Source organism: Salvia miltiorrhiza, chromosome 2 (genome assembly GCF_028751815.1).
Source record: "Salvia miltiorrhiza cultivar Shanhuang (shh) chromosome 2, IMPLAD_Smil_shh, whole genome shotgun sequence".
Classification (NCBI taxonomy): Eukaryota; Viridiplantae; Streptophyta; class Magnoliopsida; order Lamiales; family Lamiaceae; genus Salvia; species Salvia miltiorrhiza.
In genome coordinates, this window is record NC_080388.1 from 15,989,509 (window position 1) to 16,061,597 (window position 72,089).

The 72,089-nt window shown below is 38.6% G+C and overlaps 2 protein-coding genes across 4 annotated transcripts; one reads left to right on the forward strand and one right to left on the reverse strand.

The window, feature by feature from the left end:
* The first annotated feature begins 12,192 nt into the window (after window positions 1-12,192).
* On the forward strand, window positions 12,193-21,505 carry LOC131011360 (snRNA-activating protein complex subunit-like). 2 transcript variants are annotated; one of them, XM_057939156.1, is made up of 12 exons: window positions 12,193-12,394; window positions 13,251-13,467; window positions 13,604-13,659; window positions 14,227-14,293; window positions 14,380-14,440; window positions 15,087-15,187; window positions 15,296-15,384; window positions 15,481-15,562; window positions 16,683-16,781; window positions 18,314-18,439; window positions 18,533-18,793; window positions 21,181-21,505. In XM_057939156.1, exons 2-12 carry the CDS (start codon window positions 13,333-13,335, stop codon window positions 21,460-21,462), a joined length of 1,359 nt encoding a protein of 452 aa, XP_057795139.1. In that variant the 5' UTR covers window positions 12,193-12,394; window positions 13,251-13,332; the 3' UTR covers window positions 21,463-21,505. The 2 variants fall into 2 exon arrangements, with proteins under 2 accessions (XP_057795139.1, XP_057795140.1); XM_057939157.1 differs by having other exon boundaries at window positions 12,195-12,394; window positions 16,686-16,781.
* A 1,894-nt stretch (window positions 21,506-23,399) lies between these two features.
* LOC131011361 (probable galactinol--sucrose galactosyltransferase 2) lies at window positions 23,400-31,122 on the reverse strand. 2 transcript variants are annotated; one of them, XM_057939158.1, is made up of 14 exons: window positions 30,551-31,122; window positions 27,672-27,916; window positions 27,295-27,385; window positions 27,033-27,081; window positions 26,864-26,955; window positions 26,301-26,408; window positions 26,092-26,220; window positions 25,443-25,853; window positions 25,084-25,225; window positions 24,931-24,998; window positions 24,552-24,686; window positions 24,252-24,463; window positions 24,043-24,131; window positions 23,400-23,953 (listed from the first exon to the last, which is right to left on the reverse strand). In XM_057939158.1, exons 1-14 carry the CDS (start codon window positions 30,874-30,876, stop codon window positions 23,672-23,674), a joined length of 2,379 nt encoding a protein of 792 aa, XP_057795141.1. In that variant the 5' UTR covers window positions 30,877-31,122; the 3' UTR covers window positions 23,400-23,671. The 2 variants fall into 2 exon arrangements, with proteins under 2 accessions (XP_057795141.1, XP_057795142.1); XM_057939159.1 differs by having other exon boundaries at window positions 27,672-27,962; window positions 30,551-31,120.
* Window positions 31,123-72,089: the final 40,967 nt, after the last annotated feature.

Sequence of the window (72,089 nt, forward strand, 5' to 3'; positions counted from 1 at the left end):
GTGCTGCGCTGATAGACCAGATGCGCTGCATTCTTGATGACCACCGCCTGCGCTGACCTCTTGATGCTCCAATTCTTCTCGAAGACCGCCGCCTTTGCTGACCTCTTGATGCCGCCTGCGCTGACCTCTTGATGCTTCAATTCCTCTCGAAGATCGCCGTCTGCGCTAACCTCAAAGGCCCTCGCCTGCGCTGCCCTCTTCAGCGCTGAGCTAAGATCAAAGGCAAATCATAGCCCCAATTATGTTCAACTATGTGCTTAAAATTTCAATTCCCGACAAATCTTTGCTCATGTGCATAGCCACAATATGACTCATGAATGATCGGTAATCACATAAACCCAAATCCCATCATAGAAATTCAGATGAGACTTAGCAAATAATCCCACCAATATTCATGTACAATGTAAATGCAAAAATCACCATGATTCCCAAGAAAATTTCATGCAAAGATCATCATGTACAATCTAACGATGTTAAAACATTTCAATTCAGCTCGAATACTAAACGACCATGAGCACTAGCGCAAATCTCGCAGGCAGGTTACCCAAAATACACCTAGTCTATCGATCAAAGGATTTTGAGGAATTGAAACAAGAATTGGAAATGAAAACTTAGCTGCTTGTGTTCCACAACATTTGTCGGATCATGGCTAACAAAACCTTTGGTCTCACTCCCGAAGTTCAAACAAATGAAAAGAGATCCAAGAAACTGAGAACCCATTCTTGAGACTTGAGGCTTCCCGGTGGCGGCCAGCGCGCGATGCGCTGCTCATGGAATCTGAGGACCAGGAGCAGAAGTTAAAAACACATGAAGTTAAAAACCCATGATAATTTTCCCCAAATATTCGGGAGAGAAGATCTGAAAAATCAAAGCCCAGTCCTTTGAAACTTGAATCGACCGGATTTGAATCTAGATTCCCCAGCTGCTGGTAACCTTTTTGTCCACACCCAATAGTGCATCATCTCCCAACTCACGACGTGCCCGAGCTGGCTGCGCAGCTGAGTAACCATAGAGGATAAGAGCGTGCCCGAGCTGGCTGCGCAGTTGAGTAAGAACAAAGGAGAGAGGCGGCCAGAGCTGGCTGCGCAGCTACCAGAGGAGAAGGACGAACCCTAGCTTCGATGCAGGATTCCAATTGGAGGAATTTGAAATTTCTCGCTTGGAAACTCAAGAGCGGCGGCGATGTTCGCCGGACTTCGATCGTAGAAAAATACTGGTGATCTGCGCTGCCTCTGTATCTTCGCCGGGAACTTGGTCAGCGAGGGGAGAACCAGAGCTAACTGCGCAGCTTAACAACGGAGGAAAGGGAGGACCGGAGCTGGCTGCGTAGCTTAACAACGGAGGAGAAGGGTGAGCTAGAGCTGGCGGCGCAGCTTTTCATAGGCTACCCTCTCGTGCGTCTCCATGAACCTGCATTGAATATTGAGAGTTTCTTCTCGGGCTGAGCAGCGATACTGAATCTCCCTTCTCCCCGACAATCACCTTCCTGCGCTGCTCTCGAAAGTTACCCACAGATTTCATATTTAGTCCAGATCCTTGGCAATCATATCAGCGCTGGAGTCCCCCTACACATTGAATCAATGTTGTAATGCATTAACTTGAAAGCAGAGCCACAACGGAGATCAACAATGAGATCAACCCTGGAACTAAAGTAAAAATCCCAACAACGGAGGGCACATGTTACCCAGCATTTACACTTTTCAGGACCCAATTTTAAAGAAATAATAAATGAACAAATAAGTAAATGAATGAAGTGGCCACATTAAAGCTGAAATTCTCATAATTGAGTATGAAGTGATCACAATATCTAATAACTCAGTTTATTGGCTTTTCATATAATCGCATCATGAATCAAAGCAAAAATCATAATGCCATAAGACTCTCAATCAAAGTCAATCCAATTTTGTAATGTTCGAGTTAGAGCAAAGGAATCAAAGACTTAGCTTCCCTTTATTATTTTTCCCGCAATTTGGAACTGACAGCGAGCAGTGATCGGTATAAACTTTTCGAGCAAGCCCCTCTGGAGCAGAGTGTCATTCTTGATCCCAGTACATATATGTGAATATATAATCCCAACGCTTCTCAATCTGCGATTCCCTTGCAGGACATGCATAAAGACCAAAGAAAGCTTCATGGTCGAGTGCATTGGTGTTCATAAATGGAATGTTCGCTGATAATCTTCGTCGACAGCACAACTACATCAGCGCTAGAGTTCCTTTGTCGGTTGTAGTGTTCTCAACAATAAGTGTAGCAGGGCTGGTAAGTTTCGAAGGCCCGCTTCCGAAGCCAAGAAAGGAAGATAACGTCAGAGACAATGAGCAAAACGACGCCGGTCAGCCCATCAATAACGTTTTCAAGCTTTTTGCAGATGGATTTCTTCTAGGTACCTCAATCTGTGTTTTCCTTAACCGACCTTGATTTCACCCAATCGTGACAAAACTTCAGCAGATAGAAGTTCAAGAGCCCAAGAAAATATAATTTTGGGAATCAAAGATATATGGATGATCTGTGTGGTGTTTCTCCCTCAGAACCGTGTGACTATGCCAGCCGAGCCCGCGAACCCGGATCAGAGGATGTTCCACGTGACGGAATTCATTGATAGCATTGTCAAGCAGTAGGACTAGCATCATGATATGAATCATTGAAAAGAATCACTATCAAGCACCCCTAAAATTCATTCAGTAATAGCAAATTGATGTCAAGTACAATGTCCAGAATCATTAATAAACCAAGAATCTCAATTAAGCATTTAACTTCCAAGGCCGAATCACAACAATCTTTAAACTCAAAATTAGAATAGAATCATAGAAAATTATAGCAAGATCATAAGAGATTAGCAAGACAAGTAAACAAAATTTGGGGACTCAGTTCAACATGAAACATATTGAGAAAATCGCCGATAAATAAAAATCTTCCCTCAGCGTAGTTACATCAAAGATCAACACGATTCTGGCGGGCTGCGGAGCTTCGACACCATCAGAGGGATGGTGGGTTCTAGAAAATGGGACTGAGAAGGCAAGATATCTGCGAGGAATGTCGCTGATTAGCTTTAACCCCTGTCTTTTTAATGGCGTCAAGAGCCGGGGACAACTACGTTAACTGATCGTCTGTTAGCGAAAGATGGATGGCTGTGCTCTGAAAACAACTTCCATATTATCTGTCGTGTGGAGAAGTCCCAGTCGGGGCTGAAAACCCATTGCGTGAGGAGACCCGAGCAGAGCTGGAAGTCAACCATCGCATCGAGAAAAACCCAAACAGGGCTGTTATATACAGCCCCTACGCTTGACCTCTGCACACAACACAAGGTGTTTCAAAATGGCAACAAGCAATGCTGCAATACCCAGAACCATAGTCATATGGGGCAAAACATCAACAAGAATCAGGATGCCCGACTTAAGATAGTCCAGAAACAGAACAAGGTATAGAGCGTCATCAATAACCCGCCTAACTCGCTTCATCCACCCCAGCAAGTATTCGAGTGATCATTAGAGAACTTAATTTTGCAATAATAAAGGCGTGTTCCCCTCTCAGAAATGACAAAACTGAGCTTTAAGTTTCGTCCCCCGGCGGTGCGATTCCGGTGGAGATCGGAGAGCTACAGAGCTCTAATCGGCACTGCCAGAACTGAGTCTCGTCTACAGTAGAAAGAGTTGTCATTTTCTGGTGGTATTGCACTGGGTTTTCCTGTCGATTCTCTGAAACACCCGAGCTGGTATTAGCATGTCCTTGTAAGAAATCAAGCAAGATCAGAACATAATTAGAAATAAAATGAGCAAAAATGAAGGGATGAGAAATCGATCGATATTTCAGCGCGATTCCAGTAGAAATCAGCGTGACTCCGGCGGATTGTAGAGCCCCGACACCCTCGAGGGGTGCTAATCCCGTTCCCCGGTCAAAGCACCATGAAAACTCGCATATGTCGTAAGTGTGGTGAATAAAGGGCGGCGATTTTCTCGCTGGATTTGTGGAGGAGAACCCGTTGGTTGAAACTGTCGTCCCCTTCCCTCCCGTTCCCTGCACCATGACATACACCAAATATTAAATCAAGCATCATCTAGAGACTATCATTGTTTTGTAAGATTCACGTAATGTTGATGGAAATTGGGAACTCAGAATTTGTTGATGGAATTTGGGAACTCGACGGAGGTGGTCCCCAAATCGCTGTTAAGACCCAAGGCGTCGTCGATTGGCGCGACATCGGCCTCACCGGAGTTCCGATAAGGAGATGGAGCGGACTGAATGTCGGAACTCACGACGTAGCCCCCATTTCCCACAGACGGCGCCAGTTGGTGAAGCATGAAATCAACAGCTAAACTAGAAAGCGATAAACGGGACAAGATGTACGTGGTTCGATCATAAATGATATACGTCCACGGGAGTTCTTCGTTGTTTTCACTATACTTCGAGATAATTACACATTTTACAAGTGTTGCTCCCAAAATAAAATTATCCTCTTAATGCTAATGCTAACCTTCTATTTATAGATGTGAGAGTGAACCCTAAAGGCCTTAGGCCCATGAACTTTAATGATTGGATTTAGGCCCAAAACTTAGTACAATGATCTTAATCCCCAAGCTGAACCATCATACGTGGCTGCGTGGAAAGGCACTTTGGTGGCGCTGATCTGGCTGCGCAGCGCTGCCGCACTGCTCTGATATGCGCTGCTCTGCTCTGGTCTGCGCTGCTCTGCTGCGCTGCTCTGGTCTGGCTGCGCAGCTCTGGTCTGTGCTGGTGGTGTTGTACTTTAGCAAGGCAGCACCTCTACACTTTGGTCAAGGCTGATTGACTCTTCGTATTCATTTGTTAGCAAGTCTTTTTAGTTAGCCCTGCGTTCATTAGTTCTTGTGATAATAATAACAATAATAGTAATCAAGTAAGGTGTTCTTGTATTGCCAAGTATAGCGCTGATGAGTATTCTAGTCCTCATCAATATGCATGTTTAGACTTTTAAGAACAGGAATATTTATAGAAAATCTGGTTTTGGCAAAAAATGAAGAAGATAATTGATGTGCTGAAATAAGATTACATAGCTTCTGCACAAATAATTAAAATTACCACTTTAATCGAAAGCAACAGAACAAGAAGTTGTTTGCTGGGTGTTATTTTCAGAAAATGGAAGAAGCTAACATGATAAAAAGTAAAATTGAGGCGGTGGTTTCGCACTGCACAAGAGTAGTACTCCTCAAAATTAAGTGTGTCGTACAAATCTGGAGATTAAAAAAAAAAAAAAAAAGAATTATGGCATGAAGGATGATGGGCTCTTACTGGGCTTCTTTGCTGAACTTTTTATTAAAGTCCAAGATATAGAAGAGATTATGTAAATATTCATTCACAGCTCAATCTTTGAGCATAGAAAAATATTGCTGAAGTTATAATCTTTAACTTAAAAATTATCTATTTGATTAGGGCGCGACTAGACATTTTCTTAATCTTAAAATATTTTCAATGACTTTATAAATTTAAAAATTTTAAATACTTGTAATGAATAATAAAAATAATTTCAGACAATATTGTGGTTTCGGGCTATTACAATCCTACCCACTAAAAGAAAATTTCGTCCTCAAAATTTAACTTACTTGGTTCTAAGTGGGGATAGCTAGCTAGGACTTCTTCTTCACGTTCCCAAGTTGCTTCATCAGGTCTATGTCTAGTCCACTGGATTTTAACTAAGGGTATTTCTTTACCTCGCAAAACCTTTACCTTTCGATCTAGTATGACACTCGGCTCCTCTTCGTACGTGAGGTCCTTATTGATTTGAAGTTCTTCATGATGAACGATGTGACTAGGATCGTGCAGATATTTTTGCAGCATGGAGACGTGAAACACGTTATGTACAGCCGACAATTCTGGCGTTAAAGCTAGACGATAGGCTACGTCTCCTATGCGCTCTAGGATTTCAAAAGGTCCAATAAATCGAGGTCTCAACTTTCCTTTCTTGCCGAATCGTAGGACTCCTTTCATTGGTGCCACTTTGAGAAATACATTTTCGCCCACATCGAAATATAAGTCCTTTCTTCGACGATCTGCATATGATTTCTGTCGATACTGAGCCATTTTAATCTTCTCTTTTATCTTCTCAATGACCTCAACCGTTTTCTCAATGATTTGTGGGCCTAATACCTTTCGTTCGCCAACTTCATCCCAATATAGTGGCGATCTACACTTTCTCCCATATAACGCTTCGTATGGAGCCATGCCAAGGGTCGTTTGAAAACTGTTGTTATACGCGAATTCGATCAAAGGCAGGTGAGTTTCCCAATTGCCTCCAATGTCCATGACACTAGTTCGCAGCATGTGTTCTAGAATCTAAATAGTTCTTTCAGATTGTCCATCTGTTTGAGGATGATATGTTGTTGAAAAGTTGAGTTTCGTTCCCATGGTTGCATGTAAACTTTTCCAAAACCTGGACGTGAATCTTGGATCTCGATCAGAGACAATGGATACTGGCACTCCATGTAGCCTTACCACCTCTTGCACATACAATCTCGCCAATTGGTCAATCGAATAAGTCATCTTTACAGGAAGAAAGTGTGCTGACTTAGTAAGTCGATCCACGACTACCCAAATTGCATCGTGGCTACGTGTTGTCTTCGGAAGTCTCACTACAAAATCCATTGTAATGTGTTCCCATTTCCATTCGGGTATCTCCAATGGGTTTAACAATCCAGTCGGTCGTTGATGTTCAGCTTTTATTTGTTGACAAGTCATACATTTGCCCACATATTCAGCTATCGATCTTTTCATTCCTCTCCACCAGAATATCTTTCGAAGATCTTGATACATCCTGGTGCTTCCAGGATGTGCCGTGTAGGTCGTGCAGTGTGCCTCATCCAGAATCTCCTTTATCAACTGCTTGTCTTTAGGGACACAAATTATGTCTGCATATGTAAGCGTTCCATCGCTTGCCAATAAGAAACCCGTATTATCATTGCTAAGTCCCTTATTCTTCATCTTCTGGAGGAAGTCATTGGTTTCTTGGATTATCTTAATTCGATCGTAATGTAGGCCTAACAACTAGCATTGCGAGTATAGCTTCCTTGGCATTCGAAGTTATCACGTCGAGTTTCAACTTTTCAAATTCTCTTATCAACGTCTCCTGTTGAGTTATCATCGAAGCTAGTTGTCCTTCGCCTTTTCGGCTAAGTGCATCTGCCACCACATTAGCCTTTCCTGGGTGATACTGTATGGTACAATCATAATCTTTCACAAGTTCTAGCCATCTTCTTTGTCTCATGTTCAACTCTTTCTGTGTGAAGAAATATTTCAAACTTTTGTGATCAGTGAAGATCTCATATTTTCCTCCATACAAGTAATGTCTCCAAATCTTTAGCGCATGAACCACAGCAGCAAGCTCTAAATCGTGTGTAGGGTAGTTATGCTCAAGTGGCTTCAACTGTCTTGAGGCATAGGCTATAACTTTCCCTTTTTGCATTAAAACACATCCTAAACCTTGCTTCGAGGCTTCTGTATAAATGACAAAATCATCTGATCCATCAGGTATGGTTAATACTGGTGCTGTCGTCAACCTTCTTTTCAGCTCTTGAAAACTTTTCTCGCACTTATCAGTCCACTGGAACGCAACTCCTTTCCTTGTTAATTGTGTCATTGAACCCGCTATCTTTGAGAATCCTTTTATGAATCTTCTATAATAACCAGCGAGTCCAAGGAAACTCCTCACCTCACTAGCATTCGTAGGTGCCTTCCAATTATTTACAGCTTCAACCTTAGCTTGGTCCACCTCAATTCCATTAGCAGTCACCACGTGACCAAGGAAAACTACTCGGTCTAGCCAAAATTCACATTTCTTAAATTTTGCGTAGAGTTTCTCACTCCTCAAGGTTTCCAAGACAATCTTAAGATGCTCTTCATGTTGGGCATTATCCCTTGAGTATATCAGGATGTCGTCAATGAAAACTATGATGAACTTGTCCAAATACGAGTGAAAAACACGATTCATTAGGTCCATAAACACCGCTAGAGCATTGGTTAAGCCGAAGGTCATAACTACAAATTCATAATGGCCATATCTTGTTCGAAAAGCCGTTTTCGAAATATCACTTCCCTTTATCTTGAGTTGGTGGTAACCTAACCTCAAATATATTTTTGAAAACACATTTGCGCCTTTCAATTGATCAAACAAATCTTCTATCCTTGGAAAATGATACTTGTTCTTGATGGTAAGTCGATTGAGCTCACGGTAGTCGATGCACATACGCATTGTTCCATCTTTCTTCTTAACAAACAGGACCGGCCCCCAGGGTGATACGCTTGGCCGTATGAACCCTAGGTCCAAAAGCTCTTGTAGTTGCGTTTTTAATTCCTCCAATTCCTTTGGCGACATCCTATATGGTGCTTTTGAAACTGGTGCTGCTCCAGGCATTAAGTCAATCGTGAATTCCACTTGCCTATCTGGCGGTATTCCAGGTAAGTTTTCAGGAAAAACATCGGGGTAATCACGTACTACTGGCACACTTTCAAGGGTAAGTTCTCCATCTTCTTTGCCTACGATGCTTACGAGATAGGGCTCACCAAAGCCTTCGTTCAATATCTTTATTGCTTTCATCGCAGATATCACCATAGGCATTCTTCTTAACCTTGATCCTCAAAACGAAAATTATTTCTCTTCCGGCATTTTGAAAGCAATTTCCCTCTCGTGACATTTAATTGTCGCGAAGTTTCGACTTAGCCAGTCCATACCCAAAATCACATCGAAGTCATACATATCTATGAGGTACAAGTCAGCTTCAAGCTTTCTACTTCCAAAGTTCAAGAAAATTCTCCGAGCAATCCTATTCGTCTTAATGCATTCTTCAGAAGGAACACTTATGTTCAAGGCTAAGTTTTCTACTTAAGAAGGGATATGATTCTTTTGACAAAACTTAGCAGAAATGAACGAGTGCGAAGCTCCAGAATCAAATAGAACAATTGCTGGTGTTCCAGATATGAATAACGTACCGGCCATTTTGTCGTCATCCTCCGCTGCTTCTTGATCTGCTAACGCGAAGAATCGGGTTGAGTATTATACTACTACTATCCACCACTTTTCTTAAAACCCCCGCCGTCAACAATGTGGAAACGATATCGCGGACGGGTTGAGTATTATACTTTCTAAACCTAAACCCTGAACACTAAAACCCTAAACCCCAAAGTCTGAATCGTAATAGGATTATATACTTGTAAGAAATGTAATTATTTATAGGAAGAATTGTAATATTTCAAAAATATTATCTTTCATCATATTGATATGATGAAATGTAATGATTTAAAAATATTATTTTCTCTATGTCAATAATTATTTTTGGTATAATAATAATTATTTTGCAATAACGTAAAAATAAATAAAATACAAACAAAAAAAAATAACCAAAAAAAGAAAAAAAAATAAAACAATAAAAATAAAACTGAAATAGAATAAATAAAAAAAAACTGAAAAGATTTAAAAAATAAAAAATAAATAAAAAAGAGAAAGAAAACGCATATATAAAATAAACAGAAAAGGAAAAAAAAAACATAAGAAAATAAAAAAGAAGGCAAATAAACTCTAAAGAAAAAAGTGTTAAAAAGATAGTAGAACAAAGATTTGAACCCGTAACCTTGGTGTTAATGGAGATGAAGTGCATGTTGCCATGGAACCAAGGCATTTGTTTTGTCTCATCCGTTCAAATTAAAATATAGAGATTTTGTTTGGGTCGGGTCAAGATCGACCCGATTCGTCGCATAGAGTGCGACCCGCCGCACAGAATAATTTGCGTTCAATTAATTGTTATATAATAATATTCTTAATATATTTATTAATAGTAATTAATATGCTAATATGTATATATCAAGTTAAAATGGACACATATTTACAAATTCTAAGTTCTATATAATTAAATGCAATAACATTTTAATGGTAGAAACAAATATTAATATTTTGTTGATCATTACATTATGATTAGAGTAAAATTTTGAAATAGCCAAAATGAAACATAAGACACAATTTATGGCCACTAATTGAAAAACATAAAATTTAGCAATTTTTATTGATTTTGGACGTTTTTACTCTTAATGAGGCGGACCGGGTAAGATCAGGCACGCGGGTCATGTGCCGCGTCGGTTTAGGCACTTATGACACTATTAGTGTCATAAGTGCCAACGAAAATTCAAAATAAAACCAAGTAAAATGGTTCTGTTGACACTTATGACACTATTAGTGACATAAGTGCAATAGTGTCATAAGTGCCAAGGTAAATAAAAAATTAACCAAGTAAAATGGTCCTTCTAGCACTTATGGCACTATTAGTGCCATAAGTGCTTAATAGTGCCATAAGTGCCAAGGGAAATTCAAAATAAAATCAAGTAAAATCTTGGCACTTATGGCACTAATAGTGACATAAGTGACAATGAAAATTCAAAACAAAACCAAGTAAAATGGTTTTTTTTGGCACTTATGACACTATATTAGTGTCATAAGTGCCAAAGGAAATTCAAAATAAAACTAAGTAAAATGATCATTTTGACACTTATGGTGTCACAGCCCGACCTAAACTAGTGTATAGCTAAGCCGGGGGAAAATGTGACTGAGGATAAGAGTAAGGACATGAAGAAGAAAATAGGTTTCAACAATAATCATTAACCTGCTTAAACAATAATTTACTACAATATCTGGTAATCATAAGCAATTACTTCTAAAAACTCACGAGTAGACAACTTACAATAACATCAAGACGAATTGTCTAAGTATCAAGTGGCATAATCTCTAAGCTATTGGTTTGAAATCTTTGCAACACATCAAGAAAATAAAATACACTAAGTGTTGCAGCGGAATAACTTAAGTGGATTACATGTATGAAGACATGAAATCCCGAGCCTAATTTAGTACTTATACATCAAAGCTTTGCTCTGCTCGCATTCATCTTCATCACAGCTTAACCTGCATATTTAGAAACATATGCATGGCTGAGTACTAAAAAGCACTCAATGGTCACATGCTAAAATAACTTGAAAGCTTGCTCTTAAAGCTATAAATTGAACTTGTCATCTCAAGCATCACACATGAGTTTTATTTAAATAACATGTGCGTGCAAAACTGTAAAACGTCTCTGTAATTATCATAAACTTCATATGCGTCTGTAGACATACTTCGTTGTACTATACCATATCTGCAATGATATCTGTGTGCCGAGAAGGTGGCCACCTTCTACGGTCACTGACCGGTCGATACGCTAAACCGGCTCACGGTCCTAGACTGGCCGATACGCCAAACCAGCTCACAGACCTAGACCGACCAATACGCTAAATCGGCTCACGGTCCTAGGCCGGCCGATATGCTAGATCGGCTCACAGTCCCTTGTGTACACTAATCTTGTCTAACATCTGGATAGAACAGGATCTGAATTCGATTAACTTCTAGTGCCAGGTAAGTATCATACAAGCTCATAAATTTTTTGGCAAGTTAATAACTTTAATATAACTTCATTTATGCGAACATCATTAAATAGTGCGCACTTCAAATTCTGAGTTTAGAATGCCCACCCGATCGTGATCTGACCATATAAGTAACTCTGAACCATTGTTTCACTCTCTTTCTTGTATCTGACCTTCTGTATAAAATAACTGACTAATAAATAATGAGAAAATAATTCGGACTTGATTTAGAGAATACTTATGTTGGTCTTAAGGTGATGGTTCTACTGAAAATCTTGGCATGGAGACTAGTTGCTATTTTGCAATTAAACTTATCAACAAATCCAACACAGACTTAAACTGTGATAATCATAACTCTGGCATTAATCATAACTCCACTCATTCTAATTTAATAAATAACTATTAACAAGAAATAATATAAATCCCTTTTTTTCCCTCTTCTTTAAAGAACCTAATTTTGAAATAATCTAATGCGTAATTTATGCATAAATACATAGGATAATGGCATAAATTAACTAATCTAAAGCCCAATTACTTAAAGGTATATTAGTGAAATAAATCAATCCATTAATAAGTTCATCCAAGACTTTTTTTTATCACAATAATAGGATTAATGTTTCAGCCCATAATTAAAACCCAACATCATTTCCTTTCAATTAAAACAAAGCCCAAAATTAAGTCCACTAGTAAAATGAGCCCAACCAAATTCACCTCTTTTCTTTCTCTTTTTCTTTCTCTTACGGAATTGACTACTCACCACTTCGGCCCTTCCCATTCGGCCATTCCCAATTTCTTTCTTCCCTCTGCTCTCTAGTCTCTACAGCTTCTCTCCTTCCCCCTCCATTCTATCTTCTATCTTTCCCCAATTCCTCAAATTAAAGCTACCTAGGGTTCTCTCTAAATTTCCCTCCTTCAATTCCACTTCTCCGGTGAGCTCTGCCGCCGCCGCCGCCGTCTCCGTTGCACCACCACTCTCTCTTCGTCCCAGGTAAATTCCTATTCGCTCCCTCTCGATCTCTCTCTCTCCCTCTCTCTGCTCCCTCTCGATCTCTCTCTCTTTCTGCCCGCTCTCGGTCTCTCTCTCCCTCTGTCCAGAACGCGGCGGCCGCCGCGAGCCGGGACGGCGTATGTAGCGCCGGCGGTCGCCGCCGCCTCTGCTTTCCCCCTCTTTTCCTTTCTAACTTCGCCCCCATCTTCCTACCTCGTCCATCTCTCTCTCTGCCTCAGTCTCTCGCTCATCTCCCTCTCTCCTTCTCAGTTGGCAGCCACCGCAGACCGCCGTGGCTCGGGCAGCGCCGGCGGTTGCCGCCGCCAGTCGCGCCCCGCCGTGGTGGCTCGCGGCTCCTCCTGCCGTTTCCCTTTCTTCTTCTATCTCTTCACTCTTTCTCTATTTGCTGGTTTTAATATATTAATAATATAGTTAAGGTGGGGATACTATATATGACACTAATAGTGTCATAAGTGCCATACATGCAACATAAATACAGAAACAATAGCATCATTTAAACCCTAAATGAAACATCAAATCCTAAATGGATAATCTAAAGCCTAAGTGTTTTTGCTTTTTATCCCTCTAATGGAAAGATAACAAAAAATTATAACTTTAAATGTTTGTTTTCTTGTCCCATATTTTACACAAATACTATTTTTGCTTCCTTATTTTCACTTCAAGGATTAATATTTTGGTGTCATAATATTATCCCATCTTGAAGTGAAAATAAGGAAGCAAAAATAGTGTTTGTGTAAAATATGAGATAAAAAAAGACAATAAATTTTTGTTATATCTCCATTTTAGTGAGAAAATGAGATTGTTTTAATTCTTGCAAATATTTTGGGTGTAATAGATAGCCCTTGCCTTGGCCGCCTCCATCGCCTCGCCGCCGTTGCAAACCCTTCTCCCAGCGCCGTTGCAAAACCCTTCCTACGATGGTGGGTCACGATGAGGGTGGTGAAGACCTCTATGTCTCAATTCCGCTTGGTGGTCCAATTTATGTCCCTGATCTCGTTGGTCCGCTCACAAGAGTCCCACACTTTGAAATTAGTGTCATTCAAGAACTTGAGGTATGCTCCTTGCTATTTTGCGCTCTTAATTTTCTTCTCCTGTCTATCATAATATTCCTTCTCTTCTGTCTCATTTGAGCGATGCTATAGCATTTTTTAGGAAAAATTATTCTGCAATTTTTTTACCTCCATGCAGAGTTTGAAAGAAGAGGTATATGGAGACACGGCACATGACTGTGATGAAGATACGTCGTAAGTATATATTAATTCCATAATCCTTTGTAAAACTATTGAGATTCAATGACTTATGAGGAGTTGGTTATGCAGTTATGTTGCTTGATGTTATGCAATAATATACCTCATGATTGACCATATTTAGCATCATAGTGTCCCGATTGCAATATTTTGTGCTTATGAACTAGCTTTGGGAATGAGAGCGATAAGCTGTGAGAATGTATTCTAATTTTTAGTTGTGAGAAGTTCTTTTAATTTGTTCACATTGAGGTGTCAGAATGTACTCTTAATTTCTGTTTAACGTGTGGTTTTGAAGATAAATATCGGACATACCATTTCTACATTTTCACTTCATAGTATATCCTGTGGATTTCGTGCTGGTTAAAATGTGGGCACTTAAGTGAAACAACACTCTGTCAATGTACTTTCGGTATTTTTCTATTTTTTTTACCTTATTAATTAGTGACTTTCTTGTGTTTTGTCAATGAGACTCCTATGTCTTGTTCTGTTTAATTATTTTGGCTGATCAGTGCTGTTCATTACTGACTTCTAACATTTAATCTTGTGCATTTTACATTTTAAAAGGGTTGATGAACTCAAAATAATTCAGGAGGACGAGTTAGTCAATAAAGCATTTGAAGAAGCTTTCAAGGTAATTGCTCTGAAATTTGTTTGATAAAAGTGGTGCTAAAATTAGCTTTCAATACCTGATAATCTCCTTTTCGTGTATAATAACAGGTTGATGAACTGGCTATAGGTAATCCACATGTTTCAGAAGAGCGTTTGAGCCCCAGGTTAGGTAAAAAAAGAACCTGATCATGCTTACACTTCTTTTGGGATGCAGTGATATCATTCCCTCTTTTTTCCCTTTGTGCTTCTGGAAAACAATTTTGGCTTTGTTGTCTCTTACATGTCCAGTAGATTAACTTTCATGTATTGAAGTGCATTTCTTATTCATTCAATATTCATCTATTACCCAACATTATTTTTGTTGAAAAACAGCTAGAGAATGGTATTTTTCATCTTCCGACAATGTTATCCGGTTCATATCATAATTTGCTTTTAGCAGTAGAGAAACTATAGAATCATGCAGTCTAGCCTTTTAGCCATAGATGCAATCTAGGAAAACTGGAAAAGTATATGGGGCCTTTGGTGTGAATTCAATTGTATTAGGTGAAAACAATGGAAAATATGCTTAAGAGTTAAGTTTCTAGTCCATTATATCCTACCATGGTTCATATACTGCTCTTGTTTCCTTTTTGTTGTTGAAGTCTGTTGTAAAGGTTAATTTTAAAAACATTCAATGAATTCAAGATCCTTTTAGACTTTTAGTTTTATTAAACTGTCATTACTAGATCTAGCTTTCCCTACTTTATGCTTGATGAAGTATTGGTATTGTGTATGCATCTGATTTCTAATATGTAATTGCTTTTTGCAAAATCCAGAAGAGGACAAGAAGGCTATTGTTTTAAGCAAATCAAACAAAAACCAACCTGGGAAGAGGAAGAAGAGGAAGGGTGATAGCAAAAAGAATAACTCTCTTGATGTGCTTACTAGTGACCTCATTATCCATGCTCTTTTTTTTATTACAATTGTGTTTACTGTTCTGGTTTGCATTTTGTAATTGTATTTTCATAGATTTTCTTTCTTCCAGGAGAGCTATATTGTAAAGGTGGAGCAGCTAGCTAGAATTAAATCAAAACAAGAAGAAGATAAAGCATGTGTTAGATTGCATTCCTTCAGGTAAGCATATTGAAAGTGGCTGATTGCTTTTCATCTATTTTATCAAGAGTGGCATTTATAATTTTGCCTTGTTCCGTCTTTACATTATCCCTCTAGTAATTCCATGATGCCTGGACATGGAGTAAATGCAAAAGCTGATAAAATAAGACCTCTGAAATCTGGCAGTGTGACAAAAAAGGTTCTTCATTCTCTTTCTCCCACTTTTATATTTTATTCATATAGAATATGATTACGGTGACAAATTTTTAAATCTAATATTCCACATGCTGCGCAGCTTAGGCGTTGCTCTTAATCATTTCTTGTGGCCTTAAATATTGTATGTAGTTCCTTTTTTTTTTTTTTTTAACTTCTATCATTTACCATAATTGATATGAGTTCATGAGACTAAAACTTAAAAGTGATTTTGGTCATGTGGGATATAGAAATAATCGATTTTAGTGTATCATATGACTTGAATATTTTCAACGTAATAAGGTCTTAGATATTTAAGAGAAGCATATGTTACCACAATACTTTTAGCCATTTTAATGTGATGTATTCAACAAATTTAGCTAGTTCTATTGATTGGAATTCAAGTTTAATTTTGGGCATTGATTTCGTGGGTGGTATGATCTGCTAATTTTTTTTCCCTTCAAAATTACTTTTGGTTTATGGAGGATGTTAATCTACAAACAGAATATAAGAACACATAATATAAGTTATTTGCAATCCATTCATTGATGTCAGTGGGAGTCCATAACATCTCATTATAGATTTTCATGTTTTAGTGCATGCTGGGTATCACTAGTTGGATTGCATGCGAGGGAGATAGAGTAATAAATTTATTACTGTCCAAGTTGAGCCCTTTTGGAGGTGTTTACTTTTGACTTTTGAGGATTAGCCTAGATAGAAATAGTATAGGCTAATCCGTTGTTACTAAGATGGATTTGAACTCTGGAATATCCCAAGGCCCTTGATAATTTCTATCATTGAGTTAATTTTGCTTGATTCATATCCCACTGAAAGGGTGGGATTGAAGATATCCTAGTCATGAGGATAAAAATATTCAATCATAAATCATCAATCATGAAACATTTAAAGGGGCAAGCTATCAAAATACTAGGTTTTAAGGTGTACTAATGAATGAAACATTGGTCCAAATGAAGCATAGTTGTGTGGTAATCCTCCCCATCTCTTTCTTCATGGTAGGGGGTTTGAGGGGTTAAAAATTTTAAGTGGTTGTGAATCTTGTGATGTTTTGTTACATAATTAGCTAATCCAATTTATTTTACTATCTAATGAAATTTTTAAATACATAGCAGGTGAAAGCCTCAAGTACCGGTAGTGATGTGCCTGTGCAATTTCCCGAGGCTATCCTCAGTTTTGAGGTTTACCATAACAAAAAGACATCTTTGAAGGTATTTGCCTCTTACGTACATTAAAAGGAGACTATAAGTTTATTGTTCCGCTACTTATTAAATATTCATTCTTGATCTAATCTAGAGGAACATGTGTTCCATATGTATCTTTTTGGGTGCAAGCCCCATCATCTTTCATACAATCTTTAAGCGTAAATACCACTTTATGCCTCAACCTTTGAGCGTTTTCCGATTTTCATAAATACAAGGGTAACTACAACTTTATACCCTTAGCTTTGAGCTTTTTTCTGAAAATGTCCAAACTTTCATATAATTACAATAATACCTGGGCATTCAACATTTCAACTAATGTATAATGAGATTAGCTTTTTGACATCTGAAACTTACTTCTACAAAACCTCTCCTCCATTTGTTTATGTTTTCTTAAAATCTCTTATTTTGAATATTTTTAGTCAGTTAGGAACTACTCCCTCCGTCCACAAAAGAACTTCCTATCTTTCCTTTTTGGGACGTCCACAAAAGAACTTCCTACCTATTTTTGGACTATACCCCACCACTTATAATCCTCTTACTTTTCACTTTTCACAACTCCCAATATTAATTATAGCACCTTTTCACCACTCCCAATACACTCAACTATCTTTTATCCACTCTCAATACATTCAACAATATTTTTTCTTAAAACCCGTGCCACTCCCTCCTAGGAAGTTCTTTCATGGACGGAGGGAGTATTAGATTGTATTACATGCTGTCTCTTAATGCGACATACTTAAGGACAAGAACTTAGTAATTGATATTGTGATTCGGATTTCAGTAGATATGAATAATTTGGTTGTATTTGATATTAATATAAGGTTAATTATGTTTTGTGTCCCCAACTTTCAACGTTTTCCATAAAATGTCCCCAACTTCCATTTTCTCTTCAAAAACTCCCAACTTTTCGTCCCCAATTTTCAATGTTCTCTAGAAAATGTCCCCTACTTTTGTTTTCTACTAAAATACCTCCAACTTTAGCATTTGCCAAAAATGTCACACTAATATAAAATCCGGCAATGGAATACTTTGCCGTATTCTTGGGAGGAATTACTTTTTTTCCACCTCACCCAATAAAACGACGTTCCACCAAAGAATCTGGGTCGTTTATTGAGAAATGCTCAAAGTGGAGGACATTTTCTAGAAAATGTTGAGGAGGGTTTGGGGTTTTTGAATAGAAAACAAAAGTTTGGAACATTTTAGAAAAAGCTGAGGAGGGTTAGGGGTTTTTGAAGAGAAAATGAAAGTTGAGGATATTTTGTGGAAAAGGCAAAAAGTTGGGGACCCAAAACAAGATAAACCCTTAATATAATGTTCTGAAAGTTTTTGTAGATCTTGTAACTGGGGAAAATAGTAAATCCTTGAGCTGATTGTTTGTAAACAACAATTCTCAGTTTCCTCCCTGGTCTTGACTGGTTTTTTCCAGAACATCTTCTTCTGTTATTTTTGTAGGAACCGCAAAATTTAGATTGTAGTCCAAGTGGTTGTATGTGTCATATCTTTGCAACTAATGATTTTTGTTTTTTAAAAATGTGTAGACGCAAGAATTCCTGGTTCTGGGACGGCAATTTTTGACTGAAGTTAAAGACAAAATATATTGTTTGACAGATGAGATAATGGAGAAGGCTGGGAAGTATGATCCTTCTGGATACTTTCTAATAGAAGTAAGTTCTTTCGCTGGCCGAGACTCGAGAGAGAGATTAGCTTCCACAAAAGAAAGCCTCCTGCTGATTCCTTCTTGATACTTTTGTTTGTAGGATGTTTTTTGTAATGACATGAGGGAGTCCTCATCCGTGGACTACAGCGAAACCATTCTTGATTGGCTCGAAAACTCCAAGAATGATGCACTTGAAAAGTGGGAATACATTGTTGCCGGTGATTTGCGACAGAAACAAAAGGCCCTTTTGGGCAGTGACAATAAGCAGCAGTTGCCAAGATTCAAATCTCTTCATATGCAGAGTACAAGATTTTGTGACTTAAATTTCCAACTTGGTTCTGGGTATCTTTACTGTCATCAGGTATGCCTTTCTAATATGTCATTTGAACTTTCACACAACATTCATATTTGTGTGTAACATGTATACCTGTATGCCTAACTTTATGGGCTTGGATTTATGCTATTTGCTTAAAGATTTCCAAGCAAATAAATTATTTAAGTAACTTGGCCTAATAAATTACTTTGAAAAATGAATTAGTTGATTGATTAGCCCTATCCTATTGAAAGGATGTGTGACCATGGCTTATGAAAGTGTGATAGAGAAAAAGAATAACACGATACTATACGAAACGGTTAAGAAAAAATTGTTCAACTGGAATAAGAAAGTAAAACCGAATGTAAATAACTATCATGAGATTCCTTCTCCTGCCCCTAAGCACTGCATGCAGACTCTAAAATCATATAGGTCCCAGATAAGCTTTCCCTTTAGCTGGTGGGATCTATTTATTCAACCTAAGTGCAAAAGCCCACACTCCAAAATAATTAACATTAGAATTAACTAACCGTAGCTGGATTCATTGGTGTGGTGTGGAATGTAGGCATGGTGGCCTAGTTGGTGCTGCTGTTTTCGGCTTCACTGAATTTCTGCATCATATGGGTGTCTATCGGGAATATCAGTTGCAGCTCACGAAACTGGTGCTGTATGGCTGCAACTGGTGCAACCATACTATCGAGTTGCCCACCAGGGAACTGAATTCTGTTGAAATCTCCTTGTTTTTCTCCTTTCTCCTTTAACTCCTCGAGTCTATTATCTAACTCCATCCGCTTGGTGAGTTTTTGGCATGTATGGATCTGGAGGCTTGGACCGAAGTGATAGAGTTGAGTAGAACACTACAGTAGAAAACGGAACCAATGAGAAATACTTATTGAACTTGAATTAGCTTTTGAATCTAAACACCAATCATCCTGCTTCTTGCCCATGCTAGCGCTGACCCACAAATCACAAGGGTCCTACATAAGTTTCTCCTTTAGTGGATAGAAACATGTATTTGACGCGCAAAAGCCCACACAGAAGCCTGCAACCAAAAATAACTAACAATAGAATTAACTAATAAATAATAGGAAAACACAAAAAATCAATTATAACGAAGATATAGAGTATAAGAAATAAAGTTGGCATGCATGCTACGGTAGTCTGCCAGCTGTCACAAGTTTGTTACATTTGCTGAGTTGTATTTTTCTTTATCTTGCTTTACCAACGTCTCTTTTCATGAGCACGTATAAGTAGTGAGCTCAGCTCTGTTTGTATTTCATTCACTCAAATAATAGAAAAACTTTTCTATGTTCAAATCTGGTTTTCTCTCAATTAGAAGACTCCCCTACTCTGATCCCTGATGCCCTGGATCCTGAACATCAAAGTGTTCTTTGGCTTTTGCATGTGATTTTCGGATTTTCTTTAATGTTGAAATGCCTCTGTGCGATGTTTAAGACTAATATGTATCCCCCAAGTATTTTAAGGCCATCGAATAGAGTGTTCTGTGAGTGTCTATATCTGAACCCTACAAGTAATTGGACATCTACATTATTTACTGTTCTCCAGTGAAGCCATCAAATAAGTTCAGGATCTCATACCAACTTGAAAGATACTGCTAGAACCTAGCCTATCGAGTAGGCAACCCCACCTTAGCAGCATTGCAAGGAGTAGGAGTAAAGTGCATTTGTCAATCCCGGTGACTAGTTTCTGTATCTTATTTGAGGAAATTAAAATTGTGGAGCTTTTCTAAAATGAGATGAAGAATGATAATGCACACTTATATGTTGAACTAATGTTGATGAGAGGTTGTTGGGGGAGGGGCCCGGAGGGTGGTGAGACAGATGGTAGAACAATGTAGTTATGGAATTGATAAGTCTTTTCTCATAGCTTACATATTTTACCTTTCTCTTTTTTCCACTGAAGCCCATTTGCTTTAATATGGCCACTGCCATATTGTCGCGACTGTCATCTTAACCTTATTTAATGTAGAATTGCCAATTATAAAATGTGATAGATACACTTTACAGTACCTCTTGAAGAACTGCAAGTATTTTCTTATTGCATTCATGTTTATGGCTGAAACATAAGATACTCTTTGCATGTATATTGCCAACCGATACAAGCTTGGAGTTTCTGTTCTTTTCTTTTTCTTTCCTTCAAATCCTTACTCATTGTTTTGATTCTTTACAGTGTATTGTGGGCTATTGTTTCTGTGAAAGGGTTTTTCTCTGTTCTAGCATGGAATTAATAATGTTTAATAGGGTTGGGTTATAATAAAAACCCGATTTTTCGTAAAAACTACGACCTTATTGCACTTGACCTATAAAGTAACTGCACCCCCATGAAATTCGAGTTCTTAGATTTTACGAAAAATGAGGTTTTTATTTGATCTTAATCCTATTTAATAATAGTATTTACTTCTGTTGTTTCGCTAGGGGGATTGCAAGCATTTAATTGTAATACGGGACATGAGACTCATACATCTGGAGGACGTACAAAACCGATCAGCTTATCCGCTCATCACGCATCAGCCAAAGCTGCATTTCAAGAAATGCTCTGTATGCAAAATTTACAGGGCAGAAAAAGTGACTGTGGATGACAAATGGACCTCAGAAAATCCCTGTTACTTCTGTGATATTTGTTATTATATGCTTCACTATGTAAATGGGACTTTGCTTTATAGTGATTTCAGTGTCTATGACTATCATCATGAGTAATAAAATAACAAAAGAAAAGGAGAGATTGCTTTTCTTTTATGAAGTCTATTCATCAGCAGAACGTATTTTCTTATACATGTGAGGCAGCATGTTACTATTGATTAAATCCTGTGAATCAATTGTGCAAAGCCACGAATTTGGTAAGTTAGTTTATACTATCAGTTTGTTGAATAGATCTTATTACAACCCATTTGGTTTAGTCTATTTATCAATTGAAATTGCCCAAGCAACGGGTTGGAAGCTTTAGCTGAAGGTGGACGCAACGCATGTTTTTCAGATCCTTCATAACAGATCAAGTGAAATACTGTTCGAAATGTTTGCTTTGCATGATTGATGGGATGGATTTCAGAGAAGGCAACACTGTTGTAGATCTCACCGCTCATCATCTTGTTCTGCAAAGGTGTACTATAAATAATTATTGTATTATTAAAAATTAATTTATCTCAAGGTTGAGACAGTTGTTTTTTAAAGAGAAATAGTAAAATAAGAAATCACCTATGATGCACGGATTCTTCAAAAATTAGCATGTACGGCGAATCGGATTCTTTTAGGGTGCGATTCTCTCGGATTCTCGTCGAATTCGCACTCGATTCGCCACGTGGTGTATCTTTTAAAACAATTTATAAAAATAAACCGAATTCGCAAATTTCATAGACGAAATTCACGTATCTCGTGCACGAAAGGCCTACACAAGGTTATTTTAATAATTTTATTTTCAGTTATGACTTATATATTGGACTAATAATATTTGAATCGTTATATTGTTGCTCAATTAACTTTAGTATAATTGAAAATGCTTAACTTTTGGGTAAAATAAAATGTAAATTACATATAATTAATTTAAGAAAATTTAAATTGTATATATTTTATAAGCATTATATATCATAAAATTTTAATAATTAGATGTATCCTTGCCGAATCGCACCCTATAATTTTAAAAAACCCGTATCCCCGTACTCGTATCGTATCGCCCCCGCATCCGCACCTCCGTACCTATGAAACATAGGAAATCACTTTGGTTTTGTCATGTTCTCTGTCTCATTACAGATGTCTTATTACTTTTGGGCATAGAGACTAAGAAAGATGTAGTAATTAACAAATAAAGTGATTTGGTAGAGAGAAATAAATTGTGATATCAAAAAGTAGGTATAGTATAGAGAGAGTAGGTGGTGGATTCATTAGTTAATTAATCTCTTAATTATTTGCTTGAAAAGAAATGAGACATTTCATTATGAAAATTGAGACATTTGTAATGGGACGGAGAGAGTAATTTGAAGTACCAAACGCATAGATAACCACAAGTTATGTATCTATCCAAATTTATAAGACCTACCAAACAAGCGCTAAGAATTCACATGAAAACAAATTATAAATCATATTATGAAATAAATACCTTAATAATCAATTATAGTTAGAAACTAAAAAGTAAAATGTAAAAATAATATAAACTCTAAAACAACATAGCTACATATCAACTAAGAGGGTGTTTGGCTAAGCTTATTTTAAAGAGCTTATAAGATATAATTTCTTAATAGCTTATAAGTTGTCAAAGTGTTTGAGTAATTTAGCTTATAAGCTAAAGAGAGAATTTTTAGTTAGTGATAGAAAATTTTAGTTAGAGAGAGAAAATCGAAGAAAAATGAAATTAGAATTATATGTAATGAAAATAAAAAATTATAGGAGTAGTTGAATTATTTTTATAAAATGAATGTTGCTTATAAGATAATGAGAAAATAAGTTGGGGTAGAGAAACTTATTTTGTGGGGAGCTTATAAGCTCTTAAAGCTTATTTTTAGAGCTTATAAGCTTTATAGGAACTTATTTTGCCAAACACTTTGAAGGAACTTATAAATTGTTTTAAAGAGCTTATAAGCTCAGCTAAACACCCTCTAAGAATGAGTCGGGAGCAGAAAAAATTCAGTTGAAGTCGAAACACAAGTAGAAATCTTAAAGAAATGGATTAGCAAGAAAGAAAGCAACATATCAATTAGAGGAGTCTTCTATGAGATTCTCAAATAAAAAACAGGAGTCTTTTATGAGGACCATGTCATACCTAGATAATTAATTATTACAGAGCTGAAGCAAATCGAGAACTACAATTGAATCAGTAAAATGTATCAGATTTTATCACAGTTGTGTATAACTTGGATGATGCCATTGGTTAGCATTGCTGCAGTATTTTTGAAGAATTTTAAAGAAGAAATGGACATCAATGATAAATATCTATCTCCCATGAATTTGCTCCGGTTGGAACAATAACTGACAAAAAATGCTCTTCACTGCAAAACTTAAACTGCACCTCTTCCATGTTCACATAGCAAACCTTAGGTTCCGAACTCATATAGGCTCCAAAAATGCCTTCTCCCCTTCCTCTGATTCGTATTTTGTCGCACGAGGAGTCGTTGATAGCCTCAACTGCATCAATTGCCCCTCCTGAGTTGTACATGTTTATCAAACCAATCGGAGCAAATTGGAGTTCTTCATTGTACGACTGTACAGAGTTAAACACAGGCCATTATGAATGTGAGTTCCTCGATTGCCAACTGAAACGAAGTTTCTGCTATGGAGTAGTGAAACTACCTTGATTGGAGATACAGTGAAGACATCACATTGTAAGGTTTTGAGCTTCACAGTTAGCTTTCCATGCAGTGAAACTCGAGAGAGAGAACCTGAAGATTTTAATAAACAGTAGAATCTTGAAGAATTTCATCTCAGATGAATGCAGGCATACTCAAATGCTAGAGATAATTTCAAATAATTGAGTAACCAAAATGCGTTAAAAGGAAAACCTGATTTGAAAGAAAAGACTGCAAAGTCTCCTGTCCGTGGCTGCAGATCGATTTCTGTGAGATACTCGATATTTGTTGGAGATATCTCCCCAGTCAGCTCGAGGCCATCTCGCTGAACGGTGTTTTCCAAACCAGGCCAGGTTCCTGCTCCTTGGCAATTGAACACAGCAAGCACTCCACAAAATTTGTTGAGGTTCCATATCTTCATAAGGCTTTTTTGAGTTGGCAAGAAAAAGCCTTTGAGTATAAAAGGTAATGATGCCTTAATGATCCAAAACTTTTATCTTATGACAAATATACCTTTCCCCGTCCATAACTGGATCGACAAATAAACAGTCACGAGTAGGCCTTCCAGGATATTTTGCCCTCAACACAGCTCCATCAGGCAGCACAAGCCTTTTTAGTATCTCAAAATCATGCTTTCCAGGTTTGTCACTGGCTCCAGCGCAATAATGCAGTAAGTTAGGCAAACGGCAACTAATACGTTTGTATTTGAGAAGAACTATATGTGATTTTTAAGGTGATGATCAGTTGATCACCAATTATAATAACACTGGCTGTAGTTTCATGCTGAGCAGAACTAAGAGCAACCTTATTTTTATCTTCTTGGATAATAGATTTAATTAATTTTTACTGTACATTTCTCGTGTATACTCAAATTGACCTAGCCTGTATATACCTCACATAGACACCACAACCACCAACAGCTCGAGCAATTGCATGAAACTCAGCTGCATCATGGAGGCTCTGAAAATAATCAAAATTAACATTAAATTACTTTTGAGTGCTGTCAAATGTTAAACTAATCATATTGAGAAAGAGTATCTCATACATAGAACATATCCCAATCTGGGACAAATACTTCACCAAAGAATAAACTATTAAAAGCTACAGCAGCTATATGCAGCGTCTGTGTAGTTGGGTTATTGGGATAATAATCATCCGATGCACGCGTAATGGCACTTGTATTTGCACTGCAAACATAAATAGTTTATCAAGCTATCATTATTTTTCCATCTGAATAGTGTGTAAACAGCATCCACCAAGCCAGTAGTGCAAGTGACATTAAGAAATATAACTTCTTATGGAACATTCTTTGTTAGAGGAAATGAAATAAAAATTATTAAACTATGTTTATAGCTTCTCTTTATAAATGGACAAAAAGAAAGATTCAGGTTACAAGTTTAGTACCTGTAAACAGAATCTGTACTCTGTGCCATACAGCATATTATACTATTGTCTTGGAAGTTGTTGGATATTGACTTCTCGAGAGATTGATGAAAACTTCTAGTAAGTGAAACTCGACCTCCTGAACCTGTGGCTACTGTTTCTAGTATGTTTTGTACGTCTACCTTAACTCCATCCACTTCCTGTGACACGAGATACCTGTGCAGGTCGTCATAAAATTCAAATATCCTTTCTGGATCAACTATACCAACACCATACTCCTCCATACGGTCCATGGCTATGTCCCTGCGATGTGCAAGATTTCCTATTGATTGTTGTGGGAACTTTAATGTCGGATTGTATTTCTGAGTTCCTGGACAATTTGGGTGAAGTCCACCCCAGTATCCCATTAACGCATGCCATACATAAACATACCTGGAAGAAGAAACAAATACGTACTTAATGATGCAATATTCCATTTTGAGAACAAAAAACTCTTAGCTATCTATGAAATTTTTTACTGAGCTTCCGGAAAGCCTGTCACATCAGTGACATCACAGATGATGGTGATTCAGAAAATTCTATTGCCCTTGAATCATTGTTTTGTACTCAATTTGGTAACACTATAAATTGATAATCAATAGGAGGAAAGACGGGAAAAGAAAAAGCATACTTGAGGCCATAAGTTCCCTTTATATCTGAAACAAAGTCCTTTAAACTATGTGGCGTGCCGCTTGAATCATCATTTGCTGCCTTCCGAAACTTTTCATTTTCTCTTATACTCATCAATCTGCCACCAAACCTGCATTTCCAGTACTGGCCAGGTTATATTACATAAGAATTCTCCAACTTAAATATCAAAGAGAGGAACAGTGAACTTACTGTGACCCTTCTCGGAAAGGCTCTCCCTCCTTTTGGAACTCATTGGCTGTGTCTTGCCATCCGTCATCAATGATCAAAAACCTTGCCGGAGTGCCACCTTCAGATAAGCTGAGATAAAAACAGAGTAGGCGAAAGACAATGAGATCACCTAGACTGAAGCTTCGGAAGAAGGCTAAAGAGAACAACTCGCTCAAAATATTCTAAAGATTCATGTTTAGAATTTGGATATGCATCTACAAGTCATGGAGACTGTCATATTGCTGACCATACATGCAGAAACATAATCAATAATACGCAACTTTCTCAGCCTAAAATTGATGATGAGATGAAGTTTCGTGATAATATGTAGAAATACTGACACCTAGGAGTCAAAATCTTCTGCTCACAAAAAATATTAAACCAATAAATACTTCAAAGATAAGAATAAGCAGTAATAAATTTAACTTCCGAGCATATTTACAACAAAAAATTCTCTTTGCATCAAATATAATACAGACCAACAATGAATTTCCAAGAACATTAGTAGAAGTTGAAGAATGAAATATTATCAAGGTAGCATAAACCTTTTCAGCCCATCTCTGATTCCTTGAGGATTGACATCTTGGTAAAAAGCATCCCAAGTGCACCAACCGAACCAATCAAGCATCCCAGGCATCTGGAACAACAAGTTTTTATTTCTAAATAACAAGTTTTTATTTTCAAGATAACAAGAGAGTTTTTCAAAGAACATGCCTGCTTGGTCTCTCGAAGAGCAAATGTTCCATTGTACTTTTGCAGAATCCTGTGCATTGTCAGAGGTCACAAAACCATTATCTATGACTATGACTTTGTCCTCAGTACATGAAACAATCAAAGATTGCCAAAATACCACGTGCTATTGAAATTAGTTAGTGTACTTTTGCGCTTTCATGCTATCAACGAAACAAAATCCTCTACAAAGCGATTCGATCAAATCTAGTCATGAAATTCACAGCCACTTTTGAGGCCCACCTACTTCATAGATTCCTTGATCAATTCGAAGGGGTTGCCTCCATAGTTCACTAAAACTGCTCTGGAAGACCCAGGTCCAATTTTGTTGGAGTCACCTACAAAATCATGAGAAGCTCATGTCAGAGTACAGTAACCACATATTAGTATTTTATGCAATATAGGCAATGGAAAACAAGAAGCACCATTGGTTAAAATGCATGGAGCAGAGTTCTTGAGGTGTCAAAATTATGCCAGCTTTCCAACCAGGAGAGAACTTTTCATGCAAGATGATACAAACCAAGATCCACCCAAAAATATTTAGCATGGCATTTTAGCTACACTCCTTGGAGATAATGAGCACTTCAAAGGCAATTAATATTGAACAGACTGAGGATTCCCTACCAGTTTCAACGCAAACTTCTAGCTCATTGGCTAAGTTCCCCTGCAGGCTGCTCCTGAATTCTCCATCTAATATAGGCAGAAACAGCACATAAGCTGTATTTCCATGAGGTTCTCCAGAATTTGGCTCTACCCTTGCCTCCAGAAGCAACATCTGCGTTTCAACTGGAATGTCCTTCGCTGAACTCCCCACTCGCGGTATCATCCACCATATCTTGAACCTAAACAGCGACAGAAATCTCGCTCCTCTGCATTCAGCACATACATCACACCATTTGACAATGTTGGTAATATCTTACCAATCATGTGCAAACAAAAAGAAAAAAAAGAAAACACATAAGGAATTAAGAATAGCACATGAAGCCAAAAGGGAGGGATGGAGGGAGAGATCAAAGGGAAAAAAAGTTAAGACCCAACATCAAACACAAAAACAACAAATGATAATTTCATAAAAATATGTTTGAGGGACCATAAAATTTCAACGTCACATATCTACACTTGCCCTATAAATTGTTTGCATTGCTGGCTCTATGAGAAAGCACATTGAATTTCAAAATTTTAACGAACTCTAAAATGGGATTTCATACTTCTATAAATATTCAGCTTCCTGTTAGAGTATAATGCATTTCTCATTCAGGCCAAGAAACTCATGGAGATGGAGGCATTGAATTTCAAATTAACGAACTCTAAAATGGTATGAATATGATTATGCTTCTATAAACATTCAGCTTCCTGTTAGAGTATAACGCAGATGCATTTGGTTCATTATCGGGATTTGTGCTTCAATGTCTTCAGCAGTGTTAATGGGAGTATTTCGAGATACAAGGCTACTCATGAGAATCAGGTTTTGATTACAAATTTACAATGAAACCTTTATAGCCCTGTTGTTAAGCATGCCGCTACAAGAATTGTGCTCAGCTTGCTGTTCCATCTAACTAGCTTGTTACACATTTGGATGTGAACAATGCCTTTCTGAATCTTAGTCGTGAACTTCAGGAGCAGATATATATGAAACAACCACCTGGTTTTGAAGAGAAGTTATACCTTTCAACCTAAGGTCTTCTGATTGAGCAAAGCATTTTTTGACTTAAAGAAGCTTCAGAATCTTGGTTTACCAAAGTTAAAAGTGCTCTCATATGACTTGGTTTCACACAGAGTCTAGAACTGATTTCTGTAACTTAGCTCTTGATTATGTTGGTGATATGCTAGTTACTGGGAAACTATAACCAGCCTCAAATCAAGCAGCTTAGCACAAAACCGAGTCAGCAATTCTCACTTAAAGCTCTAGCGGATTATCATTTCTTAGAATTGAAATCTCCAATACTGCAAAGGGAATCCATGTCCATCGTAGTCAAGCTAAATACACCATTATGGATGATCTTCAAAAGTTTCAAACGAGTGATGCTAATCCCTATGGTTTCATCCCGTCAATTATCAAAGAGTGAGAGGAGGTTCACTTTGTTGATGGAAAACTTTATAGAAGTACAACGGATGAAAATGTGATTTGCTGCAGTATGCTACAATGACCAGACTAGAAATATCTTTTAGTGTGAATCAAACGAGTCGATTCGTGGCATCACCTCTTGAAACACTATGAAGGCAGTTAAAAGGATCTTGAGATATTTATAGGTCCAACAGACTGTGGGTTACAATTTGAGAAGTCGTAGTATAACTTAACTGCTTCTGTTTTAATCTGTCTTATATCTTGGTGCTTGAAGAAACAGTCAGTTGTTTAGACAGAATATCAAAGTTTGGCTCATACTGTTTCTGAGCTTACTTGGGGTTCATCCTTGTTGAAGGAGCTTTAAGTCAAGGTTGTTAAACCTCTATTGTCTAGGTAGATAAGCTGAGTACTATTAGCTTCCAACTGTGTCCTACATGATAGAACAAAGCACATGGAGCTTGACACCCAATTTGTTAAAGACAAAGTTGCAGCAGGATACATTGAGTCAAGGCACATCCCCCCAGCCTAGCAAATTGCAGTAAACCTACCAAGCCACTTAGTTTACAATTCTTCTCAAAGCTCAGAAATAAACTCAAAGTTTGTTCCTTAGCCTCGCTTGAATGTTAGAGTTCACTGCCTTTCTCATTCAGGCCATGCAACTCATGGAGCGGCTACAACTCGTTCAGCTCCAGCTCAACACAAGATGTTCAGCTGGAAAGTTGCTTGGCCAAATAATCAAGTATATACTCCTCGGGGACAAAGACGATCTCATGCACAGCATTTAATATGATACATATATGTGTGATCATGTACATCACCTCGCAGGTAGTATAAATCATAAATACTCCTTTCAATCCATCTACAAAAAATTTGCCACTTTCCATTTATAGTAGTAGAGTCCATATGACTTTACCATTGATATGATCCTTTCTCCATTTTATAACCACTCAATTTACAATCACTTAATTTAAAATTACATTTATAGTGGGACCTTATTCCACTACCAACCATTTTATTAAAACATGTGCCGTCCACAACATGGCAAAAATTTTCACAATGTGGGCCCTTATTCCGCTACGAACCATTTTAATTAGTAGTAAATTTCATTACATCCTACCAAACAATGGATTACATATTAGAGATATTCTGATACATCCGATTAAACATGATACTGATATTATATCAAGCAAAATACCATAATGAGCCCATATTGTGAAAGAGACAATCCCTCAGAGCTGTTACTCATAGCATTAGTTATAAGGAGATGGGTTCATGATTCTTATCAACATATTTGAATGTAAGAATCATAATTAAATAAAAACAAGAAAGAGAGAAGCAAAAAACAATAGCTCGACTTAAACCAAATTCTCAACTAACTTCAGCAAGAAGCAAAAAAATGACTACAGCCGCAATTCTCAAAAGAAAAACAAGAACTTACTGAATAACTCCCAGCTTGAACACATGTCTAGAATTGCTCTGAGAGGAAACAGCACCCAAGAATGCCGCTGAATCGGAGCACGGCGTCACCACAACATTCTCCGGCACGCCCAAAAGCGTGTTCTTACCGTTGAAGCTCAAGACTCCATCTTTGAGAACGGGGGCCGTCTTGACGAACATAGAGCACCTGCCGCCGCAACCACTTCTGCGCAGACGCAAAAAGCCATTTTGCAAAACCTTGTTGCCGTTGGTTGGTGAAAATGGAGACAGATTGTTGAATTTGAACCGCAGAGTCCTCAGAGAAGTGGAAGACACCGCGGTGGTCATGGATAGGCGATTGTGCGTGACGATAAAGCATTACATGAACATATAAATATATATATATATGCAGTGTGTAAATCCGGTGGACCACAAAGTAGACGGAGAGGTAAAGAAGATGGGACGAATCTATAATTCTCTCTTTAAGCGCCTAATACTGGCGACAATTGGAGCGGACCACCACGCTTCGGACCACTTGATATTTTTCTTTCTTTGTTTCTTTCTCGCTCTTCATGTCTGAATTTTGGTTGGGTGTTTTGGTAGGCCTCAATTTTCAATTTGGCATTCGGCTTCGGGCTCGGGCTGCCTAATCTAAAGAATTTCAATGTAATTCTATAGTATACAACAACTCTTTTTTTTTTTTTTCACAATACTTTCTTACTTTTAAAAAATAATGGTATTAATATGGCAAAACTTGATAATAGTATGTATCAATAAATATACTGATGATGGTGAAATAAGGCTATTATTAAAGAAAAAAAGAAGAAGAAAGAAAACTGAACTCTAAAATTTACAAGCGTAAGTCTAAGAGTTGAATCTCGTTAAAATAATTTACTGACGAAATTTTAAAGGGAAAAAACACCGGTAATAAAATAGAGTCTCATCTAAGTGTTATTGGAGTTATTTTTATTGACTCTATGTTTGAATTATTTTCAAATTATGTCTCTAAGTTTTATATTTTCATTTAATGATTTTTAAAGATAACTATTGAGAGTAATTTGTGCAAAATAAAACTGGGAAGAAGACAATATCAGCCAAAGACCAAGTCTAAGCTTGGATTCAAGGATGTTGGTTAAGGTTTACTTACCATGTATTTTCCACCAAATCAGTCACGACTTTGCAGCACATTCTATAGCCTTCAGTCCTTGCTCTCCAAGCATATTATACGTCTATAAATAGATAGGAAGGCTACCATTGCATTCGGTACTAGTTCAAAAAAAAAAAAAAAAATACAACTATCGAAAAGCAACACTGTTAAACTGTATTGTTCCAGCATACACTACAACATTTAGTATAGCTTATTTTGAATGGGAAACTCGTGAGTCTATGATTAGTTGATAGATTTTGTATGTTTGTGATATTAATATTAATTTAAATATAAGTCTAATTGTTGCTAGCACATACAATAAGATTAGACATAATTTATTTTCTTATCAAAGCTACTTAAGTGGAGGGATTCTATTAAGTAGATCGTGTAATTATTGTAAAAAAGATTTTTATAGTGGCTTGACAACTGCAATTATTTAACACTGCAATAACTTTCAATAATTTCCAACATACTCTGTTTTACGGGAGCAACAACTTTCAATAACCTTATAAATTATAACCTCAATTTAAATATCTATATAATATATAACAACGAAATTGAATTGTTCTAAATAGTAACTTTTTTTTCCCTTTATCCACTTTTTCATTTTATCACCTACCACACTTAACACACTGAAAACTACTTCATCTGTCCACAAAATGAGTACCCATTTGTGGACGGCACACATTTTAAGAAATGTATTGAGTGTAGTGTGAATAGAATAAGAGTCTCACCTTTTTAAGTGTATTAATTAAAGAGTTTTGTGGGGTACACTTGCCAAAAGAGAAATGTGTACTCATTTTGTAGACGGAGAGAGTATTTTTTTTAAATTCCGTGCTCAAAAGAAATGAGTCATGTTTTATGGGACGGATTGGGTAATAAATAAAGAGTTAAATAACAATAAATTTAGAGCAAATGTAGCCACATTTGTGGCCACCCACAAACTAGTATAATAAGGAAAATCTTGATTTCTTTAATTTATTTTTTAAAATAAAAATAGGATTTAGTTATTTTATTATATTGTCTATATTTTACTTATTTTTTTTTGCACTTTTATTTTTAATTTATTTTTTAATAAAAATAAAAAAGTTATCAAAAAATTATAAAAAAAAATAACTACAATGTAGAGAATATGATAAAATAACTAAATTTTATTTTTATTTTAAAAAATAAATTAAATAAATTAAATTATTTTATATTTAAGTAAATCGTGGACGGCCACAATATGACAGTTTAGCATTACTCATTAAATAAATAAGAAGATCACAATATGGGGGGATTCAGGTGTTCGTTATGATAGCTGCCGATCTTTTTCAAATCTGAGAAAGATGTGTGTTCTCTTTCCTCACTTCCCTCTCCTGGACATGCCCTTATACGATGTACGTTAATTTTTTATTATGAATTATTTACACACAAAAAAAAAAAAAAAAACTTTAGCGGAAGTACAGATCTAAAATTATCACACCATTTTATTTAAATTTTTACGAGAACAGCATTAAATTTATTAAACATTTCCATCACGAAATACAAGTTCGCAAAGCCATGCCAGAAATTCAGAATGCGGCGGCTTGAAATTTTTTAACATATGTATTGACATGTGCAAGTGTCACTTAACGTGCAACGTCCCATAGCACGTGTTCCATGTTTTAACTTACAATCTGCCAAACATTTATTCTCGTCACATAATTCTCCTCCTGGGGAAGAAAAATCTTCACTACATTGGTCTCCTCTACAAATAACTGCAAATTAAATGTCAGAAAATAAATTGAAAATATTATTTTAGATTATATTATATATGTGAATGTATTGAAGTTGAAAAGTTATTACATGGACACAGAATAAGCATAAGCAGAAGAGCTGCGAGAATGGAATGCTTCATAGCCTTCATTTCTGATTTCATTTGCTGTTGGGCAGAGCTGTGTAATGAATATATGCCGGAAATAATAGCAAAGATCGAAATTGTGTAAGAAACTGAAGCTTTTTGTCCTATATATAGCGTAAAGATGGCCCAGAGATTACATATATGGATGATTAGAACAATAAAGAGATGTTATTACATATTAATCAAAAGATGGAAATAGTACTAAAGTCTAAATGTGTCGGAATATGTATTAATATAAGGGTTAATTTTTTGAAAATACACCCTGCTTAGGCCAACATTCATTTCACGCGAACTTTGAAAATTGTATCTATATACAACAATTTTATTAATTATTTAAATTTGACTCGGATGTCATCTTCGGTGATCAATTTTGGCCCATTTTGGTGATCAAAATAGAACAACTAATAATAAAATATAAGGTTGATGTATGTAATTGAACTTTTCTCAACCGAAATAGATCAAAATTGATCACTGAAAATGAAATCGAAGTGAAAATTGAACGACTAATAAAGCTGGTGTATGTAACTGAACTTTTCAAAGTTCGTGTCAAAAATGGATTTTAGTCAAAGTTGGTATATTTGTGAGCAATTAGCGCTTTATATAATGGGTTAATGACATATAAATTACTAAACTATTAAACTATGGCTGAATTCAAAATCTAAAAGCAATACCAGAATTCTGTCATAATTTAGTAATTTACATGCCATTAATCTTTATATAATTGAAAAATAAAAAAAACTTATATAATTGGATATTTTTGTAATTTTTGAGTATTTCCAATAATTAAGTAATCAATTCATTTTAATTAAAATTTTACAGTAATTATTGAATCGATAGTCTTTCCTCAGTATTAAAATAACACCGTATGCAGGCGGGAATACAACACCACCCAAGTGTGGAAAAATAGTCTTTCCTCAGTATTAAAATAACACCGAATGCAGGCGGGAATACAACACCACCCAAGTGTGGAAAAATATTATCGCACGCAAGTGAAATTGAACCCAAGACCTCTTCGGGTGTCTCAGCTTTGCCACTAGAGTAAGGCCTCATTGGATTTTATTTCTATAAGTTAAAATAACTAATTTTATTATTTGTGGAATTAGACGTATTACAATAGATTCATCTTAATCTTATCTATCTATTCAACTAATATATATATATATATATATGGTGAAGTATGATTGAATGGATATGGATTTAATCGATGGATTATTGTAGAACTTCGAATTATACCTAGTGTTGCTTTGGAAACGAGAGAGAGAAGTAAGGTTGAAAGCACAAAATCCGATTGCTGCTGTATTGCAAATGAAGATAGCGTAAGTTTACAAGGTACATGCTAATGGCTATTTATAGATTACACGTTAAGGGTAAAAGGGTAATTTCATCGCTGGAGCACGCGCCTTGCGTGGTCGGGGGCATCATGGTAATTCTGCCCTCAAGCGGGGGATTTTCCCGCTCTTTCGGTGATTTCTCTGGCGAAGACCATTTCTCTGGCAAGAATGGCTTCTCTGGTGCAGACCGTTTCTCTGATAAGACTCATTTCTCTGACGACACCCGTTCCTCTGTCAAAGTCCGTTCCTCTGGTGAGGTTCGTCCTTCTGATAAAGCTCATTTCCTTGCTCTGCACATACTACTCCTCATCAATATATATAATAGCAAAATAGATCATATCCTACGTGGCATCATATAATCACTCTATTAAGATTAGATTATCTTGTAGGTCCACTTGAGAGAAGGAATCAGCATTGCTTTTACAACAAGACAATCATACATCTTTTATCAACAGGCTTGTTCTATCAAGGTGGATTTTATTTTCCAATGTATGTTTTGAGTTATTGAGCTCTAAATTGTTTTTATGCAAATGCAAATGAATATTCATGTTAAAATGTTTGTATCTCTCTATTGTTTAAAGTGCTTGATGCGTCTTCGACTTTTGGGCCATTTGGCCCTATTTTTCTCTTTCTTTTGTTTTGTTTGAGTCGTCTTGGGGAGAAAACAGGTATTCAGGAGGATGAACCTCGGAAAAGGGCATATGCACGAAATATGGTCAGAATGGGCATTACCGGACCAAAACTATCCAAGCTTCCAGAACTGAAACTTACCAGGAAGAGAGCTCGGCGAAGTACCCCTCAGAACCATTCGAGGCGCGGGAATCTTCGAAGTGTACCACCTGGTGGGAGGCTAACCGAAGGAAAGCAGTTAGTATGACCATTCCCATCAACAGCAGTCAACAACTGGAGCTATATATGGAAAGACGTGTGGAGGAGATTGCATGGAAGATTCTGGCGAATTCTAGCAATGGAAGGATCTGGAATAATGTGGAATCAACCCCAAATGAAGTATAGCCTCTTGAAACGCCCCAATGTCTTTGGGCCACGCCTTGAGTCTATACGGATCATGGACGGATCATCAGTATGCCTATGACCGAAATAAATATTGACAACAGTTATGACCTAACTGTAAACCTTACCCCTTGTTATATTTGATCTTTGTCTAAGTTTACTTGTGCAGATAAACAGGTTGAGACCGTGACAACTCAATTTGTGCACCCGAAGAGTAAAGTAGTTCTTCACTCTCCGTGGGATCGACCCTATACTTGCTACTAAGACTGTTCTTTGGTTGCGAGCAATAGGAGTGTGTACTGTCCGTCTAGGGCATACACAAATTATTTTGATACCGCGCGCCAGGCGACGGGCGCGCTGCGTCCTATCAAATTGGCGCCGTTGCCGGGGAGTGACGCGCAATAATTTTACTCTTCAATTTTCATCTTCCGCTTACTGTGAGACGCTGGTACGGCGAGACGCGGGATGGCACCTGCCGTCCCACAGACCATACGTCAGCTGGCATACTTGGCTGACCTGAACTTGAAGCCCAACCTGATCCAACTCATGTAGGGATGGGCAACGTCGAGCTCAAGACAATAAACAAGAGCGCTGACTGGGAGGCAACCCAGAATAAGGTCTCTGGTATGACCATTACTACTTTAGTTTCATGTTTCTTTTATTTTTCTTGTGTTTTGTGTTTCTTGGAGGACTAACCATGCAGAAGAGTTGAGCTGGACCCTAAGCATTGAAGATCAAAACCCACTTTGCGAAGCAAAGTGTGTAGGTGGGGCCGGTGGAGATACAGTAGGTGGTCAAGGGATTACCGCATCAGCAGTATGATTGGTCAGGGTCTGCCCGACTGGCAAGACCTTTGCATTTTGAAGGATCGGGAAATTCATTCGCCCACTCTCCACCACTCCATAGCTGCTACACATGATCTCAACGCCATACTGATGTCAAGACAATTTTGTTGGACATTCAGGATGCATTCCACCGAGTCCTCACACTCCACGAATAAGTTTTCTCTCCTTAGTGTAGTCTTTGTTTTTTTCTTTTGAGTCTTGAGTTAAAGTCTGTCTGCACATGTTGTTAGTATTGATGATTCATGCATGCTATTTAGTTTGACTGGTTTGTTGGTATGATGAGCATGATCACATGATAGCAGTAGAGAGCATACTGAATATTCTCACCTGTGAGATCTTGAGCCAAAATTGCATTTATTTTCTGTGTGACTTATGCTGCTTGGTAACCTATAACTTGTTTATGGATTTTAGCTAGTTGGTATAATTTACATGATTAGGGCAATTTTCTTCAAATTAGAGCCCCAGAATTATTTCCTTGAGCTTTAAATGATAAACCTTTGCTAAACCACTTTGAACTGAATGAAATTCTTTTGTAAGCCCTTGAATTGAAATAGATGAAAAGATGTGACTTCCACACTATGCAAAAGATAAGGTGAAGTTTATTGCTCTAAGTGAAAAAGCATAACTTGAGAAATGAAGGTCTGGGCACAATAATGAAACAATAAATTTGCTTGAATTGAAGAAGTTAAATTAATTCGTGCCAAGAACGTATGCCCCACTACAACCTTTAAAAGACCCTTTGATGAATTATACCAATTTGAACACTTGCTATAAATCTGTGATCAAGTCTATAGGTGAGCTAATGCAGCATAGTATGAGAGTATACACTTAACCATACACTTGAGTGTGTGAGAGAAACTGCTATCTCTACATGTGATTTTTTCTGCTAAATGGTTTGTGGTATGACATTACGGATGATGCATGCATATTTGATCTAAACTGATAACTGTGCAGCTTCGTGTCTTGAGTCTTTATTTCTTTTCTTTCCTCTTTTTTCGTTGGTGTCTTTTGTGAATCCATCTGCATACTTGAGGGCAAGTATGGTTTAAGTGTGTAGGTGTGATGCGTCTTCGACTTTTGGGCCATTTGGCCCTATTTTTCTCTTTCTTTTGTTTTGTTTAAGTCGTCTTGGGGAGAAAATAGGTATTCAGGAGGATGAACCTCGGAAAAGGGCATATGCACGAAATATGGTCAGAATGGGCATTACCGGACCAAAACTATCCAAGCTTCCAGAACTGAAACTTACCAGGAAGAGAGCTCGGCGAAGTACCCCTCAGAACCATTCGAGGCGCGGGAATCTCCGAAGTGTACCACCTGGTGGGAGGCTAACCGAAGGAAGCAGTTAGTTTGACCATTCCCATCAACAGCAGTCAACAATTGGAGCTATATATGGAAAGACGTGTGGAGGAGATTGCATGGAAGATTCTGGCGAATTCTAGCAATGGAAGGATCTGGAATAATGTGGAATCAACCCCAAATCCGCTGGAGATCCATTATCTATCAAATCAAATCAAGGATCAAGCTAAATATGGAAGGAAATAATCTGCCAGATTTGGTCTGCCGGCTAGGGTTTACCGACTACTATATAAACCTCAGCATGTGTGGCTGGCAGAGGGCAGTTTTAGCAGTTTTACATTCAGTTTTCACAACTCATAGACGAATTTTTAGTGCTCTTCTAGGCTTAGATTTTAGTTAGTTCACCAAGAAATAATTTATTTTTCAGTTCCTTTACATTTTTCGCACCAAACACTTTATTTGTTTTTCGTATTTCAATTCCGTTGTGACGAACAAAGCCAAGGTTATTGCCTTAGGTATTTTTATATCAAGTATTTCAAATTTCCTTTCATTCATGTGTTCATTCTATTTCGCATTTACGTTTTTCAATATGTGTGAGTAGTTCCCTTGGTGAGGTTTAAGGGGTGGAAATAATTGTTGTCAATATGTAAATATTCGTGAGGCATTTGTTCTTTCGGTTGAGTCTCGTGGTTCCAGACGGATTTGTGCCAAACCATGGACAGTAGGGGCCTAACGGGTGATCTCCGTTCGATAAAACACTGTTCGTGTTAAGCAAAGGCCAGGGCATACCAGGGCGTGACAACCGGTATACCCACGACCGAGTAGCTGAGCAGCGTCAACAAAAGGCGTTGTAGATCCGGAAGGTGAGGAAAGGATTGATGGGATACACTGTCCTTCCTCAGTCTTGGGCTTCTCTAGAAACTACCCATCAACTGTGACGAGGCATAAAGTCATGGTTATCAAACGAGGAAGGTAACTTCTGCGCCGTAGCATGTCTATGACTAGTCGGCTAACAAGCCGGAAATGGTTGTGTCCAGGAGGCACGTGTCACTCAAAGTGCAGAGTTGGGGACCTCGGGAGAGAAGGTTGGTGATGGTCATACTTGGTGAGTAACGGGTATGACTACTATCTAAGGAGAAGTGAAGCACTGCCTTGTGACCGGGGATTGTGTGACCTTCGGACCAAGTGATCGCAATGGACTCAACCATCCTAAGTGTGAAGTATAGCCTCTTGAAACGCCCCAATGTCTTTAGGCCACGCCTTGAGTCTATACGGATCATGGACGGATCATCAGTATGCCTATGACCGAAATAAATATTGACAACAGTTATGACCTAACCGTAAACCTTACCCCTTGTTATATTTGATCTTTGTCTAAGTTTACTTGTGCAGATAAACAGGTTGAGACCGTGACAACTCAATTTGTGCACCCGAAGAGTAAAGTAGTTCCTCACTCTCCGTGGGATCGACCCTATACTTGCTGCTAAGACTGTTCTTTGGTTGCGAGCAATAGGAGTGTGTACTGTCCGTCTAGGGCATACACAAATTATTTTGATACCGCGCGCCGGGCGACGGGCGCGCGCGTCCTATCAGTGCTCCTATATTCTCTAACGATCGGGCCCTAGCTGGCGTAGCGATTGGATCGCCCTGGTTAGGATTGTGTACACATAAAGAGGTATTGTGGGCTGCTCCCACTTGCCTCAGACTGTCAAACTTGGACTGCTCCGATTTCTGAAACATGCATGGTAGTGGACCTCTGTGGGCTGTTCCCACAAGTTCACATAATAGGTGAAGCGCCAATAGAGAGAAGACTGAAAATGGATCCACAATTTATTTTATGTATGCATAGAATGCTTTCAAATATTTCTATGTTATACTGTTCATAGCATGGATTATTCTTTTAAACGGATTTTTCAAATATTTTCAAATGGCTAAACCCACTGAGTATACTAGTGCTCAGCCTATTTAACGAAACGTCGCCGTTTTACCTTTGGGGAAGATTCGCTAACACCGTGAGCACTACCAGGGCGATAATCTTCTTGCGGGAAGAGTTTCATCTCGACTCGGCGTCTTTTCTTGTTTGTTTGTTTTTCTTTCCAGAACCAGCTCGGTAGAGCAGAGCAGCAGAGCTAGAGCAGCCTACACCAGAGCAAAAGAGCCAGAGCAGCCATACACCAGAGCTGCAGAGCCAGAGTAGACATCACCAGAGCAGCCAACACCAGATCGCCAGAGACAGAGCAGCCAGCATCAACTCGGCAGATCCAGAGCAGCCAGCATCAGCCCGGCAGAGCCAGATCGGCAGATCCAGAGCATCCTGCATCAGCTCGGCAGACCCAGAGTAGCGAGCTCAGTTTCTTACAATCGCAAGAAGATTATCCGCTGCTGCACGTTCGAGATTGAACTTTAAATTGACTTAAAACTTTAGAAACCTAATCCTTTGCTTGGAGATGACGTCCACCAAACCCGCTTCCGACTCCAACACGAACGGCTCCACCGCTTCCGCCACCATTGGCTCAACCGCCTTCGCCACCATTGGCTCCACCACCCCCGCGACCATCGGCTCCACTAATTCCACCTTCATTGATTCATCTTTTGGGACAACGGGTGGTTCCATCTCCACCATGGCCCCGTTGCAAACATCGAGGACGTTGGGTCTTGCCGAGAAACCCTCCATTTTCTAGGGTAAGAACTTCAAGTATTGGCAAGAAAAGATGTTGTTCTACCTCACAACCGTGGGGTTTGCCGATTTCTTGAAGAAGGATAGGCCTCCAACCCCGAGTGAAGGGGAGACAAGCTTTGAAGTTCGTGCCGGGTTTGATAATTGGTGTCAAGGTGACTACTTGTGCCGAAACACCGTTCTCATGTCCTTGGACGAGCGGCTCTACAATGTGTTCAAAGTACACAAGACCTCGAAAGAGGTGTGGGAGGCACTTTCTCTCAAGTATCAAGTGGACGAAGCGAATACCAAAAAGTATGTCGTCGCCAAGTGGTTGGACTACAAGATGGTCGACTCCCGTCCCGTGATGGATCAAGTGGAAGAGTTCCAAACTCTTTCACATGACGTTCAAGCCGAAGGAATGCCTTTGACGGATGCGCTACTTGTGGCGATCTTGATCGAGAAGTTGCCCCTAAGTTGGAGGAGTTTCCAAAATCTTTTGAAGCATGAGCGCTCAGAGATGTCCGTGCCAACCTTGGTGTCAAAGCTTCAAATGAAGGATCACGTAAGGAGTCGTGATCAAAAGGGCAAAGCGTCGATGGATGAAAAGGCCAATCTCACCGAGAAAGGCGGTTCTTCCAACAAGCGTGGTCGCCCGAACCCCAACAACAAGGGCAAAGGGAAGCAAGGTGGTGGCCAACCATCAAAGTTTGATGGTGTATGTTTCAATTGTGACAAACATGGTTACATGGTGACTCAACCTAAACACTACTCTAGATTGACTCGCAATAGTACGAGATCTATTGTAACGTGTAAGCTGACCCAAGTCGATCTCACAAGGAAAGTCTTTAAGAGCTTTTAATTGTATCGTAGGAAAAAGCAATAAAAGAAAGCAGTAAAGAGTTTGATTATTAATCTAGAACTGAAACTTAAAAACTGAATTAAACCGAATTGTAAAATTACTAGGCGAATTAAATTATTAACCCTAGACAAAATTTAAACAACTTAAATTAAACCTAACTTAAGAAAATTAAATACTTGTAAATTAAAACTAACTAATCTAGGCATGAAACTAAAGTGCATAATTTAAATTGCATGATTGAAAAGAAAGCATAAGCACGAATGAAAAACGTAAACATGATTAAACAAAATAAATTGAATTGAAATACGAAATACCGTAAACGTATTGAACGTGTAATTGTGTCACGCAATCACAATCCAAGAATAAAAGCTAAACAAAACTAAATTGAAACCTAACTAAAAACAATGAAAATCGACAACTATGAAAGCACTAAGAAAGCAAGTAAATCCTAAGCTTCGGATGCCAACAGATCTCAAAGATGACGTCTAAAACTAGGGCAAAAGGTGTATCTTACAATAAAAACTAAGCCCTATTTATAGACTTCAAATCCCTCTTGATCACTATCAAAGTTGCCTTGCAAAGTAGAACTCTAAAGGCAACAAAATCGTGCAAGATAAGACAACTCTCCAGCTGGATGCGGGCTCTGGAAAACACTCCTACTCTTGCCAATTTCGCAGCTCTGCCTCGGCAAGGCAGAGCTAAAAACATCAGCTCTGGCGAAAATAACTCTGCTCTGGAAAGGTGGTCAGAGCTGAAAGTCAGCTCTGGAACGGAATGACAGAGCTGAAAGTCAGCTCTGGTGCGTCAGCTCGGGAAAGGTAGTCAGCTCTGGCGAGATGCGCAGAGCTGAAAAGTCCAGAGCTGAAAAGTCAGCTCTGGCGAGAATGGGCAGAGCTGAAAAGTCAGCTCTAGCGTCGCGTGCGCTGAAAAGTCAGCTCTGGAGTGTTTACTCTGGAATTTTAGCGATGGAGCGTTGACTCTGGAAATTCAGCTCTGGATCGTTGACTCTGGAAATTCAGCTCTGGATCGTTGACTCTGGAAATTGACTCTGGTAGTTGACTCTGGCGGTTGACTCTGGCGCACAGAGCTGAAGTCAGCTCTGGCACTTAGCTATGCTCTGCTCAGGAGATGTCTGCTCTGCTCTGGAGATGTATGCTCTGCTCTGGAGATGTTGGCTCTGCTCTGGCGAGCGAGCCTTCAGCTCTAGCGCGGGCTTTTAGCTCTGCAGTCCAGAGTATGCACATAAACACGATTCTTAGCCCAAAATCTCCAAAATTTGCACTCTTCCGTCTATAAAACCTAAATCTCCTGCAAAGCATAAAACAACACATAAAATGCACCAATTTCCAGAAGATTATCTTAAAATAAGCTCATACAAACCCCAAAATTTAGAACAATTAAGCATAAATCACATGGCTAAGGATTGCCGCAAGCCAAAGCGGAAGAAGGTGAAGAACAACGTCAACAACGTCGAGAAGTTGTGTTAAACCCTGCAGGTTGATTAAGTCCAGGCGCAATTGTAACAACAAATTTTTGTATTTCAATTTAAGAAAATACAAAAGAGCGTTACAAAGATAATTTAATAGAATTTGATAGAGTTTTGCGGGTTGCAATCTCTAGTTGTTCCTCTGATTCTTCTCTTCCATTTGATTCTCGAACAATCTCGAAGGTTCTTGAAATATTTGATTTGATAACGATAAATCCAAAGGGCTTCAAGCCATGATTTTGAATTGCACGTCGAAGTTGATTTGATTTGGAGAAGAACGTCCTTAGACTTTTCTAAGAGCGCCTTGAAGCTTTTGATCTTGAAGATTTGAATGCTTGATCACTTGAAGATTTAAAGATCTTGATCACTTGAAGATTTGAAGGTTTGATCACTTGAAGATTTAAAGATCTTGATCACTTGAAGATTTGAAGGTTTGATCACTTGAAGCTTTGAAGCTCTTGAACTCTTGAACTCTTGAAGCTTTGAAGATCTTGAATTCTTGAACTCTTGAACTCTTGAAGCTTTGAAGATCTTGAATTCTTGAACTCTTGAAGATTTTAAGAATGCTTGAATGCTTGAAGAATACTTGAATCTTCCACTTCTTCCACTTGTGACACTAGAGAGAATTCTTGTGCTCTTCAACCTTTCCCTCCTCCAAGATGTCATTTATGAGCTCTCAACACCCCTATTTATAGATGTAGGAGGTGGGCCTCATGGACTTTATAGGCTTTGGGCCTCCATGCATGGGCTTTAGGGCTTTAGGTGTCCATGAGCCAATTAATTCATTTATATTAAATATTAATTATATATCTATTTAATTTAGGAATAAAATCCCTTTTAATAAAATAGAAAATATAATTGAATATTTAATTCATGAATTTACACGTGGCATGATTTAATTCGACGACAAATTTAATTATCTACAGTAATAATAAGGTTTGAGTGGTACTGCTTAAGGATTACAAAGATATTAATTAATTTAAGCTGTCAGAGCTTTAATTAATTAATGGATGTCGGATATTTTAAATACGAAGATTTAATAAGTCTAAATACAAGCCCCGACTCATCATCGGTAATAAAGGGGTAAGTCAGTATTGATTCTCTAGTGGAATGAATTAATACTTATGAATTAATTATGATCTGGCTGATCATAAGAATTAATTCATTAGAGGCCCATCTTTATTCCTTGTATCTCTGGACTGGACCCAAAGTCTCCTGAGCCCAGTAGGAGTAAAATTCGCCCACTACAGTTGTTGGAGCCCTAGGACTGTGTTTTGTCTTTAAATACAGATATCTGCTATCAGAATAAGACACACAAAAATTAGGGTTTTATAGAGAGAAGTAGGGGGCGCGATTTCTAGGTGGTCGAATTCTCTGTGGGAGTTCTCATAGTTCGTTGTCTATCCAACGTTGGGAACTGAGCGGGATACAGTTCAGAAGATCTGAGCTTGAGTCAGATTTTGGCAGGAAACCAAGTTCTGGCAGTCTTCGAAAAACAGTCATAACTTTCTCTACAGAACTCCGATTGAGGTGAAACAGGCGGCCACAGAAATCTCTTTCAAAGATGAAGAAGTTGTATTTCTTCTAAAAATACGATTGGAGGTCGTTTGAGGGGTCAAACGAAGCGTTGAAGTTGGCTGATCTGTTCAGTGATGAATTGGGTCAGAACTGAAGTCTTTTGATTCAATCGTCAACTAGCCTCTGCATTCAATTCACAAGTAAGTGATTCTAACTCCAAAGTGCAGCACTTAAATTAATAGGAGCATGCTAGGTTTAATCGATGTATGGTGAATTAAGATAATCCAAGAAACGATCTTCGGACAAATCGAGTATTAATTAAGTTTAATATTCCTTCATCTAACCACTTATAAGAGATGTCAAGCGCTAGATGATCCAACAATAAGAAAATAAAGCAATATTTATAGGCAACTAACAAGAAATCTAACTGGAAAAAGGGTTTTTTGACCTAATTCTACTCGGGATAGACTTCTCCATGTTTATCCGCATAATTATCATCTTTATCTCTATCTTGAGGTATTCTCGGATGGAGATCTTCTTCATATTCTGATAGGATAAGATAAACTTCACATGTCAGGGCCGATTACAGGGTAAATAGGCCTATTTCGGGCTAAATTTTGCCTTCCGAGCCTAATCAGCCATGTAATGACCAAATCAGCCCTGTTCGGACCGCAATCAAACCTGTTTCAATTATTAGCCTCCTATAAATAAGGAATGCATATTTTTATCCTCATCAATCTGTAACAGCCCGACTCCAGAGTTGACGACTGTCCCCACAGACCAACACGAGTCTTTTCTAGCGTATTTTATCCTCACTCGCACGCTTCCTGAGTAACTTTCCAGGGGGTTACCCATCCCGGAATTGCTCCAAGCCAAGCACGCTTAACCTTGGAGTTTCTTCCACATGGGCACTAGAAAAGAAGATGCATCTTGTTGATATGAGTAGCACCTATCAAATCATTTAAGCTCTCCTCGAATATGCAGTCCCATACCTGCATATTCTCGGAATCCCTCTCGTTCGAGTGTGTTCCGGTTCATCCCTGCGCCCCTCCGCTTGGAAGTCTTAACCGGAGCCACTCCTTGTTCGTGCCTCTTTGCACCTGCGATCACTCCGTCCTTCGTCCCCGGGCGTCACAAGCCCACCAGTTTCCGCTTGGTTCGTCCCCGAACCACACCGTACTGGGAGAGGTTCGGCTCAAATTCTATTACTCAAAAGACACTTCAAATTCTTGTCATCTACAAGGACCTCACACTTAACTCCGTAGAGATAGTGTCTCCAAATTTCCAACACGTGCACAACCACAATGAGTTCTAAGTCATAAGTCCGGTAATTCAACTTTGGGGCTAATGAGACATAGTGCTCAAGTTCTCTGCAGTTTAAAACAGATATTTGCTTTCTTTGAACATTCCTCTTGATGGAGCTTTTGACACTTTAGCCAAAACAATCACCCCTCTAGCGTGAGGTTGTTGGCTCTGAGGCTGGGTTGGATCTTAAATCTTATTCTAAAGTCCCCTCCGTTTTTTTTTTTTCATTCTCGAAGTTTCTGTTGTTTCCTTCATTCTATTTTCTTTCCTTCACCACATCTTGAGGTGGTGTATATCCAGATTGTGCCGGAGTTTTCCCATTCTCCCTTGGTAGCAGTGACTCGATGGTGAGAGTCTTGCTCGTTGGTTGCTCATACAAAATATCTCTTTGGCTTGATAGGGGAATTGAATATCTCATGACGCCATTCGTTTGCGAACTCCTTCACGCGCTTCTCATAAGTGTCCACCATATTTGGAGCACGTCCCGACAATTTTGTTGAAAACTCTATCATACTTGTTATCTTCTCTGGTTCTCCACTTGGGATTCCAGAAGTTGCTCTGTTTCTACCGACTGACAGTCAAAAGACAGGTTGGTGCTTAGTGTATCTTTCTAATTGTGAGAATATTACCTTCTAGTACTTGAAAACTAATGACGACTAAGTAATTCTAAATTATCACTATACTTATCATGATAAAAGGAAATCTTATTGTGACAACTACATAGTACGAGTCCATACATTGGGATGATGCTCTACCTCGAGATCAAATATCTTAATTGACAATCACTGAGATCTTAGTCATGTGGGCTGGCCAGACCCAACAAAACGAATCACTCAGTCAAATGGGAGCTTCGCCCCCAATCATGTCTACTTCTTATTTATGTAAGGCTCTGGTCAAACTTCTAACTTAAAACACTTACTAACAAGTACTTCATCATAAGTCACTGATACCATGAAAGTCCATTCTATGCCGTTCTAGCAAAGTTATCACGACTAACATCATACTCATAAGCAACATAAGTTCTTATGTGAAAAACTTAATCTTACCGCTATTGAAATAGCTCAAGTGAATCCTTAATCTTAAGGCATTGCCTCTATGTTGTAACATATCTATGTTAAACATTTCTATCTTACCAATCCTTACTTAAATCGATCAAGCGGTGCTATCACGACTAACATTCTCAATGCATTCTTGGGTGGTTCTCAAGCGGTTTGTAAAAGAACTCATCATTCTAATCATATAGGCAGTTGTTAGGTCCGGGGGGTCTCGAATAGGTGTATGGGGGGGGGGGAAATACACCTATAGGCTATTTTTACAACAATCTACCGACCTCAATAAGAGGGATCTCAGTCAGAGATTGAAACGAAACTTTGCACGCAAACAAGGACTCCTGTTTTTACTGAAAACAATTTTGACCAACAGGGTTGACGACTGATACTGAAAGCTCTTCAGTAATGAGTTATCAGTTAAGTTGCTGGAACTTAACTGATCCAAGTAAGGGCTTCAGTCGTGTTTGCTAAGATAGAGATGATATCACTCTTCCTTACTATCAGAGGATAGTTCAGTCAGATTGATATCATACGCAGCGGAAATTAAACTTAGTTTCGCAATAGCCTCGGTAGAGCAGGTTGTTGGATTAAGGTTTCTCTTTGCTGTTAGTAAGTGTTCAGTTTTATCAATTGAAATAGCACAAGTAAGAATGTAAAACTGAAAGCTGTAAATAACACAGAGACTTTTACGTGGTTCGGAAAAATCCTTTCCTACATCCACGGCTGGTTGATCAGACCAACAATCCACTCCGCAAGTGCTTCACTGGTGCACTGCAAACCGTACTCGTGTGCTTGCCTGGTGCACACAACCGTAAACTGAAGAAAACCCTTCTTCAGCACCTACACACCTCGCGTAGGATTTCCCTGCTAAGCACACCTCGTGCTCAGACTTTTCACTCAGAGTTCAGAGTACCTTCCTGAACTCCGAACCACTCAAACACTCTTATGGGGGAGAGGTTTAAACGAGTGCCAACTATACTTACAAAGAACAAGTTCTTTGAAGCAAGTTTGACCTTTGGCTTCTGGGTAAATAGATATATGCCTAGGGTCTAAGAGAATGTATGTAATCAGCAGTGACTGATTTTGGCTTTGGAATTCTCTTCTTCGATTCAAGCTTTGGGGCGGTTAAGCTTTAGGCTGAGTAGCAATTTCGGCAGAGCTTCAGCTTATGTCGTTGAATCGAGGAAGATTGAAGTGATCCTCGAGCGCTATTTGTAGGAGAACTCTTGAATAGATCCGTTGGCGTAAATCGTCCTCAAGATTTCTTCCGTTGGAGAGCAATTCGAATTTGGGCTGAGGCTTCAATCTTCGAGGTTCCTTGTCTGTGTGGAAACGGCTCTCTTTGATGGACAGGAGATGTGACATCTCTGAAAAGTAACCACCAGATAGGAATGACCTCTGCAGAGATAAGATATTCTGAGATCTCTGCATTTAATGCGGCTGTACTTGTGCGTACGTGGCTTCCTCTGAACGTTGGAAGATCAGTCCTAGGAGGAATGTTCAACTGATACTTGACTTTAGTATCAGTCCTTTGCGCGCATTAAATAATCAGTCTTCAACTGATTCTTCAACTGATACTTCAGTTGGTAACTGCAGTCTTCAGTCTTCAGTCTTCGTTCTTCAGTCTTCAGTCTTCGACACCGCAACTAAACTAGAAACGAACTCTAACACTTGAGTTCAAAGTGATTCTAGTCTATTACAAATAAGTCCTATGAATTTTGGTATCATCAAAACAAGGGTTAGGATATTCCACAAGGTTCCCAACAATTTTCCCCTTTTTGATGATGCCAAAACCACACAGCAGTTCTAGACAGCAAAAAGACTGAACTCACAGTACAAGTTCTAAACAAGGGGTGAAAACAGTTCCCCCTTAACAATAGAACCTAAAAACTTGTACTTAGAGCAAGAACGAAAACAGTTCTAAAAACAGAACCAAAAGAAGACAGAAAAACCATAATCAGAGCCTGGACAAAGAGTCATTGTCTTCAGGTTGAGATCAATAAGAAGTTCATTTCATTAATAAAGACTGATAAGCCATCAGTTGAGGTACAGAGCAAGACTTACATTGGAGTAAAAAGAAAAACAAAAACATCATGGGAAACCCATGGACTCCAGCAGTCTGCTTGGCTGCGCCTTTGAACTTCTTGATCTTTATCTTCTGTCTTCGTGTATTCATGTTCCTAAGCTTGTTCCACTCTCACTTGTGTTCCGTTGAATTGAGGTCTCTTCTGAAACGTCATCCTTCTGGTGATCCTTAGCTATCCCATCTACAGTCAAGAAATAGGGACATGAGTAACCCAAAGAAAGGGTTGCTCACTGACTCTGACTTCTTTCCCCCTTTTTGGCAACATAAAAAAGAGAGATGACCATGGAAGCTGAAATCAAATGAGACATCAACTCCAATTTTCAAGTAGTTGTGAGAACGACTTGAGAAGGGGAGGAGTCCCGAATATGCAGAAGGAGGAGGACGTCAGGAGTGGGTGGAGAATGATGAAAAAGAGAGGACGGAGAAGGCGGAGAGACAGAGAAATGGAGAAGAGCAGTGTGAAGGAAAGGAAAGTATGTATAGCATCGTTAGAGATAATCATGAGATGCAACTATACATACGATCCGGAGAGCGAGGAGACAGACGAGGAGAGAAGAATAGAGGAGTGCGAGAGGAGGGGAGGAGAATTGAAGGAAATGTATGGCGAGGCGTTGATGAAAGAAATGGATCAAAACGCACCTCGTCATACATGAGAGAGAAGATGAGGTGAAGATAGAGAATCGAATCAGTGATAGTCGTGAGGACTAGCACTGTCGATTTTGCGCCGAATGGCAACGAGCTCCTGCTCATTGCTGTTGCACCACATGGAGGCTTCACCAAAAGGTGAGAAGCTTCCTGAGGACCAGGTGAAGTCTGTCCAAAATAGACAGGAACTTCCAATCCATGTGCCGGGCATGAGGATGGAAGACGCTCGCTTCGCTGGATACAAGTGAGGGTAGAGCAAACTTTGACTGCCGGAGAGACGTTGAGATCCAGTGGAAGGGTCCGGTGAAGACCAAGAATGTGAGCGTCATTCTTCCACTCCATGACTTTGTAGTCATAGATTTCTCCTTTAGTCGGAACAAATTTTCTCTGCAACTTTTGAAACAATTGAAAAATTTTCTCACAGTGAAGGCTGTGGAGAGTTGTTAGTTGATGCAGAAAAAGTCGTGAAGACAACATGGTATAAATAGACGAGATTTGAACCATGTAAGAAGATGAAAAGGTTTTTCGAAAACTGTGCCTAAAATGCAATTGAAGAGAAAATGCGCGTCCGCCGTCACTGCGAGGGACTGTGTTTTCTTAAAAAGTTGAAAGGCATCATTGCATTCTGTCATGTCAATGAGCTTTTCAAGAAATTTTATTGCAGAGGCAAAAAGGTTGGAAGGATTTTTGGCAATAAGATCAGGACAAGTTCAATCAAAACAGATTTTCACTTTAGAAAAATCTTGTCCTTCTCGGATATTCCATTTTCCAACAATTCCAACAATCAGTTAAAGTTTTTGAAAGAAACTGATCAGTTAGAGAAAAGATTTTGAACTAAAAACTTAAAGCTCATAACTGAAATAACTGATTTTGAAAGGGTAAGCATTTTAAAATACTTACTGATCAACTGAACATCGTAGTCAGTTGATACCACGTGATCCTGGTTGAATCATCAGGATGACTTCTTCTTCAGATGAGCATTCGGACTCATTGCATTCCACGTCAGCGATCGTAGAAGCAGCAGTTGGTTGACCACCAGTCAGCATGACTGTTTGAGAAGATCTTCAAACACAGCATCACTCTTCAGGGTTGATGAGGCCGATCTTTGCACATAGATCATTGAACCTCTCTTCTGGAAGAGCCTTGGTCAGCAGGTCCGCTCTCTGAATAGCAGTGGGAATCCATTCCACAGAGACATTCTTCTTTTCGACATGATCACGAATAAAGTGATGTCGAATTTCGATATGCTTTACTTTGGTGTGGTGAACTGGATTCTGGGAGATTGCAATAGCACTGGAGCTGTCGCAATAGATAGGAACTTCCTTTTCGTCGATCCCATAGTCCTTTAGTTGATGGACTAACCACAGGATTTGTGAGCAGCAGCTTCCGGCAGCAACATATTCAGCTTCAGTTGTAGAGGTGGCGACTGAAGTCTGTTTCTTTGAAAACCAAGAGATGACCTTGTTGCCTAGAAATTGACATGTTCCGGAGGTTGATTTGCGATCAAGCTTGCATCCACCGAAGTCTGAATCTAAATATCCGGTGAGCTTGATGTCGTCGTCTGCTGGATACCACAATCCTAAATTGGGTGTGCCTTTGAGATATCTCAGAATCCTCTTAGCTGCATCCAAATGAGCGTCCTTAGGATCTGATTGATATCTTGCACATACCCCGACTGCAAATGCGATATCTAGTCTGCTCGCAGTCAAATACAGCAAAGATCCAATGATTTCTCTGTACTTCTTCGAAGAAACAGAGTTTCCTTCTGAACCTGGATCAACTTTCCAGTTTGTGTTCATTGGGATCTTGACTGACTTCATGTGCTGAATACCGAACTTAGCTATCAGCTCCTTGGCATACTTGGACTGGCTGATCAGTATTCCTTCGTTGGTCTGCTTGACTTGCAATCCGAGAAAGAAATTCATTTCTCCCATCATGGACATTTGAAACTTGTTGGTCATGATGTCAGCAAACTTCTTGCACATGCGTTCGGATTTGGATCCGAAGATTATGTCATTGACATAAATCTGAACAAGCAAGAGATCTTCTCCCTCTTTGAGAGTGAACAAAGTTCTGTCCACAGATCCCTTTTTGAAGCCTTGTTCAACAAGATACTCTGAGAGAGTATCATACCACGCTCTTGGTGCTTGCTTCAACCCATAGAGCGCTTTCTTCAGCTTGTACACCTTTTCTGGTCCAGCAACCTCAAACCCTGGAGGTTGTTCTACATAGACTTCATCTGTGAGCACTCCATTGAGAAATGCACACTTGACATCCATTTGGTGTACCTTGAAACCTTTGTGAGCTGCGAAGGCTAAGAAGAGTCTGACTGCTTCCAATCTGGCAACTGGGGCGAACATCTCGTCGTAGTCGATTCCTTCTTCTTGACTGTATCCTTTAGCCACTAGCCTTGTTTTGTTTCTCACAACGTTTCCTTCTTCGTCTTCCTTGTTCTTAAAAATCCATTTCAAGCCAATCACCTTTGCATCGTCTGGTCGATCCACAAGCTCCCAAACTGAATTCCGGTTGAATTCATTGAGTTCTTTTAGCATTGCGATGACCCACTGAGTAGACTTCAGAGCTTCTTCAATATCCTTGGGCTCTGTAGTTGATAAGAAACAGCTGAAATTCTTATCTTCATTGATGCAGTTCTGATTGATGTCGAAGACGAGGTTGCACATTGATCTCCGAGTCTTGACGCCATCTGATGGTTCTCCAATGATGTTCTCCTTTGAGTGGAGTTCAAACCATCTTCGATACTTCTTGATCTCTTCAGGGGAAGGTGGGGCTTCTTCAGTCAGAATTGCTCTGGGGTGTTGAGCACCTTCTGGAGCAGGGGAGAGTTGAGCTGGGGCGGCTTCTGCGCGTTCAACTCGGACTTCAGCAGCTGGAGTTCCCCCTTGACTGATGCCGTCTGCATTGGCTCCAGTCTGAACTTCAGACCTTTGGTTGATCTTCTGATACTGAAGCATCTCAGCATCTTCATCTTTTCCAGGTCCCCACATCAAGACAGTAGAGGGCTCGGTGTTGTGGATTTCAGCTCTGGAACCTTCAGTGTTTTGAACACACTTTTCAGCTTCTTGTTCCCTGAAACCATCTGTAGACTCATCAAAGATCACATGAGGTGTTTCTTCTACACAAAGAGTTTGAATATTAAACACTCGATAGGCTTTGCTTGAACGTTCTGATCCAGAGTATCCAAGGAAGACTCCTGGATCAGCCTTGCTATCGAAAGTGTTCAATCTCTTCTTATCATTGTTGTGTATGAAACACTTAGAACCGAAAGCATGAAAGTAGGCAATCGATGGCTTTCTGTTCTTCCATAACTCGTATGGAGTTTTTCCATGTCTCTGAGTGAGGAAGGAGCGATTCTACGTGTAGCATGCGTTGTTGACTGCTTCGGCCCAAAACTTCAATGGGAGTTTTGACTCGGCTAGCATCGTCCTTGCTGCTTCCTTTAGAGACCGGTTTTTTCTTTCTGCAACTCCGTTCTGCTGTGGAGTTCTTGCTGCAAAAGTTTGATGACTGATTCCTTGTTCATCACAATACTTACGAATGACAGTATTGAGGAACTCAGTCCCACGATCTGATCTGATGCTGATGATGTTGACTTCCTTTTCAACGCTCAGTCTTCTCAGCAGCTTTGGCAGTTCCTCCAGTGTCTCTTTCTTCTTGAAGAGAAATATAATCCAAGTATATCGTGAATAATCATCAACGACTACTAAGGTATACTTCCTACCATTGTAGCTTCTTGGAGTGATCGGGCCAAACAGATCCATGTGAAGTAGATGCAGAATCCTTTCAGAGGAGTGTCCTGCTTTTGACTTGAATGACATCCGCGTCTGCTTTCCTCTGAGGCATGCTTCACATTCTTGCTTCTTTTGGAACACAATAGAAGGAAGGCCTTCTACCAGTTGATGTTTAGCAAGTTTGTTGATCGTCTTGAAGTTGAGATGGTTGAGTCTCTTGTGCCATAGCCAATTGAGCTCCGAGCTGCTCTTGCTGATGAGGCATGTTTCTGGTGGGCTGTCTTCCCAAGAAACGACGTAGAGACTCCCTTGTCTGAATCCTTTCAGAACCACCTTCTTTTGATTGTTTCTAACAGTGAATTCATCCTTCTTGATCTTCACTGTGAAACCACTGTCACAAAATTGACTCACAGACAACAGATTATGTTTAAGACCAGAAACAAAGCTAACATTACTGATACTGGCGTTACCCATGTTGAGCACACCGTAGCCTTTTGTTTCTCCGATTGAGTTGTCTCCGAATGCAACTTTGGATCCAGCTTTCTCAACATACTGAGATAGATATTCTTTGTAGCCCGTCAAGTGCTTCGAACAGCCACTGTCCAGATAACACGTTCTGATTGAAGCTTTGGCCTCTTCCTTCTTTTTGTGTTTCCTGACATTGACCTGCAAGGAAGAGTTGCTTCAGGCACCCAATCAAGCTTTGGGTCCTTTGATGTTAGCTTGAGTTCCTTTTGGAACCCATAACTACTTCAGAATTGGTCTGGCTGGTCTCTTGCGCTTTGTTGATTGTCTGATTGACGTCGTTGGCGCTTCAGCTGGCACATGAGCATTCTTCTGTTGAAAAATCCTTTTGAAGGCCTCACTCTTGTAGCAGTTCTGTCTGATGAGTGGTTGAGGTCTTCTTTGCTCGGCAAAGTATCTTCCTTGAGATACTTTAGTCTTTGCAGACTTTTGGAGATTTGTCTGAAGTCCAGTAGCTTGTCGTCGAGGAAGTGGCATGGCTCGACTGGACTCAGCATTGCTTGATCTCCATGGATGTTGTTCCTTCTGAAACTGAACTGAGGATGTCAGTTTCTAACTGATGTGGCTTTTCTTCCCCCTGGGTTGATGAGGAAGATTCTTCTTGGCTCCTGATGTTCCTTCCCTGATCTTTGACTGAAATCTGCTTTCCAGTCTTCTCAGTAGGATGATCTGGTTGGGGGCCTCCTTAGCTCGTCTGTAGCTTCGTGGAGGTGGAACATTTGATCTAGCCATCAGTCTGCGCTTGCGAACTTCATCCATATCATGATCTCTTGATTCTTCTGATGTTGTGATTTCAGAAGGGTCGTCCTTTGAGTTGATCATGATACTCTTTCCTTTGACAGCTGCAACCTTTCCTCCGATGCTGTTGACCAGTCCTTTCGATGGAAAGTTGCTCATCATGGGAGACTGCATCATGCAGTTCTTGACTGTTTCTTCCAGCTTGTGATTGAGCCTCTTGATTTCATGAGATGCTCTTTCACATTCTGAGTTGGAGATTCTGAGCTCTTCTTCCAGTCGGCTGTTCTCCATGATTAGCTGATCAAGACAAGTTTCATCCGGAAAGTAGATGATTGTCTGATTCTTAGCTCGTTCATCATTGATCTCCTTGTCCATTTTCTGATTCTGCTTGAGGAGATCTTCGAACATTTTCCTCAGCTGACAGTGATCAATCATGAGCTGATCAAACTCGTCAGTTTCATCGGATGAGCTACCTCCAGATTCTGAGTGGTCTCCTGAAAGCATCAGGAAGTTATCAGTATAAGGAGTTTTTGAGTGAGAATTTACCTTTGAGCCATTCATTCCATTGTCGTAGCTGTTGTCAGCCACGCTTTCTGATTCGTTGGCCATCAGGGCTCGACTCTCATCATCTGAGCTGGAACTGTCGAAGTCGGATGATTCTGATGTGTCTTTGGAAAAGTCAGCATCGTCAGCAACCATCGCTTTCTTCTTCGAAAAGCTACGATCTTTCTTAGCTTTCAGTTCTCTGCGCTCGGTTGGAGTCAGATCAGGGCATTCATGTCGAAAGTGCCCTTTCTTTCTACATCCAAAACATTCCATGTCTTTGATGTCGTAAGCGGCTGACTTCCTTTCTCTGCTTCGATCTGTGGAATGTCTGGAGTTCCCTTCTCTTTCTTTTCCTTTGTAGTGCTGCTTGTGGAACCTTCTATACTTCCGGAACTTGGACTCCATCTTGTTGAATCTTTCAGTCAACAAAGCATATTGACTGAAGAAGTCCTCTGAGTTGAGTTCCGTTGGCTCCTTTGATCTGCTTCTTGCCTTCTCTGGTTGAGGCCTTCAGTGCAACTCCTCTTGAGGTTGATGGACCATCTTCGTCTGATCCTCCAGCCTTCTTGTTACCAAGATTTCTCAGAAGGTCGAACTCATTTGCCATGAGATCGGAGAAAAGCTTGTTTGTTGGGAGCTGACTGAATCCTGGCTTATGCTAATGAGCGACTGAGTAGATCTGCCATTCTCCACGTGGCAGTACTCGAAGAATCTTTAGGTTGATTTCTCGTTGAGTGTATTTGTCTTTGGAAATGGATTGAACTTCATTCAAGATAAGATTGAATCTTTGTTCCATTTCCTCGACAGATTCATTCTTGAGCATGAGGAAGGAGTCGAACTTCTGGCAAGCTATTGATAGCTTATTCTCCTTGATTTCCTCGGAACCTACGCACATTCTTTCCAGAATGTCCCACATCTCCTTTGCAGTTCCGCACTTGATGATCTTCATGACATGCTTGTCGGGAACGGTGCCGGAGATTATGCTTTTGGCGAGGTTGTCTAACTCATCTTGCTTCCTTTCTTCTGTGGTGAAGTCTGCCTTTGACTTGGGCTGGACCTCATCGTAAGGATCCTGATGGAGATCATTAGGAATCCTTTTGACAGTTTCGGTGATGGTGATCGGTCCGCTGGTGATGACTTCCCACATTCGGCAATGTTGGGCGGTGAGGAAGCTTTCAAGCCGAAACTTCCGTATGTTGTATTTTTCAATACTAAACATAGGTAGAGAAGATAATCTGTTGTGGTTAGTCTCCATCAAAAAAGAGAGAACAGATAACAGCAGATAGGGCAAGTAGCAAGCACAAAAAGAAAGAGTAAAACTTTTTCGAGACCTTTAAGACAAATGATCTAGTTCAAATAGAATCTAGTCAGAGGCAGATAGTTCTTGCGAACAACCTGCTTTGATACCAATTGTTAGGTCCGGGGGGTCTCAAATAGGTGTATGGGGGGGGGGAAATACACCTATAGGCTATTTTTACAACAATCTACCGACCTCAATCAGAGGGATCTCAGTCAGAGATTGAAACGAAACTTTGCACGCAAACAAGGACTCCTATTTTTACTGAAAACAGTTTTGACCAACAGGGTTGACGACTGATACTGAAAGCTCTTCAGTAATGAGTTATCAGTTAAGTTGATGGAACTTAACTGATCCAAGTAAGGGCTTCAGTCGTGTTTGCTAAGATAGAGATGATATCACTCTTCCTTACTATCAGAGGATAGTTCAGTCAGATTGATATCATACGCAGCGGAAATTAAACTTAGTTTCGCAATAGCCTCGGTGGAGCAGGTTGTTGGATTAAGGTTTCTCTTTGCTGTTAGTAAGTGTTCAGTTTTATCAATTGAAATAGCACAAGTAAGAATGTAAAACTGAAAGCTGTAAATAACACAGAGACTTTTACGTCGTTCGGAAAAACCCTTTCCTACATCCACGGCTGGTTGATCAGACCAACAATCCACTCCGCAAGTGCTTCACTGGTGCACTGCAAACCGTACTCGTGTGCTTGCCTGGTGCACACAACCGTAAACTGAAGAAAACCCTTCTTCAGCACCCACACACCTCGCGTAGGATTTCCCTGCTAAGCACACCTCGTGCTCAGACTTTTCACTCAGAGTTCAGAGTACCTTCCTGAACTCCGAACCACTCAAACACTCTTATGGGGGAGAGGTTTAAACGAGTGCCAACTATACTTACAAAGAACAAGTTCTTTGAAGCAAGTTTGACCTTTGGCTTCTGGGTAAACAGATATATGCCTAGGGTCTAAGAGAATGTATGTAATCAGCAGTGACTGATTTTGGCTTTGGAATTCTCTTCTTCGATTCAAGCTTTGGGGCGGTTAAGCTTTAGGCTGAGTAGCAATTTCGGCAGAGCTTCAGCTTATGTCGTTGAATCGGTGAAGATTGAAGTGATCCTCGAGCGCTATTTGTAGGAGAACTCTTGAATAGATCCGTTGGCGTAAATCGTCCTCAAGATTTCTTCCGTTGGAGAGCAATTCGAATTTGGGCTGAGGCTTCAATCTTCGAGGTTCCTTGTCTGTGTGGAAACGGCTCTCTTTGATGGACAGGAGATGTGACATCTCTGAAAAGTAACCACCAGATAGGAATGACCTCTGCAGAGATAAGATATTCTGAGATCTCTGCATTTAATGCGGCTGTACTTGTGCGTACGTGGCTTCCTCTGAACGTTGGAAGATCAGTCCTAGGAGGAATGTTCAACTGATACTTGACTTTAGTATCAGTCCTTTGCGCGCATTAAATAATCAGTCTTCAACTGATTCTTCAACTGATACTTCAGTTGGTAACTGCAGTCTTCAGTCTTCGTTCTTCAGTCTTCAGTCTTCGACACCGCAACTAAACTAGAAACGAACTCTAACACTTGAGTTCAAAGCGATTCTAGTCTATTACAAATAAGTCCTATGAATTTTGGTATCATCAAAACAAGGGTTAGGATATTCCACAAGGTTCCCAACAGCAGTGAACCTAAAATGATAACATAAAACTTTCACATTCATTCATTCATTCATACATACATACATACATACATACATACATACATATATACTTCTGTTTCTTTTGATACTTAAACATATATGGACATTTAAAGTCCCTTTCATGAAAACTTTGCTTGTGCCGGAAAGATTCAAAGATTCTAACTCAACCATACATACATTGATTCGTTAAGGGCTCAGGTAGTCCCAAACACTAAATAACATTCATTGAGTCGTTATGGGTTTGGGTAGTCCCAAACACGACACTATCGTTAAGGGTTCGGGTAGTCCCTAACACGATACTGAGCTGGGTTATATGAGTCGGAGACCCAAGATAACAATATGAAAGCAATTAGCAATTCACATAGCATCATAAACATAAGGCGCACATTTTCTTGAAAACTTTCATAACATCTGAAATACATATATGTATATTTTTGAAACTATTATCGTACCTTAGTTGCGGCAGTGTGACGACGAGCTGAGGGCTACTGACATTCTTAGAAGTCTAGAGATACTATTCTAGACTCGACATCAAAAACTTATGGTTATCAGAGACATGAAAGGAAACTTATGCTCTGATACCATTCGTAACAGCCCGGCTCCAGAGTTGACGGCTGTCTCCACAGACCAACACGAGTCTTTTCTAGCATGCTTTGTCCTCACTCACACGCTCCCTGCGTAATTTTCCAGGGGGTCACCCATCCCAGAATTGCTCCAAGCCAAGCACGCTTAACCTTGGAGTTTCTTCCACTGGTATCAGAGGTGACTCGGACTAGTAAAAGTTTTGGATTGCACCATCAGTCACGACTTAAGAAAGCAAGGGTGACAACAGACGCCATGAGTCGAAAGACTGGCTAAGATAAAGAATTTGAGTACCAGACAAGGAGAACTGATTGGTGACCCTGTCCCATTCAGTGTAAGAATTTTTCTTCATTTGGAGACATTATCAAGTTGTGTAGCTGCACAGATAACTGAATTTGATTTACAAGAAATGGTTGTGAAGGTACAAAAAGGAAAATGGATATTGGTAAGAAAATGTATCTCGCCTCAAGGATAAGTGGAACAAAATGATTGACAAGGTAAAGAAAATACACCGATGTTTAGTGAAAGATTATGTATGCTACACAAGAATGAGAAAGAGCATTGGAATGTACCAGAAATCTTGAGGAAAATTTTTCTAGAAAGAAAAGAAATAAAAAGAGATGTACATCATTTATTCAACGATGTCTCGTTGTCAGCAACTTAAGGTTGCGTATAGCAGGAAATGACAATCACCATTTTACTGTGGTGAAGTGAGTGAAAAAAAGTTTTTAGATTTGAAACTAGCATCAAGGATGGTCGAGAAAGTCGATTGCATCAATCAAAGAAAAGTATGATAGATAAAGTCTTATGTCGATAAACGCCGATCGGAGTACAATTCAATGTTGGGGATCGAGTTTTCCTCAAGTTTCTCCCCCATAATGAGTTATACGTTTAGAAAGAGGGGTGAATACAACCCCGCTATATAGGATCTTTTGAGATCCTAGTTAAGTTAGGCCTTGTAGCCTATAAGCTGACTCTGTCACCAAGCATTGTGGATATATACAATACGTATTGCGTCTCGCAATTAAGGGAGCTTGTGTTTAATCCAAAGCATATGATTAAGCAAGATAAAGTATTCCTAGCCAGGACCTAAGTTATGAAGAGAAATCAGTCCAGATACTTGATCGTAAGGTTCATGTTTTACGGAACAAGAATGTTGTTCTCGTCATGTAGTGGAACCATCACAGGATGAAAAAGGGCCACTTAAGAGCTGAATGAAATGAAAGTCTAGTACCCCAAGCTAGAATATTCAGATGTGCAATTTCGAGGACGAAATTTTTATAAGGAGGGAGGGATGTAATACCCCTTATTTCGTTAGCTAAGTTTAGAATCATTTTGAACTTAGAATTAAGACGATTCACGCCGGAGAATGAAAATAAATTTATTTTAATTCCAACAAAGATGATTTACAAAAAATATTTGTAAATTTAGTTATTAAATTTATATGCATTGCATATTTATTTAATTGAGCATCAAGCATTTACACGAGCTTTTAATTAACGAACCTCAATGAAATTTTACAAATTCGCTATTTCATCCCTATAGTTTGATTGTCAAATCCACACCCATACTCTACCTCCCTACCAGCCACCCTACACCATCCCTTGTCAATCCAATCAACTCCAAAAGTCAAGCTTTAGCCATGCCTAAAGCAACAATCAAATCTACCCAAACTTCTCTGCGAAGTCATTATACTCCAACAAAAGACCCATTCCCTTCCACTTAGTAAGACCTTATCTCAATTTACTCTCTTATTCCAACATATCAAGAAACTAAGTGCAGAGCTCCACCCACAGAAGTTCAGTTATACCACATGTTTCAGACTCCACAAACTCAGCTGAAAGCTCTAAAGACTTCAACTACAAACCACTCTGCCCATTTTACCTCCATTCACGGTTAGCACCCCAAATTCAGTTTCAGCGATTTCCTCCAGTATTCAAGTCTCTAATATGCAGCAGACAACACTTCCTATTTTTGTGTATGCATGTCACTTACTTTCACATATAAATTGAACCAAGACTTTCGAACAAATGACATTCATATACATGTGCATACCATATGTGTTTACATACTACATATGAAACATGTTTTTCTTTAATAAAAGGAAAAGAAAAGATTTAGTCTTGAAGCCCTGTTTTAATCTTCGGTCTTGAGCGAATGGGGAGGGTGTCGTTGCTGTTGAGTGAGAACAGAGGGAGGCGGCGGCGGCGGTACCTATCGCCGTTGCCAAGGAAGAAGGCGGTCGTGGTTGTGAGGGCAATTTCACGAATGAGGAGAAAGGGAGGAGAGATCGGCGGTGTTCAGGTTTGAGAGGAGATGGAGGGGGTGTACGGCTGAAACTGATTTCAGCGGAAGAGAGAGGTCAGAGGGAGATGAGGCCGGTAGCCTTTCGTCGGAGATGGAGCCGCGGCGGCGGAACTTGTGGCTGTGAGGGAGGGGCGAATTTTGAGAGAGAAAGAGAAAGAGAGGGTGATGGAACGGCTGTGAGGATTACAGAAGAAGGGGAAAGATAGGGTTTAAGTGTTGGGCTGGGGTTTGGGCCTTGTGCTCTATTAAGTTTGGGCCACATTCATTTATTTAAGTCCGGGCTGCCCTTACTTAATCATTTGGGTCATTTTGATTTTAATATTTGGGCTGTGAATTTCATAAGGAAAATGGGCTTTCATTAATTATTTTAGGGTTGATGCATGATAATTATGATATTATTATGTGCATATATTGAATGTAATTACTTATTATATGATTAAGCATGAAACGAATTTGCATATGCATTTTTGCAAATAAAAGTACTCATGATTTGAATTGGTTTTCATTAAATTCAATTATTAAAGAAAATCGAGTAAGGATATTGTTGGTGTCCTAGACTCAAGAAAATTAGTTTTCAATCCTTATTATTAAATTTTGAAACCCGGCGTGACGAATTATAGAATGTTAAGTATTTTCCCTAAGATATTAAGTTAGCTTCACGAGACCTATTAAGAATAGAATTTCTTGTAGGCTTTGTGACCAGGGCGATTAGCGCTGCTTTCCCATGACAGGTTTTTATGTGTATGATCTTCAGGCTTTGCCTATCCAGGTGGGCTTACTTTCCAAATGTATAAAGCATGATTGAGTTATTAAGCTCTAAATGTTTCAATGAAATGCAAATTGTTTATTTAATAAAATGCAAACTGTTTATCCAATAAAATGTTTATGTGCACTCTGCTCTGTTTAAGGCTCGCAATTCATTGATCGATCGAGGTTCTCTTATGGCCTAACATGTTATTTGAGAATTGTGTACACTTGTTAGTTGTTTTGGTGGGTTGATCTCCATCGGGCACTAATTCATGTAAGAGGCGTTATAAGGGTGCTTGGCTGGATGTGTTCCGAAGCATGTATCATGTACGGCCTGCCTGGGTAGCGTCCCGAGGTCAATTCAACTTGTCTGAGTTACGTCCTCAGGGCAAGTGCAATGGGAGAAATGAATCCGTCGGTGGCTAAAAGGTCCGGGATCACAACGAGTAACAGAAAGGGAGTGTGACATGTGCGCAAAAATGAAAGAAATTATTTTAACATGCTTAGAAGTCCTTTCAATTTAAAACCTTCTAAGTTATGTCAATTATGATTGGATAAATTGTCTTTACGAAAATATGAAATGTTTCAGAAAATTCATGCCCACCGAGTACATTAGTACTTAGCCCAAAAATACTTTCAAATGTTTTCAGGTTGACTGGCTGGTGCTGACGGGACTGAGCTGAGGCTAGGGTTCAACTTTCTTTTAAGACTTCCGCTGTAGCAGTAGATAATATCTTGTCTTTTGTTTTCTCAACTTAAGACTTTCATGTTAGATTTAGAATGACATCTCTGATTGAGCTTAAACACTTAACTCCTAGTTTTACGCTAATGAATGTCGGTTGTCAGAAATATGAAACAAAATTTGTGATCCAAAGGGGCATAGCCCGACTTTCTATCTTATGTCGGTTTTAACAAGGTTTTTTCCTTGTTCATTCTATGAATTATTCGCACCTCGATTAAATTTATTCCTTCAAAAATTGGGGTGTGACACAATCTTGATGATCGAATGTTTGAAAATGGCTCTCCGTTTTTTATTTATTTAGTAATTCTTTCTTGAACCTCTCCCTATATCTATATCTATATATATATATATATATATATATATATATATATATATATATAAGGAATGGCTACCGTCAAAATAATTCTTAAAATAAAAATAATTTTTTTTTCAATGTACGAATTTTATGTAGAACACGTATGAATTCATCCAACAAGGTTACGAATTGTGAAAAATAAATTTTTGCTACCTTTGGGATTCGAACTCAGAACCATGAATTCATCTAACAAGGTTACGAATCAACTGTAGATCTTGATGATCTAAGGGCTGAAAATTGTTTATATTTTATATTTTAAGAATTGTTTTTATTTTAGCTCTCCCCTATATATATATATATATATAGAGGGGGGCTAAAATAAAAACTCTATTTAAACTATAAAATAGGAATGTTTGTGGGCCTTTAGATTATAAGAGATGGATGGTCAGATTTATTCCCATTTTATAGGGGATATTAACGTGTTGAATTTGAATAGGCTAGATTAGTAATTTTACTTTTAAGATAATCAGGACTCCAAGAATTAAGGGATTGCATCATTAAATATTGAATACGTTTCCATATTGTATTTTGATACTCTCAAGGATTATCGTTCACTAAAAAAGAAGAAGATTACCGTAAGAAATTCATACATTCAAAAATAATTCGTACGAAAACCAAATAAAAATTCATACATAAACAACAAATAATTCATACATAAACAACAAATAATTCATGCAATCAGACATTCATCACTGTGCGCGGCCTCCTCGGCCCAGTTAAACGCCGCGCAGAGTGCAGCCTGCTCTCCAATCCGTTTCCAGCAACGCCGCCACGCTCCGCCCACCACTCCAATTCATTCGGACGCCGCCAGCGCCCTGCGCATATCTGCCACGCCTCCTCAGATTTGGACGTCGAGCAGCAGCGCCGCAACCACCACAGCTCACGCCAATCCGTCGCCATCCCCATCTGTGATTGTCGTACCTTCCAGACGCCATTCCACACGTCGCCAGCGCCCCTACGTAATTTAGAACCATCGCACTACCTTCCACCAGGACGTGCGACAACAGCCGTCCTCCACCTACGCCGACCGCGAAAACCACCATGCCGCCTCTCCGTCTGCCATCTTTAATTTGTGGAAGTAATAATTCATACATAATTGTCTAATTATTCAAGAGTTTAGACCACATACTTCATACTGCAACCTCTAAAAAACAAGTGTAATATTTATCAGTAATGTACGAATTATCAACATAACTGAATGAACAAGCATGAATTATAACAGATATTCAAATGCACACACGCATGCATTCCAATAATTCAATAGTTCAACCCACATAATTCGTACACACGATCCTTTACATTCACAAAACACAAATAATTCGTACAGTTAAACTTGCCTTATTTTATTTCCCCAAAGATGAGGCCTTATTTTTGAAAACAATTAATTAAGTAAGAGAGATAAAACATCATCAGACCCAATTTTGCCCCCCATCCGCATATTATCTACGAATTATAAGACTACCGGAAATATTAAAACCGCCCAACATAGAATAAATCTAGACCGTCCATGATTAGATTTTAATGGTTATGATTTATCCTTATATTATAGTCTAAGGGGAGTTTTCTGTATAGCCCTCCCCTATATATATAGGGTTGGGTTCCGGTAGTATCCAAGCTTATAATAGATCCGTAGATCCAAATCTAGACCACACATTTATGACATGTGGCGCATCAAGATGGTGACACGTGGTAAGGCATTTCAAGGCAAAATCTGGAGAGGGGTAAAATTGGAATGTAATTTTCAAAATTAAAAAAAAAATTAGATTTTCTCAAAATAGGTATATTTTAGATGCATAAAGTTTCATACGAGAATGCATGAACTTTCATATAAAAATGCATAAAGTTTCATATAAAAATGCATAAGATTTCACCCCACCCCCCACACCCCTGAACCCCACCCCACCCCAGAACCCCACCCCCACCCACCCCCTACCCCCCCCCCCCTCCCCCAAAAAAATTATTTTTTTAAAAACTGATTTTCTAACCACTGACCCACCCCCCCCACCCACCCACCCACAACCCCACCAAAAAATGAAATGCAGGGGTGGGGTGGCGAAAATACCAGATTTATTAAAATGAAATGCATTTTTTGTATAATTTAATGCATTTTTATGTAAAATCTTTATGCACTTTTGTTTTATTTTATATGCATGTGAAACATGACTATTTTGGGGGGTGGTAATGGGGAGGGTTGGGGGTGGTGTGGGGTGGTGCGGGGTGGGGTGGTGAAAATACCAAAACTGTAAAAATCAAATGCATTTTTCTGTTCAAAGTTATGCATTTCATGTGAAAACTTTATGCATCTTCGTGGGAAACTATATGCATCTAAAATATATCTATTTTGAGAAAATCTAAAAAAAATATATATTTTTTTTAATTATTAAATCCGAAAATTACATTCCAATTTTACCCCTCTCCATATTTTGCCTTGAAATGCTTTGAAACTCCTTGCCACGTGTCACCATCTTGATGCGCCACATGTCATAAATGTGTGGTCAAGATTTGGATCTACGGATCTATTATAAGCATAGGGATCTACATGATCTCATTCCTATATATATATATACTAGTGTATTACCCGTCGAAATTCGACGGGTACATATTTTCTTGTAATTTATATATTTTATGTTATTCTTATGATAATTATATAAAATAATTTTTTATGTAAATTATTTATATAATTAATTAAATTAAATTAAATTAGTAATACATTTTAAATTATATTAATGTCAACAACTTTTAGCAATTAAATTATTAATTTTGTTGAGATCATAAAAATACCCATTAGTTTTCATATGAAATTTTATAAAAAGTTAACGCGTAAGAAAAAAAAGAGTAGAAATACATATAAATTTGACATAGGTATCATATAATTCCGAACTTCTAAAAGCATAACTAATTATGAAAATAATCTCGCCTGATATTTAAAAGACCATAATTGATTTATCGAACATCGTATCATTTGGAGTTTTAAGACCAACCAAATTGTGGGCATCAGCTCATCGCAAACTTGACAGATCACCTCTAACTTCTGAGCATCATATTGTCTGAAACTTGAAAGAGAATCATGTCGTCTAAAACTTGAAAGAGCATCATCTCGTCTGGAGTTTTGAGCATCATCTCATCTAGAGTTTGAGAGAGCATCATCAAATATGAAATTATATTCAACCATGACTCCAATTGCCAACTATCTAACAAACATAACTCTAACAATTTAGATATTTTATTTATATATGTAATTTTATTAGTTCAAACTCTAGAGAGAAAGGAAAGAGAAGAGTTCTTAAAGCAGTAAAAGAGAGGGCGTGTGCTTTATTTCCTCATCGTAGGTATTTATAGGCATTACAGTCGGGGTAAAGTAGTAAATTCGTCTGGTCATCTATTCCGCATGCTCGCCATTAAACTAATTAAGGCTATTATTAGATTATAACTTGTCAGGTCGTTGTCCCCTAATTACAGAGCTGGATTCTGTCCTCATCATCCCGCTCTGTCTAGTAGCTCTGGATTTCCTTCCTTGGGGCAGACTTTTACTCTTTGGCTCCGCTCTGCTAAGTAGCTCCGCCTTCTAGCGAATTGTCTCTAGCGTGTGGCTCCGCGCTCTGGCTCCAATAGCTTAGCTCTGACTCTGGATCTGGCGACTTGGCTCTGGCTCTGACTTTAATGACTTAGCTTTGGAATCTCTGCTCTGGCAGCTCTGCTCTGGCATCTCTGCTCTGGCAACTTGGCTCTGGCCCTCTGCTCTGGTTAGCTCTGGCTCTGGTTAGCACTGGCTCTGGCATCTCTGCTTTGGCATCTCTGCTCTGGTTAGCTCTGGCTCTGGCAGCTCTGCTCTAGAAGCTCTGCTATGGCCACTCTGCTCTGGAAGCTTTACTCTGGCAACTCAAAATGGTATTATATGGACCCAATCAACTGTAATTTACATATTCTGTCAAAAGGCTTATAACATACTCCCTCCGTCCCAAACGAAATGTCCCATTTCTTTTCGGCACGGAGATTAAGAAATGTGTATAAAGTAGATAAAGTGGATTGGTGGAAATTATTTAAATATTAAGTATAGAGAGAGTGTGTATTGCCAAAAAAGGAAATAGGACATTTCGTTTGGGACAGCCCAAAAAGAAAAACAGGACATTTCGTTTGGGACGGAGGGAGTATCTTTCACAAGTCAGAAACAAATTTTATTCAAATACGAAGCACTAAAATTACACAGCAAAAGGTTTGCTTTGCTCCCTAAACACAACAAAAGAAGAACAAAAGTACCTTGTGTTGGCTGAAAAAACACGATGAAGCGTAAATCATTATTAAGTAAGGAATTTATAGCTAAAAATTAGTTTGCAGAAATGAAAAATATAATTTTCTTCCCTATATAAATAAAATGTATGGATTTATTTTTATAAAAAATAAAAATAGAATTTTAATTATTTTGATAGACATAAAATAAGATTGTCTTAAATTAATCAGTTTATAGAATTTGTTCCTTATTATACAAACATGTAAATCAATGACCGGGCCCGTTTATAATTTACATATATGTGCATATCTCAATTCAAACTTAATTTAAAATTAATTTTATTGAAAATTAAGAATATAAATATTATATATATATATATATATATATATACACACACAATATAATATATTGCAACATATACATATAATATGTACGCTATTGAGAAATATAAAATTAATAACAAATATGCATCTAATCACTAACATTCAATTAAAATAATTTATCGTATATAGATTATAATTTTTTTCTCATCAGACATATAAATATAATTTTTATCTAGAAAAATAAATAATAAAATTTATTAATTTAGATTATATGTAATGTTAATATTATTATATATATACATTTATTATTAATTATATTTATTATGATTAATGAATCTTTATATAGAATGTAATAGTTAATTAATTAATAAATGATGAAGATTATATATGGTAAATTTTGAAATGGTGAGATTTTAGATATGCCACATAGGTTAAGGCTTAGCCCTATTATATAATAGATATATATGGTCTCACACATATTTCAAATTCAGTTAATTATTTGAACCCGTTTGAATTTATAAATATTTCAATTAAAAAGAGAAAAAGCCGAACTTTACAATGTGAACATTAATAAGAAATAGTATAAATACCAAAAGACCAAAACATAAAAAATAAAAGTCACGTTGGCACAAAGGTTAACTGTCGGATCTGTTTAGAATTTATGTACCATACTTGTTCCAAACTCGATTTAAGAGTGATTTTAATATTCGTTTATGTTAAACATATATTTATAGTTATTCCCGTTAATTACACAAACATGTTCAAATTTATAAATATAAGTTATTAAAATGGATTATCTATCTCAATAAAAACTCCAACACTATAATATATATCACTACAAGAAAATACGAGTACTACAACCGGTTTTTACGACTGAAAATTTTGGTCGTTAGGGAGGCAGGCGTAACGACCGTTTTTGACTTATATTACGATCGTTTTATTCTTTTTTATTTGCTTTAGAATTTTCAACTCTAATGACCGAAAAAATGGTTGTACGATTTTTTATTTTAAAAATAATTAATATAATGATCGTTATTTTCAGTCGTTATTTATATATATTTTTTAATATTAACGACCGTTTTATCGTAAGAAATATTGTAATTTTGATTTGTATTTAAATATTAATTCTTTAACTAACGACCATTTAAAAACAATCGTAAGGTTTTATTTTTTATTTTTTAAATAATTAACGATCATTTTTAAAACAAGTATCAGTTGTTAGTATTTTTATTTTCTTATTTTACTAATTAACGATCATTTTTCGGTTGTTCGAACATTAAATAAACGATCATTATTTTTCAATATTTACTTTACTTTTTATAGTTTACCGAACATAATTACAGAACACACACACACCGCAGAACCCTAGAACAGTGTCACCGCCCTGCCCCTACTGCCCTCAGAACAACCTCCCGTTCACCTTGCCTGCGCTGTCTTCGCTTCTGCTGTCGTCGCCCCTGCCCTTGCCGTCTTTTCGCTCTTGCCACCGTTGCCTCTACCCACGCCGTGCCACCCTCGCCCTTGCCATCTTGCTACCTTCAAAGGGTAGTGTAGTTTAGATTCAATCAGGTTAGGTTAAATTTCGTTTAATTTTAGATTAATTTTTTGTAACACCCCGCCCATTTATATTATGATTAGAAGTATTTTTGGACTTAGATTTAAGATGATTCACGCCGGATTGAGAAAAAGAAATTTTTTTAATTCCAACAAAAATGATTTACAAAAGCAATTGTAAATTTAGTAATTTAATTTATATGCATTGCATATTTATTTAATTAAGCATTCAAGCATTTTAAGTGTGTTGAGATTTATTTTCATGTTGGGCCTTATGTTTTAATTACACATGAGTATGAATAAATGAAAGCCCAACCCATCATCTTCCGTCAAAGCCAACCCACCACTTTCCTTGATATTTTCGACCACCACCACCGCCTCACTGTTCTCTCTCTCTTATATATCTCCTATGCTGCACTCCGATCTTTCTCTTCCCATTCACTCACCACCTTTTCTCTTACACACACAAACACCAAGAACACACACTCCCTCCATTAATGCTTCTTCAAGCTTTTGAGCTCCGATTTGAGCACCAAGACGAGCGCCGATCATCTTTTCGATCACGTTTTCACGTAGGTAACATCTCTACCTACGATTCCATGGTTTTCTTTTCGATTTTCGTCGACATCGAAAAACGTCGATTCTCGACTTTATTTTGAAACAACGACAGATCGTCGTAAGTTTTTAGTATGTTGTTCTTGGGTAGATGTTGAGCATGTTTAATGAAGGAGTTAAGGTTGGTTCGAACCATAGCAAGGGAACCCAAGAGGGCAGCCCGGCTATGTTCTTCGTCGTCGTCACTTGTTCTTCGATTTTGTTAATCGATGTAACTTGTGTTTGTGTTTTAGGAGCATGATAGGTTTGTTCTTTGTTTATCATTGTTTTTACCAACCATGTTAGATTGTAGGTTGTACAATGGTTGTGCTGTGCGTGAACTTAGAAATGCATATTAGGGTTTTCTTGAGTTTTGTGTTCTAAGTTTGAAGTTGAGCATGATAAGTTAAGTTTAAGGTTTTGAGGAGTGTTAGATCGAGAAAGAAGCATGAGTATTGTTTTTGTTGAGTTGGTGCGTGAAGTCCAGCTCTGGCGTTCCAGCGGGTTCGTTCCAGCTCTGGCATACGGATTCCTCTGGCGAGTGATTCCTCTGGCGAGTGATTCCTCTGGCAGTTGATTCCTCTGGCGAGTGATTCCTCTGGCGAGTGTTTCCTCTGTCGTCGATTCCTCTGGCAGTTGATTCCTCTGGCATCGATTGCTCTGTCGTCGATTCCTCTGGCGTTGATTCCTCTGGCGTCGATTCCTCTGGCATCGATTCCTCTGGCGTTGATTCCTCTGGCATCGATTCCTCTGGCAGCGATTCCTCTGGCGTTGATTCCTCTGGCATCGATTCCTCTGGCGCCGATTTCTCTGGCAGGGCAGTTGAGTTAAGTGTAAATGTTAGAGTTTGCATGAACTAGGCTGCTGTTCGTGTTCAGTTTCTGGAGTCATGCATTGCATCATGTTTTAATTAGTTTTTATAATTTCAATTACGAGAGAAGATGAGTAAGAATATTGTTGGTATTCTTAACTCAAGAGAAATATTTTCAATTATTTATTCTTTAAATTTTGGAAACCCGGCTAAGTGAATCATAGAATGTTAAGCACTTTACCGTGACTTGGTTTAGATTTAAGAGACCTATTAAGAATAGATTTCTTGTAGGCTTTGAACGTCAGGAGGATTAGCACTGCTATTCCGATTCAGAGTTAAGTTTTAACAACAGGCATTGCCTAATCAGGTGGGCTTATTTTCCAAATGTATGATTTAGCTATTGAGCTTAAATGTTTCAATGAAATGAAAACTGTTTATCCGATAAAATATTTTGTGCACTCTGCTCTGTTTAAGGCTCGCAACAATGAATCGATCGAGGTTCTCTCTTGACCTAACACGTTATTTGAGAATTGTGTACACCTATTAGCTGACTCGGTGGGTTGATCTCCATTCGGGCACTAATCATGTATGAGGCGTTATAAGGGTGCTCGACGGAATGTGTTCCGGAGCATTGGGTCCCAAATGGGAACTTGACTGGGTTACGCCCTCAGTTCAAGTAAGAAGGAGTAATGGATCCGTCGGTGGCTAAAAGGTCCGGGATCAGAAGCGAGTAACGGAAAGGGAGTGTGACAATTGCGCGCAATATAATTAAATGTTTTAACATGCTTAGAAGTTATTTCAATTTAAAATCTTCTAAGTCATGTCATGTGTAATTGGATAAACTGCTCTTATGATTATGAAATGTTTATAAAAATGCTAGCCCACTAAGTACATTAGTACTTAGCCCAAAATTACTTTCAAATGTTTTCAGGTTGATTTGGTCGGTGCTGACGGAGCGAGCTGAGGCTAGGGTTCAACTCCGTATTTTTGTCTTCCGCTGTTGCACTAGCTCTTTTATCTTTTGTTTCTCTGACTTAAGACCTATATGTAAACTCTGAATTATGTTTCTTATTGAGCTTTGACTCCCAACTTATATATATATATATATATATATATATTCTGTTGAGCCGAGACTATTATTTCACAAGTATTTCATTCTAAATGTTGGTTATCAGAAGCATGACACTAAACTTGTGATCCAAAGGGGACTAGCCCGGCTTGTTATTTTATTCGGGTTTTAACAAGGTTGTTCCTTGTTTATTTTTATGATTTTAGTCGCACCTCGATTATATTTATTCATTCTAGAATTGGGGTTTGACATTTTTAATTAGTTTGTATATGTTATTTGATACGTGTAAGTGTAATTTTATAGTATGTTAATTTATGTATTAGGTTAATTTATTATTTCTTAGTGTAGAGGATAGTTAAAGTTTCAATTAACATAGATGTTAATTTTATATGTTAGCTGCTATTTCTCTGTCTATCTCTAAGAGCCATGCAACCTCACCCCTGCCCCTCTCTTCGTCTCACATCAAACACTCTTCTTCTCCACCGCCTACTTTCTTCTTCTTCTCCTTCACCCTTCCCTTCTCCATCTCCATCACCCCTCCGGCACCTTCCTCTTCGGATCTTCTTGCAAGCTTCTTGAACC

Coding starts and splice junctions, on each gene's coding strand:
- LOC131011360 (XM_057939156.1), top strand. CDS start 13,333: ATGGTGGGTCACGATGAGGGTGGTGAAGACCTCTATGTCTCAATTCCG. Junction 16,782..18,313: donor ACAAAAAGACATCTTTGAAG/GTATTTGCCTCT, acceptor AAAAATGTGTAG/ACGCAAGAATTCCTGGTTCT. Junction 18,794..21,180: donor GGTATCTTTACTGTCATCAG/GTATGCCTTTCT, acceptor TTGTTTCGCTAG/GGGGATTGCAAGCATTTAAT.
- LOC131011361 (XM_057939158.1), bottom strand. CDS start 30,876: ATGACCACCGCGGTGTCTTCCACTTCTCTGAGGACTCTGCGGTTCAAA. Junction 27,917..30,550: donor TTCAAGCTGGGAGTTATTCA/GTAAGTTCTTGT, acceptor TGCTGAATGCAG/AGGAGCGAGATTTCTGTCGC. Junction 24,132..24,251: donor AGTCTTTTCTTTCAAATCAG/GTTTTCCTTTTA, acceptor TAAAATCTTCAG/GTTCTCTCTCTCGAGTTTCA.